Source organism: Hibiscus syriacus, unplaced genomic scaffold (genome assembly GCF_006381635.1).
Source record: "Hibiscus syriacus cultivar Baekdansim isolate YM2019G1 unplaced genomic scaffold, ASM638163v2 tig00111650_pilon, whole genome shotgun sequence".
NCBI lineage: Eukaryota > Viridiplantae > Streptophyta > Magnoliopsida > Malvales > Malvaceae > Hibiscus > Hibiscus syriacus.
This window is the reverse complement of record NW_024063146.1, coordinates 238026-310114: the sequence shown is the minus strand read 5'-3', so window position 1 is coordinate 310114 and position 72089 is coordinate 238026. Positions and strand designations below refer to the sequence as shown.

At 35.4% G+C, this 72089-nt stretch overlaps 1 pseudogene; it reads right to left on the bottom strand.

Annotated features, from left to right (window-relative positions):
* Window positions 1-37140: 37140 nt before the first annotated feature.
* LOC120166907 lies at window positions 37141-49808 on the bottom strand (annotated as a pseudogene).
* Window positions 49809-72089: the final 22281 nt, after the last annotated feature.

Here is a 72089-nt window from a genome sequence, read left to right as displayed (position 1 = left end):
ATTCGGCCAAATCCCTTCAAAAACTATAAATAGGCTTTTCTATTTCATTTGTAGTCAGACCTTTTTGTTGAAATTAAAGTGAGATTATTCTCTTCCTTAAGTCCTGGTGACTTTTATCGACTTATCAAGTATATTTTATACTTGTGGCGTCAACCTCTTTCTTTTCACCTTGATACTTCTGGTTCCTAGTTCTTTATAACTAGTGGATCAAAGTACTTCATACCACCTCTTAAAGAAGCAATATAAAGTCTGGGTCTTTGCTCTATATAGCATTGGTTCTTCTTTGAGTCTTCTTTAAGATACTATCCTCACAACCATCCCTTTGTTTCATAAACCATAACCATAGCCATATCAACCATCTTCTGCTTCCATCTCTCAATTAAACAGCCCACCTAATCACCCATACGTTTACCACCCTTAACCATTCTGTTTTGAGCCATTCACTTTGCAGGTTGTTTTGCTTTCTTCCTAGATCCACAATCAAACGAGAAGGTAGAATTACCTTATATCAAGCGGTAATCAAACGAGAAGGAAATCAAAAGTGCAGTGAAGTGCAAAAGTGAAAGAAAGCAAGAAAAAAAAATTCAGTAAAGAAAACAAAAGCACTCAAAATAAGAAATTGAAAGCACTTGAAAAAGAAAAAGAAAGAAAGAAAAGTTAGAAGCACTCATCAACAATTCTCATCACCAAGCCATTCAAGTAAGCCTTTGATTGTGGTGATAGAAGGTTGTGAAGTGACTTGTGTAAGTAACCCTTTTGTTTCTCTTCTTTCTATTTCTAAGCCACCCTTTCATTATATTTTCCTTTCCTTCATACTAACCTTTTTGCAGCCGACGTCAAACAAGTAAAATTTACTTGATATAGTCTTGAGTAAAAGTTTTCTAGAACTTGAGACAAGAGAATCGAGAGGAAAAAGGCTGGAGAGTGTGTGAGATCAGAAGTGGACAACTAAAAGCCATTAAAGTCCTAGAGTGCAAACACGAGCGGATTTAGTGACATTCAAGTTTTCCTTGGAGTGACTCGTGAGGCTTTGTGAGAGTACATTCTGGTAAGGTCCTACACACATTTCATTTTTTTCCTTATTTACTAACATGTCTCTTCCATCCAACATCCTTGTAGTCAAAAGGACTTTGAACATTCGAAGTCAAGAAGATGAACAAAGGGAGAACATCTTCCATACCAAATGTCACGTGGGAGATAAAGTTTGCATGGTGATCATTGATGGAGGGAGTTGTACAAATGTAGCAAGTACTCACATGGTGGAAAAGTTGGGTCTCAAGACTTCCAAGCATCCTCATCCTTACAAACATCAGTGGCTCAATGATGTGGGGGAAGCCAAGGTAACCAAACAAGTTATTGTTCCTTTTTCAATTGGAAGATACAATGATGAAGTCCTTTGTGACGTGGTGCCCATGAGTGCAAGCCACCTTATACTCGGGCGTCCTTGGCAATATGATAAGAAGGCTACCCATGAAGGATTTTCTAACAAGTACTCTTTCCAACATCAAGGAAAAAAAATCATATTTACGCCTATGCTTCCAAATCAAGTCCATGAATGTCAGGTTACCCTCAAATCACGTATAGAGAAATGGGAGAAAGCTAAAGCCATGAAGAAAGTTGAAAGAGAATTTTTGCATGAGAAAATAGTGGAGAGAGTTAAAAATGGACAAAATGAAAGGATTTAATATGAGAGCAAAGAGGAAAAGGAAAATGAGGGTGAAGAACATATTTTATCTAATCCTACTCCTATTCTTTCTTTTGACGTGCAGGACAATCCAATAGACATGTCACTTCAAGTTGAAGATTCAAGAAACATGTCTTTTGAAGAATCAATAGACGTGACTTTTGGTGATGCACAAGACATGTCCTTTGACATTTCAAAGGATGTGCCTCTTGAAATTCAAAAGAATGAGCCAATTGGAATACCAAGAGTTGAGATCATTCAGAATCCAAGAACATTGCACATATTGAAGGGAATTCAACAACCAATGGAGTTTTTCATCATTAAGCAACCAATGCCCATTAAACATCCACCTTGGTTTGCTTTTTCCATTCATATTGTTAATAATGTTTCATTTACTAACTTTGATTTATTTTGCAGCAACTTGTTTCATCCTTATGGTGAAGAAATCATACCAACCCTCAAGGTAATCATTTGGAGAGGCACAATGGTGAAAGGACACGATGATTTAAATCAACCCCAAAAAGTCATTCAAAGAACACTTATCTTCACCAAGCGACGTGATGACTCCAACCAAGAGACAAACCTTTTCACCAACAACCATGGTGAATTAAAAGGAGGAATTGAAGATATAGAGGTCCTTTCCAAGCATTGTGATGATTCAAAGAATAAAGAAAAGGGATCAAATTGGTTCGTGAAGGGCTATGTCTCTCCTGTTCAAAGGACATGTGATGATTCCCAAACATTGTGTCCTCCCATCAAAGGATGTGAAGTTACCAGATTTGAAGCCAAGAGGTTGAACAAATTGTGTGAATCGTCTATTGGAGGAAAACATAAGGATTCAATCCTTCCTACATCAAGAAGGTCTTCAATGATAAACTACTTTGATTTGAGGACAAATCGCCTAAAAGAAGGGGAGGATGATACGAACCAAACAAGCTCTAACTTTCTCCATGACTTGAACACACCATGGATGTTCTTCAAAGTTGTTTCTAAGGGAGTTCTTCATTACCCTATCTTATACTATATCATTTATACATTCTATTCTATCATAAGCATGCATTCACATGTTAGTTATCATACTATTATTTCCATCCTATGCTTATTCGATCATGATTTTCATATGATTCAAATATATGCTATGATTACATATCATTTCTTAGGATATTATTATTACATGTTTCCATTTATCATTTATGAATACCATGTTATATGATATTCATGCATACAACATATACCCTATCTTTATGATTGATACACAATGTTATAAGCATATTAGGATAGTCTTATAATCATATTAAGCATGATTATCATATATACATCAAGGCATCATCATTATAAATCTTTTCATTAGCTCATATGCATTCATTTTAGCTCTTAAGCTTCATGCATTATCTTACACATACTTTGAGATGATATAATTAGCTCATGACCTTCAAACATAGCTCACATCACCATAATCATACATGGCAGCAAGGTATTTTTAACAACCCGAAAATTTCAAAATAATATTTAATTGGGAATTGATGTTTTAATTGTGAAAATTGGTGGATTTTTGGGGACTAAATTGGAAGTTTTTAAAACTTGTAGCTTGTTTTAGAGTTAAAAAAATTCAGGGACCAAGCCCTGAATTTACCCAAAAAAATTAGGTATTTGGTTTATATATATGATATATGCGTACTTCCGACGACGATTCCGACACCGTCCGAATTCCGATCGTCGTTTTGAAAGTACCATCGTGTTCGTTATCGAGTCAGGAACAATCCCCTCAATTTAATTGAAGCGAAACGCTACCAAACGTCGTGAATTTCAAGTCAAAGCATCGACTTTTTTTTAAGCTCAATCGCCTAGAAAATCCTAAATTCATCGCTGATCGTTGCTCCGTTTACGACACCTCCCGCACCATCGTGTTCCTTGTGCCGTTCCGAGTCCGCCGGTGTCATCCTTGATCTCCGTTGACGGCGGCGCGTGGGGAGGTGGATCAGTCAAAGATTCGGCTAAGTCGAAATCGAGCTCTCCGCCGTTCAAAAATTTGAACCGATCTTTGTAAGTATCTCGAAATCGCTCAAAATAATTTTTAGAAATTTTTCTGTGATTTTTAGAGCCCCGGAGGACGTTGCACACGCCACACGCGCAGCCGTAGGCGAGTGAACGCTGGAAATCGGTTTTGACCGGTTTAACCGATTTTGAATCGGTTTTGACCGGTTTGACCGATCACGACCCGTTTACCCGACCCGTTGACCCGACCCGACCCGTTGACCGTTGACCGGTGCTATTCTGGAATTAATTCAGTTTTGGTGCTATTCTGGGAATTAATTCTAAATGGGTGCTATTTTGGTAATATTTTTAAAAAGGGTGCTATTTGTGTAAAATGTTTGACAGTTTGTTGACCTCCTTTGACCAGAACTTTGACCGGCTTTGACCAGCTATTAAACGACCTTTGTTTTCGACCAAGAATACCTATCCTGATAGTTTTCGACGTCCCGAATCTGTTTTTGGGATCCGTTTTGCTAAATTCAAACCCGAAAGTCTCCAAATCGTCAGTCAAATCCGTTGACTTTAATTTTGACCAAGAATTCGAAATTTCGGAAGATCATACTTTATGTTTTTCGACGTCCTGAATTTGATTCCGAAGTATGTTTTGCCAAATTCTGACCCGAAATTCCGAATCGAGCTTGTAAACCCAAAAGGCTAAATATTTTAATATTTTGATTATTTAAATGAGATTTGGTCAATGATTTATTCAATAAAAATATTTTATGAAGGTACTCGTGTTTCACCTGAGCAAGGATCAATTAGGTCCGGTGTTATCCGTTCGTTAGATCAGCCTGAACCGCGTGCTACGAGAATTACCCGTAGGTTTCCGTATATTATTTAAATAATATTTAGATTAGTTATATTAGGATTCCAATATGGATTTTTCTAATCGTAGGATCTAGCGCTGCAGCATAACGTGATCGACAAACCCAATAGTAGGATTCCCTATCCGATTTCTCAGAGTGTGACAGGTGTGTTTCCTGACAGTGTTGTTTTACTATTTTAAAATATTATTTGAATTATTTCAGAATGGTGATTATTCAAAATATTGTTATGACATGATACATGATATCTGATTTCTGAATAATGGTTACCGAAATCTGATTACCGTATTTCTGTATATGATTTTCAAGCATGATCCATTTTCATGTTTTAATGGATTAATCACCATTTTTACTCGAATACATATTTGTTTATTACTGTCATTGGGGGGAAAAAGAATTGTTGGAGGAAGAAAATATTGCATGCTCCTCGGCTTTGTGCCAGGGCCTTACTGGTCGTGACGGGGTGTATGGTTATGGGAACCTACACAATTTGTTCGTGACGGATGATGGTAGTGTTCATATTTAAAAAAAAAACATGTTGCATAAATCGATTTTTATTGATAATATCTTATTAATATGTTTTTGTACGATGTATGCAACACACTGGGCTTTTTAGCTCATTCTGTAAATTTTAACCTTTTTCAGATAACAGCAGACCGTAAGCTAGCAGATTTGGCATCAGGAGAAATCAACTACTTTATTTTGTACGAACATATATTTCTATATGTTTTTCGGTTATGTTTGGTGACATGTATTTTATTATCGTTTTGGACATATCTGTATTATTAATATTATGTTCTATATTATATTTAACGTTCTATAAGTTATATAAAAAAAAACCTCTGAATGGGATATGTGACCACTTAGGTTTGGGTCTAACTCACAGACCGGGTCTAGGGGGTTATATTTGGTGGTATCAGAGCTTTCGGTTTTAAACACTCGGACTGTATATGGGTCCTAAACTTTGAATTTTTAAGAAATAAAAAAAATGTCACCTTATGTTATGATTTAAAGTTTTCTCGAGATCCCTGATGCTAATCTGACATATGTTTCAAATTATTCCTGTAGAGCCTTATAGGTCTAACGATGAATACTACTAGAGGTCGTAGGACAGGACATGGACGTGGTAGAGGGCGACTCACTCGACCTTCTGTTACGATAGACGATCCGATGTCACCACGTGATCCTCCTGTTCCGCAAGTAGATCCGACTCTTTCTCATGATGATCAGTTTACTCCTATGAGAGACCTCCCGTCACTGAAGATGAGGATTCTGAGATGAATGAAGACGCCATTAATAGAGCTATCTTTCGCATGTTTCAGAGAGCTGCTAGAGCCCCTAGTAACATGACTGCAGTGGAGATTTCAAATTCTCTGGTTGCTGCTGGTGTAGTACCATTCGAGGGTATTACTGGTGGACCTCCGACAGACGCTGAGTATTGGCTGGAGGACACAGAGAGGATTATGGATGAGATGGACCTCAGACCTGAGCAAAAGTTAAAGGGGGCCCTAACTATGTTGAAGAAAGAAAGCTTCAGATGGTGGCAATCCATTTCTGGTAGTATTCCGAGGAACCAATTAACATGGGATCTTTTCAAGACGCGCTTCCGAAGTCGCTACATCGGAGAGAGATATCTGCAGGAGCGACGCCAGGAGTTTCAGAATCTGGAGCAGGGTAATATGTCTGTTATGGATTATGAGGTTGAATTCATCCGATTGAGCCGATATGCTCCTGGACTTGTGGACACTGAGATAGATCGATGCTTGAGGTTCGAGAATGGACTCAGGTATGATATCAGGAGTCGAGTCGCTACCCACCGAGAGAGAAATTTTGACGCCCTGGTTGAGATAGCCAAGACTGCTGAGGAAATAGAGCGATTGGGTATAGAGCACAAGAGAGATAGTGATCGAGCCCAGAATCGATTCAGGAGGCCTTCTAGTTCTGTTAATTCTTCTGCACATCCTAGCAAGAGAGGCAGGGGTGATTCTTTTCAGAGAGGCGGTGCAAGTGTCAGACCTGTTGCATCTGGTGCTTCAACAGTTCAGTCTTCTAGACATAGTGGTTCTTTTGGGTCGCAACCCTTTCCAACATGTGATTATTGTGGGAAAAATCACTTTGGAGAATGCAGGAAGAAATTGGGCACTTGTTATAATGTGGGTCTGGTGACCATTATTTGAAGGATTGTCCGGAGATACCTCATTCTGTTCAGACACCAGCTCGTACTCCCGCTAGTTCTCATAGTACAGTTCAGACTCCAGCACGGGGACGTACTCAGGAGAGAGCACCTGGATTATCTAGTAGAGGCCGAGCATCTCAGAGTAGGGGTCCAGTCAGATCTGAGGCTAGACAACCTGCATTGGTTTATACCGCTAGACTTCGACAAGATAGTGATGGGCCTAATGTGACTGCATGTACTATTACTATTCATTCAGTTCCATACTTTGCATTATTTGATAGTGGCTCTACAAATTCCTATGTATCACATTCCGTTTCTGAGGGTCTAAATATTCCCGTTGAGAATATTGAGCATTCAGTGATAGTTCAAAGTCCCTTAGGCAAATCCATCGTGTTGGATCGTATTTTTAGAGAGTGCCCTATAGAGATCAATGGGGAGATTTTTCTGGCTGACCTGATGGAGTTACCCTTTGAAGAGTTCGATTTGATTCTTGGCGTAGATTGGTTGGACAAACATCGAGTAAATATTGATTTTGAGACTAAGAGAGTTGTTCTGAAGACCCCAGATAATCGAAAGATTGTAATGATCGGGAACAACGTGGGTTTCTGACGAATGTTGTGTCTGCCTTGGTAGCGGAGAAGATGATCAGGAAGGGTTCCGAGGCATTTCTTGCTTATATTTTGGACACTAGGAGATCTCAATCCGATATTGAAGGCATCCGAATTGTCAAGGAATTTCCCGATGTTTTTCCCCAGGAGTTGCCTGGATTACCTCCAGATAGAGAAGTCGAGTTTGTGATTGAAGTCTATTCTGGTTCCACCCCGGTTTCAATGGCTCCTTATCATATGGCCCCAAAGGAGCTTAAGGAACTAAAAGTTCAACTTCAGGAGTTGTTGGACAGGGGATTTATTCGACCTAGTGTATCACCGTGGGGAGCTCCAGTTCTCTTTGTCAAGAAGAAAGATGGGACATTGAGACTCTGTATTGATTATAGAAAACTAAACAAGCTCACTGTTAAAAATAAATATCCTCTGCCCAGGATCGATGATCTATTTGACCAATTTCGAGGGGCTTCTATCTTTTCAAAGATAGACTTGAGATCTGGTTATTATCAACTCAAAGTGAAAGATTCAGATATTCCGAAGACTGCTTTCTGTACTCGATATGGGCACTATGAGTTTTTAGTGATGCCATTCGGTTAACTAATGCCCCTGCTGCTTTTATGGATCTGATGCATAGGGTGTTTCGACCTTATTTGGACCAGTTTGTAGTTGTATTCATTGATGATATATTGGTGTATTCTAGAAGTGAAGTAGAACATGAGGAGCATTTAAGGATTGTTCTTCAGACTTTAAGGGAGAATAAGCTATACGCTAAGTTGAGCAAGTGTGAGTTCTGGCTCAGCGAAGTGACTTTTCTTGGATATATCGTCTCTGCTGATGGCATTCAGGTGGATCCAAGCAAAGTGGAGGCTATTCTGAACTGGAAGCAACCCAGAAACGTCTCTGAGATCCGTAGTTTCTTGGGCTTAGCTGGTTACTATCGTCGTTTCGTTGAGGGGTTCTCCCTTATTGCAGCTCCTCTGACGAAACTATTGAGGAAAGATGTTCCATTTGTCTGGTCTGAGGACCAACAAGCTAGCTTTGAGAAATTGAAGACTGTTCTAACTCAAGCCCTAGTGTTGATTCAGCCTGAATCTGGGAAGGATTTTTCTGTCTACAGTGATGCTTCTCATTCTGGATTAGGATGTGTTTTGATGCAAGATAGGAAGGTTGTCGCTTATGCGTCACGTCAGTTAAGGCCGCATGAGCATAACTATCCTACTCACGATCTGAAATTAGCTGCTGTGGTTTTTACTTTAAAGGCCTGGAGACACTACCTCTACGGAGAAAAGTGTTATATCTATACCGATCATAAGAGTCTGAAGTATCTTCTTACTCAGAAAGAATTAAATTTGAGACAGCGTCGCTGGTTGGATCTTTTAAAGGACTATGATTTTGAGATAGAATATCATCCAGGGAAGGCTAATGTAGTGGCCGACGCCTTGAGCCGTAAGGCGATATCAGATCTCAGAGCCTTATTTGCCAACTTGAGCTTATTTGATGATAATAGTTTGTTAGTAGAGTTACAGGTTAAACCTACTCTGACCGAGGAGATTAAGGCTAAACAACTCCTTGATAACCCGTTGCTTCCCATTATTGAACAAGTTAAGCAAGGATCGAGTTCGGAGTATACTGTGGATCAGGATGGTATTTTGTGTTTTCATGGTCGTTACTGCGTTCCTAAAGATGATGAGTTGAAACGGGTTATTCTTCAGGAGGCTCATAGTAGTCCTTATGCTATGCATCCTGGTGGGGACAAAATGTACAATAATCTCAAAGAGCGCTACTTTTAGACTTGTATGAAGAAAAATATTTCAGATTTTGTGGCGAGGTGTTTGACTTGTCAGCAGGTTAAGGCAGAGCACCAACATCCATCTGGATTATTACAGTCAATTAAGATTCCTAAGTGGAAATGGGAGCGTATTACGATGGACTTCGTTACTGGTCTTCCTCTAACTCATTCCAAAAAGGATTCTATCTGGGTGATTGTTGATCGACTCACCAAGTCAGCGCACTTTATCCCTATTCGAGTTAATTATTCTCTGGATAAACTGGCTAAGTTGTACATTTCTAAGATCGTTAGACTTCATGGTGTTCCGTTGTCTATCATATCTGATCGAGATCCGAGATTCACTTCCAGGTTCTGGAAAGCTTTGCATGAGGCTCTGGGTACTCGTTTGAATTTCAGTACAGCTTTTCATCCTCAAACTGATGGACAGTCTGAGCGAGTGATTCAGGTGTTGGAGGATATGTTACGGGGCTGTGTGATTGATTTCCGTGGTAGTTGGGAAGATTTCTTTCCATTAGCTGAGTTTGCTTACAATAATAGTTATCAGGCGAGTATTCGCATGGCACCGTACGAGGCTCTGTATGGACGTAGATGTCGTACTCCTATATGTTGGACAGAGTTACATGATAGAAAAACTTTGGGTCCAGATTTGGTTCGAGAGACTGAAGATACTGTCAGACTGATCCGTGATCGCTTAAGAGAGGCATTTGATAGGCAGAAGTCATACGCAGATAAGCGACGTAAGGATATCGATTTTGAGGTTGAAGATCAGGTTTTTCTCAAGGTATCTCCATGGAAGAAGGTATTGAGATTTGGACGTAAAGGTAAACTGAGTCCGCGATTTATTGGGCCGTATCGTATTCTGAAGAAATTTGGACCTGTTGCTTATCAGCTTGAGTTGCCTTCCCAGCTCAGTCGTATTCATGATGTTTTTCATGTTTCTATGTTGAGGCGATACCGTCCAGATCCAGATCACATCATTCAGGTTGATGAGGTAGAGCTGAGACCTGATTTGTCATATGAGGAGGAGCCTGTTCAGGTTTTAGAGAGGGATGAGCGAGTTCTTCGGAATAGGCGTATTCCAATGGTCAAAGTGTAGTGGAGTAATCGTAGCCCCTCAGAAGCTACTTGGGAGACATTGGAGTCAATGGAGGTTCAATTTCCTCATCTGTTTTCATAAGGTAAATTTCGAGGACGAAATTTCTTGTAGAGGGGGAGAATTGTAACAACCCGAAAATTTCAAAATAATATTTAATTGGGAATTGAGGTTTTAATTGTGAAAATTGGTGGATTTTTGGGGACTAAATTGGAAGTTTTTAAAACTTGTAGCTTATTTTAGAGTTAAAAAAAATTCAGGGACCAAGCCCTGAATTTACCCAAAAAAATTAGGTATTTGGTTTATATATATGATATATGCGTGAATTGGGTTCTGAAAATCAGAACCCAATTCCTCCCAAATTTCCATTTCCTTACCTCAACTTCCGACGACGATTCCGACACCGTCCGAATTCCGATCGTCGTTTTGAAAGTACCATCGTGTTCGTTATCGAGTCAGGAACAATCCCCTCAATTTAATTGAAGCGAAACGCTGCCAAACGTTGTGAATTTCAAGTCAAAGCATCGACGTTTTTTTTAAGCTCAATCGCCTAGAAAATCCTAAATTCATCGCCGATCGTTGCTCCGTTGACGGCGGCACGTGGGGAGGTGGATCAGTCAAAGATTCGGCCAAGTCGAAATCGAGCTCTCCGCTGTCCAAAAATTTGAACCGATCTTTGTACGTATCTCGAAATCGCTCAAAATAATTTTTAGAAATTTTTCCGTGATTTTTAGAGCCCCGGAGGACGTTGCACGCGCCACCGCAGGCGAGTGAACGCTGGAAACCGGTTTTGACCGGTTTTGAACCGGTTTGACCGGTCACGACCCGTTTACCCGTTGACCCGACCCGACCCGTTGACCGTTGACCGGTGCTATTCTGGGAATTAATTCAGTTTTGGTGCTATTATGGGAATTAATTCTAAATGGGTGCTATTTTGGTAATTTTTTAAAAAGGGTGCTATTTGTGTAAAATGTTTGACAATTTGTTGACATCCTCTGACCAGAACTTTGACCAGCTATTAAACGACCTTTGTTTTCGACCAAGAATACCTATCCTGATAGTTTTCGACGTTCCGAATCTGTTTTTGGGGTCCGTTTTGCTAAATTCAAACCCGAAAGTCTCCAAATCGTCAGTCAAATCCGTTGACTTTAATTTTGACCAAGAATTCGAAATTTCGGAAGATCATACTTTATGTTTTTCGACGTCCTGAATTTGATTCCGAAGTCCATTTTGCCAAATTCTGACCCGAAATTCCCGAATCGAGCTTGTAAACCCAAAAGGCTAAATATTTTAATATTTTGATTATTTAAATGAGATTTGGTCAAGGATTTATTTAATAAAAATATTTTATGAAGGTACTCGTGTTTCACCTGAGCAAGGATCAATTAGGTCTGGTGTTATCCGTTCGTTAGATCAGCCTGAACCGCGTACTACGAGAATTACCCGTAGGTTTCCGTATATTATTTAAATAATATTTAGATTATTTATATTAGGATTCCAATATGGATTTTTCTAATTCGTAGGATCTAGCGCTGCAGCAGAACGTGATCGACAAACCCAATAGTAGGATTCCCTATCCGATTTCTCAGAGTGTGACAGGTGTGTTTCCTGACAGTGTTGTTTTACTGTTTTAAAATATTATTTGAATTATTTCAGAATGGTGATTATTCAAAATATTGTTATGACATGATACTTGATATCTGATTTCTGAATAATGGTTACCGACATCTGATTACCGTATTTCTGTATATGATTTTCAAGCATGATCCATTTTCATGTTTTAATGGATTAATCACCATTTTTACTCAATACATATTTGTTTATTACTGTCATTGGGGGGAAAAGAATTGTTGGAGGAAGAAAATATTGCAGGCTCCTCGGCTTTGTGCTCAGGGCCTTACTGGTCGTGACGGGGTGTATGGTTATGGGAACCTACACAATTTGTTCGTGACGGATGAGGGTAGTGTTCATATTTAAAAAAACATGTTGCATAAATTGATTTTTATTGATAATATCTTATTAATATGTTTTTGTACGCTGTATGGAACACACTGGGCTTTTTAGCTTATTCTGTAAATTTTAACCTTTTTCAGATAACATCAGACCGTAAGCTAGCAGATTTGGTATCAGGAGAAATCAACTACTTTATTTTGTACGAACATATATTTCTATATGTTTTTCGGTTATGTTTGGTGACATGTATTTTATTATCGTTTTGGACATATATATTATTAATATTATGTTCTATATTATATTTAACGGTCTATAAGTTATAAAAAAAAACCTCTGAATGGGATATGTGACCACTTAGGTTTGGGTCTAACTCACAGACCGGGTCTAGGGGGTTACATATTTAGCTCGTAACAGCTCAATACCATGGAATTACCTTGTTTCCTTGCACATGTAGGTACATTGGAGCATAATGAACGTTGAGGTAGCTTGGTGAATGATTTAGACGTCATATGCAGCTCACAAATAGCTTACAAAGTACAAGGAAGCTCATGGAACACTAAGGGAAGCTCGATTCAGCTGGAGGAGCTTAAGGCTAGCTAAACTTAGCTAGTTGGACTATTTGGAGCTGAGTTGCCAAAAGTGGACTAAAGGTAGCTGGAAGTAGTTGGGAGAGTAGCTGAGAAGACCAAAGCTAACTAGCTTGAGTTTATCAAGCTATAACTCACCTAGTTAGCTACCAAGACACTCATCTAGCTTACCTTGAAGCTAGTTCATCTCTAGGCTGCCCAATGGATACCATGTCATCTAGATACACGTTGGAAGCTAATTCACGCCTAGTTGTTACCTATCTTCATTCCATGGACTTCAAGACATCATCCTATGGTTGCAACCTCATCAAAGCATAGCAAGAAGACCCATGTGCATTCATGTAGGTTGCCATGTGCATCATTCAAGCATGTGCACTTCATGTGACATCAAATTGGTGCCAAAACACCAAGGGATGCTTCCTATTCGGCCAAAGACTCTTTCCTCTTCATTTTGGCGCCCAAATAACTTCCAAATGCATTCAAAATATCCTTAGGTCCGAACCAACACATAACCATTCAGCCAAGAGCATGTATTTTCATTAATTCATGTATTTTCATACAAAAATCATGTCATTTTAGGAAGGCACAAGGGCTGGCCGAACCAACATGTATCTATTCGGCCAAATCCCTTCAAAAACTATAAATAGGCTTTCTATTTCATTTGTAGTCAGACCTTTTTGTTGAAATTAAAGTGAGATTATTCTCTTCCTTAAGTCCTGGTGACTTTTATCGACTTATCAAGTATATTTTATACTTGTGGCGTCAACCCCTTTCTTTTCACCTTGATACTTCTGGTTCCTAGTTCTTTATAACTAGTGGGTCAAAGTACTTCATACCACCCCTTAAAGAAGCAATATAAAGTCTGGGTCTTTGCTCTATATAGCATTGGTTCTTCTTTGAGTCTTCTTTAAGATACTATCCTCACAACCATCCCTTTGTTTCATAAACCATAACCATAGCCATATCAACCATCTTCCGCTTCCATCTCTCAATTAAACAGCCCACCTAATCACCCATACGTTTACCACCCTTAACCATTCTTTTGAGCCATTCACTTTGTAGGTTATTTTGCTTCCTTCCTAGATCCACAATCAAATGAGAAGGTAGAATTACCTTACATCAGTGATGTTATTAGAGTCATACTGCCTCACATTGTTGATTTCATTTTCTTTTTTCTCATCTGTGGTCTCTTGTTAGAATCCCCTTCATCGAGTCTTCCAATTTCTATTGCCATTTCAATCATTTCCCCAACCATAACCAAATCAACAAAAATTTTAGAAGAATTCCCTATGAGGTGCGTGATAAAAGGAGCCCTCAAAGTATTGATGAAAAACATGTTTGTCTCTTCTTCTTCTAGTGGTGGGTGAACTTGTATGGCCACGTCCCTCTATCTTTAAGCGTATTATCTAAAGCTCTCATTAGATTTCTTTTCCATGCTCTATAACATAATTCTATTGGGCCTTACATCATTCACATGTTTATATTGCTCAAGAAAGGCTTTAGTCAAATCCTTCCATGACCTGATATTAATCCTACTCAGTTGATTATACCATCGGATTGCTGACCCTGTCAAACTTTCCTAGAAGCAGTGTATCAACAACTGGCCATCCCCTATGTGTCCAGTCATCTTCCTACAAAAAACATAATATGAGCAGAAGGAAACCTGATACCATCAAACTTATCAAAGTCAGGAATTTTGAATTTTGGGGGTAACACCAAGTCAGGAACTAAACTCAATTCTTTAGCGTCGAGTCCATACACATTGGTATCTTTTTTCATAGATTTGATTTCCCTTTCTAGTTGTTTCCGCTTCTCTTCCATTTGATTGTTTTGTTTCACCTTAGCTTCTTCATCAAGATCTGGAACCTGGTGATGTTGATGTTCTTCATGATACGAACTAGATCTGAGATATAAGTTCATAGAGACACTGACTGGATTGATGTGCACTCCCAGTATGAATAGGTGTTTCTTGAACAACTGTGGTTGAGCCGGGGTGGACCCAGATGGGTAGAGTGGTCCTTCAGTTACAATTTCAGCACATGGCTCTTTCCATGCACATGATTCCTTCCTTTATGCAGACTAACGAACTTAGAAAACATCTCTTTCCGAGCATTCAACATATATTCTTGCATCTTTCTCATATTTTCTTGTATCTCTAGCTGAGTTCTCTCAGTTTGGGCATCCATGGCTTTCTCCCTGGTGTTATATGGATGCTTGAAAGTTTCCAGTATTCTGTCACACAATCTTGTTGTTAATGTTAATATATTGTTAATGAATATGAAACATATGACTATGAATGAATAAAAATGTGGTGTAGAAATTAAGATGCATTGCAAAAAGTAAAAACGCATATGTAAAATGCAGGGTATTGATCCTGGAATGACTCCTTAGAATAACTTTTTATATTAGAAACGAAATTCAATTACAAGGTTGGAACATATCACAAATAAATCTGCCCTACTTCTCCTAATTGTTGCATATGTGCAAGCAGTTCCATGATCCTCTGGGCTTCTTCAGTCTCGGGCTCCAGTCCTTCACTTACAGTAACAACTTCATGAGACAAGTTGACCAAATATTGAGCTATTCCTTGAGCATTCTCTAGGTAACTAGCGATGAGGTCATCTCTTTGTTTAACTCTCGATTGAGCCTACTCTCAACGATATCGCCACTATATAACCCCCTCGTAAGAAACTATCAGAAGCTCATTTACCCGCCTCTGAAAATCTTGAACCATAGCCTCAAGCTCATTCACTCACTTTTTTATACTTTCAACTTCTCCACGACTCGAGCTACCATCTTAACTTCGGTATCATTGTAATACAGCCTCTAAACTTGAGATCTTCCCTTTCAGCTTCTCATTTTGGGCTTGATTCTCTTGTAATCGTTTCTCTAAAGAACTCTTTTCTTTCGATAGAATCTTAACTTGATGTCTACTTTGCTTGAGATCTTCTTTACTTTCTCTGGATTCTCTCTTTAGGCTTGCCATTTCTTGTCTCCATTTAGCATGTGATTTACTTGAGCTAGAAGCTATCTGAGCTTTCACCATTCGTTGGTAGAATAGTTGAAGATCATCAATGTCCAGTCGAAGTTACTTTTCAACTTTTTCAATTTGATCAGCTCGACCATTTTGAATGTAAATCTCCACCTCTTTTTGATATACTTCATCCTCTAACTTTTACAGGGTTTCTCCCCCATTGCTTTCTTTCCACCTCAAAGTCGCATTTAGCTAGCTCTAGAGGGGATGAAACCACTCTTAGATATTCTTCCATAAGCTAAACATTCTCGGGATTAACTATCGGGATGTTATCATTAACTCGATTATCGTACTCCTGAGATAACTTCAAATAAAAGGTGAAGAGATTTACACGACGAGTCTATTTCCATGTATCAACAACCCCTTTTACTTTACTCTTGTATTGTTCTCCCTTGAATGCAAACTCTTACCCTGAAAAATCCTATATTGCTGAAATGAATTGCCTTGACCCATACTGCCTAGAACTAGCAGAGGTGCATACCCTACAGAATCTTAAATACCTAGAAAAGGAACCCAGTCTTGCTCTCCACATATGTATAATATATCTGAACAGATATTCTACAAAGCTCATCACAATATGTCACCATCCCTGATATCCTTAAAGATAACCATCCATTTCTCTTCAAAAAAAAAAAAAAAAACCCAGGCCATTCTCTGGAAAGGAAATCTTTCAAAGGTGAAAACCCATCTAGAAACACTCGTCCATGCACTCTTTCAACATGTTTGAAGTGACTAAGAATCCATACTAGCAGCAGGGGCGCACATCCTATAAAGTTTCATTCTCCTTCCCGTCTACAAGAATTCAAAGAATGAAATGTCTCGGCTAGAATGGTTGGAACATGATCTAATCTCTCAAACAAGTCAACAACTGATACATCTACATACCCCATCACCTTCAGAAAATAACAAGCCCATAAATCCCTAAAGTAAACAAGTCAAATTTCTTCCTCTTGTTAGGATGACGATCAATTACTTCTTTTAGAGCATTCTAAGTGATACATTTGTTGTCCCCTTTCCTCTTAATGTTTCCAATGAGTCATTCTTCACTCATTCCAGTTATCAAGTGCAATTGCTTCTTTAAAGAATGAGTGTTTGGTGATTTGGTGTATATTATGTCTATTTAGGACATTGGACAACGGATCAAAGCTCGATACTCCTCTATGGTAGGTGTCAGATCCACTCTTCTAAAAGTAAAGAAGCTATAAGCGGGATTCCATAATTGCACAAGGGCTCTAAACAAGTTTCGGTTAATTGGAACGTCCAAGAGATAAGAGATATCACCATATAGCTGATAAAACAATTGCTTATCAACTGTTTCTCATCTTACCCAAATTTCTTTTAAATCGCTTAGATTGTTTTGACGTACATTGATATGGGTGTAACCAACCAAATCTGACACGTATCTTGGCATCGAACTATCTCCATTGGTTAGCTGAGATTGTTCAGGCCATCTCAGTACATTTGTATTGTCTTCAACCTCTTTTTAAAACTTTCGTTCCATATTACTAGCCTTCTATATGGACATCAATCACGAATCAACACCATGAAATGTATAGTGCAATGTAAAAATAAAATAAAGAAAAGACAAAAGAAAATAAGTTAGTAAACATAAAGAAATTAATTAGGGATAATAATTTGTTAATGAATCCTACCCTCACTTGTTGGCTACCCAATCATGCTTTAGCAAATCCTACCCAAACATAATATCTATCCTCAAGCTTTTTTTGGAACATTAAAAACCTAACCTCATGCTATTTAGTTCGCATGCTTATTTGAGAAAAGTAAACATAACCTTATAATTTCTATTTCGCATACATTTATTTAGAAAATAAAATTATACTACAAAAATTAAAAGACTCAAAAGAGTTTTTCCTTGTTTAGTCTCCTCACGGGATTTCTAAAGTTTGGGTTAAAGTCTACCTAGGTTCAGGTTCTAAGTTCAATGTATACTAGGTTCGGCTCTAAAGTAACAGGTTCTCGAATTGTCCTTGCTGGTGCCCCCTTGGGCTGCCAAACCCTCAATCCTGGCCAATCACATGCTTTTGGATCGAGTTCAATTCGAGGAAACACACCTCCTTATGTCCATGCAAAGGTGAATACCATCACGAAGACTATAAGGCGTGAGCTCCAGGAGTGATTCATTATCCTATGCAGACGTGAAAACCACACGATGGAGTAGTTTCTCACTCCTACAATGCCTTAAATCGGTACCTATTCTTTCTAAGGTCAGATCCCTCAATGACTCTTTGGGGACGATATCGCTGATTTTTCTACTGGAAATGTAAGGTATTTTTTTCTTTTGCTTTGTTTTTTTGGCTAGCTGGTGATTTGGTCATAAAAGGTAAATGTACCTTTTTTTTTATTTTCTTGCTATATTTCTCTGTTGCTGATAAAAAAATGGGTTTTTTCTCTCTTTTTTTGTTTTGTACATTCTCTGGTTTGTCTTCCTTGTTTTCTTGCTCTCGTTCATTCTATTTTATGTTGATCCAAAATGATGCCTTTTCTCTTGCTGTTTTGATTTCAGTTTTGGCATGCACTGCTGGCATCTTTGTATGGCCAATGGAATCTTCTCTCCCTTCTTCCTGGTTATTTTTGTTGCATGTACAACCGAGGCTCTTCAGCAGGTCAGACAACTGGCCCGTGGGGAAGATTTGGAGGGGTGCGTGCGCATCTTACGCGTGGGATCTAAACGGTCTACATCCTCAGGTGAATCTGGGTCATTGGATCACTGATCGGATCCAACGGTTGGGCTCTTCAGACGACGGCAGCTGATATCCTAAGGTTCACTGCATCTGGGCCATCGATTCTTTTCAGATCTAATGGTGGATCTCTTGGCGACGACGGCGACTAGGGTTTGAGAACCCTAATTATGGTTCACGATCATTTGGGGTTTCTCTTGGGTCCTGATCTGCTGGGCTTGCTCCAGCTCGGGTTTGACCAATGCTTGGATCTCTCAACCAGACTCCCTCAACCGAGTTGACACTGTTGGGTCAGGCTTGTGAGCCTGGTTGGGCCTGGACACCTACTGGACCATGGGCCTATTAACTTCAGCCTGGAATTTGGACTTGGACCACTTAAATCTTGATTTTGGACCCCAACCTGCAATTTGAACATATAATATAAATAAAATGAAAAATAATAACAATAATAAAAACAATAATAATGATAATGATAAAACGAATAAAACTACTATTATAATATATTTATAAACTTCGAAACAATATACTATATTATTTTTTATATTTTTTAAACTATAATACATATTATATATATACTTTTATTTTAAAACTATATTAAAAAAACTATATTATATATATTTTAAACTACACTATATTTGTATTATTTTTCTAAAAACTATAATCTATATATATTTTTCTAAAAACTATACACTATATATATATATTTCTAAAAACTATACACTATATATATATTTTTCTAAAAACTATATACTATATATATATATTATTATATATTTATATTATACTATATATTACTATATATAATTATTGTAAAAATAAAATAATATAACCAAAATAAAACTATACTAAAATAAAGCAAAATCCTTGGACGAAAACACGTGTCTACAGAGATCGTACTTATCATTTTTTAAAAAGTAAAATAGAAAAACTTGAAAAGTAAAATAAGAAATAAAAGGAAACTTTATAAAATAACAAAGCAATGAACAAAGGTAATTCAAGATTATGTTTTCAAGCTTACCCTAAAAGGGTATTTATAGCTTTATTGGAAAATATTCAAATTAAATCCTAAAAACAAGAGATAATTCTTAATTCGAATTTAAAAATTGTATCTGAATCGTTCGTCCTTCTTGAAGTGTTGAATGGACCTTCTAGAAGTTGGTGACTGGATGCCGCGTCAGACGTATCATGCCTAGAGTTATGCCCACTATTCCAACCTTAACTCCAAAATGAAATTTTTTTTGCAAAACTTCGCTCTTTTAATGCAATTTCTGGAATCCGACGTCCTGCACAGAAAATGAAGTAAAAAGCCCAAATTAGCAACATAAACTAATAAATAAGGAGTAATTAAAGATAAAATAATAACTAAATAAACCATCTATCATTATTAATCAATTAATTAATCTTAATTAAAAAAGTTGTCTAATTATATTAAAATAGTGATGTTAGACAAATTAATTAATTATTTTTTTATAAATTAAAGTAAACTTATCATACTATACGTTAACTTGAACTTTGTGTGTAACTTGAATATTGGCCCATTAATTTGTACTCTTCTTACCATTATAAATTTAACGTATGGACTTGATGTATTCAAATTATTATTATTGCTCGGCAAAAGATTAATTTATTAAGAAAAATAAGGATCCCAGCTCAAAGGTAGGATAAACGACTATAGGCAACAATGGCGATCAAAATCACACCCAAGCTGAGGACGAAACTGAAACTTCAATAAAATAAAAATATGAGCGTACTCCAACCAGAACCACCATCACTAAGAAATTGAGGTTTCCGAGCTTGTTTAAAATACAAGACAAAGGCCATCATCCATAGACCAATAATGATAAATTAAGCCTAGCAATCCTGGACATAAGCACAGATGATGTTAGTAAACACAAGCCTCCCTCCCCCATCCGAAACGATGCAACTGGCAGAAAACATTCCAGAGGCGTCAACCAATTCGACAGCAATCAAGACACTAGTAAGGGTCAAGACCAATAGTTGTAAATCCTGCAAACATTCGTGGGCCATATGTAAGCGCAACATAGCCACCAGTAACTCATGGGACCCCTCAATCCCCCTATGCCGAGAATGTTTGCAGGATTTTACAACTATTGGTCCATGCACATAGCACATAGCCACACAACACAATCACAACAAAAAGATTACATATGGAGGGCCCATGCACATAGCCACCAGAAACCACGCTGCTTCCGATCGAAAACCACAAGCAACTTCACTATAGCAGACAACCACATACCCAATGGAAATTAAATACCAAATGGAACCACCAATCAGCGATACAATTCCTAAAAGACAGCAACTAAAGCCTGCAAACACAGCCAAGAATAAGCGAAACAGTAACTCATGGGACCCCTCGATCCCCTAAGCCGAGAAGACACAACACACCAAGCTCAAAATGAACAGACCCTTATCAATACAATGATTTTCATAAAATAAAATAAAAAAAGCTAAATTACATCCTGGGCACCAAAGAATCTCTCCGAGAATAAGCAACAACCGCCAGATACACACAAGCATCATTCATAGCTCGGACAACCAATGCTTCCAGACAAACCGACATCACTCCCTATCCAAATAACCCAATGCATACAGCAAAGAGAGGGTAAGAAAGCGAGCTGCAAACCACTCTCCAATCTCCAAAACAACGACACAAATCATTACATCAAAGAAAACACACCCAATCAACAGCCAACAGCAAAGCAAAACATCCCAGCAAGAAAACACAACATTCGCACAAAGGAGCAAATAAATCAATGGCACTAAGAAACCATCCCAAAAACTCTTAGTCAAAACACGAACCTTACCAGCCCAATACTCCACCAGATGAAAAACAGGAAAGCCAAGGGTGAAAAATTACCAGTGCAGGAGTTTGGGGATAACCGCAGAAGGGCAGCTCGACAGGTCTGCCATATGGTTGATGAAAAACGGCCATTTGCTTTCCAAAATCCAATCCGAAGCAAAGCCAACACAAAAATCTGATCCCCACTAAAAGCCTTGTTGTTAAAGACCACTGCATTCCTAGACAATCAAAATGACCAAATAAAACCGAAAAATGCAAACCTCCATAGGGGCTTCAATTCTCTGTAAATTAATTGACTACCCCATACAACCAAAAAAGACTTAAAATTTCCAGGCATAACGAGGTTTAAATTACACAAGGAGCACCCCTTTAGCCAAACCTCGCAAATTACCTTACAGTGACAAAACAGATGTGAGGGAGATTCATTATCAAGACGACAAAAGACACTTTGCAGAATCTGCGATCGGGACTCCCCTTTTAGCTAATTCCTCAAAAGTTGGGATTCTATTTTGGACAAGCTTCCATAAAAACGCTTCAACTTTGTGGGGAGCGAGATTTGACCATAAAATTTTCCAAATGGGATCTGAAACAGCTTCGGCAGAGGAAACCAACCAGCAGAAACTTCTGGGAGTAAACAAGCCATCCGGAGAGGCCACCCACCGAACACAATCTGCTGCGGATGCATTTCTTACCGCATTAGAAATTGTACTCATGAATGCGTTCCAAATATGTACTTCCCACTCAAACACCACCCTTCTAACTTCAATATTCCAAGTCCATAAACGGTTAGACCTGGAACCAAAATCGCACACCATTCCTTGCTTCTTAACCGCGACGTTGTAGATCCGAGGAAACGCCTCGCGAAGATAAGGAACAGCATTATCCCAAAAGGCTATATTCTGACCCTCCCCTACCACACATTTAACGTTGGATGAGAATGGATCATCTTCATTAGAAGCCAAATTTACAATATTACGCTACACCCAAGAGGACTTCCTCAGGTGAATTGAACGGGGAAACAACGATTTGGAATCGAAAGTAATATGATAATTAATAAATTGATTAATTTTTATTATGAATTAAAGTTCTCGTGTCCTATTATACATTAACTTAAATGTTTTGATATTATATTTAGTAATACGATTTAGATATTACTCAATTAATTAATCTTAATAAAAAAGTTGTCTAGTTATATTATAATAGTGACGTTAGTCTCGCTTGTTCTTATAAAATTAAGTTTTAGATGTATGTAAAATAGTACGATTTGATTTCTACTTAAGTTAGTAATATGATTATTAACAAATTAATTAATTGTTTTTTTTATAAATTAAAGTTAACGCATACTATACATTAACTTAAACATTTTGGATATTGGCCCATTAATTTGTAATCTTCTTTTTATTATAATTTTTTTATATAGGACAGAAGCATTCTTTTAGCTAGGAACTAGTAAATCTTCTTGCAGTAATGCTATAATTTCCATCGGAGGCCAATAAACTCACTTCGCCAACAGCCGTACCACGACTACCCAATCGCGTTCTCGAAGTTTCGTATAGCAACAACCAAGGCATTGTTCGCTAAGGCATCCGAAGTCTTATTGCAAACCCTTATAGCTTCAAGACAATCCGTCTCCATCTCAACATGACGATATCTTAATCTCCAAGCATGAGATAAGATTTCATGGATAGCCCAAAGTTCCACAACAAGGACCGAACACTTCCCCAAGCTCCGAGTGTCCAAAGATCTAATCGCCTTCAGAATTACGTAGTAACCCACTAGCCGCTGCCATGCTATCAGTCGTTCGCATAGTGTCGTCCGAGTTAGCTTTAATTCACCCAATAGGTGGTCGCACTCGCACCCACACCATGGGATCCACCATCAAAATGCTGGTAGATCTAGCCATCGAAGCTTTAGTTGTCACGATCTCTTCAGCCAAACAACTACACCGTGACACAAAATGCTCTCGTTGCACATATTCAGGATAAAAAAGAAGACAACATCTATGTTTCCAAAGCTGACAACATATCACAGCAAAAACTATTGTCCCAACGCAATTAACATTGGTAAACATACCTGAATTATTAAGTCTAAGGTTCTGCACCAACCACCTCTCAAGCGGTAGTAAAAGGAAAACATCAAACTTGTCAGCTCGGATTATCGATACCAAACTGCAGCAGCCATTCGACATCGACGCAAAACTTGGTCCACGTCATTTGGTTCTCGGCCACAGATTTGGCACTCATCATTGTTCGAAATATGGCCCCTGAATCATTTTACATTAGTAGTAAACGATTATGTCCAACTAACCATAAGAACGTTCTAATTCTTTGAGGGACTTCAATCTTCCAAATCAATTTCCAATTAAAACTTGGTTCCTCCTGCTGCATGAACGAGCTATAAGTTGTTATGGTCTTAAGAGAAATAGAGAATTATCGAGGGAAAATAGAGAAGAGAATAGAAGATTTAGAAAAGAAACGTTCATTCAATTCTTTCATAAAAATCATCTCCTTAGTACATGGTCTTATTTGTTTACAATGTACCCATAGCTAAACCCTACAGCTAGTAGTCCTTGTTGTACTGAGTATAACAACCTGCACAAATAAGCAAGTTGTTTCCTATCCTTAGTGGGCTATAGAACGTGTAGCCCATTCCCAATTCCAAATCCCTAACTCTTTCTCTTATTTCCCCCATTATCTTGATCCGAGTCTTATCTCTTCTCCTCTGTGCATGACAATATCCCCTCCATGGGTATATGCTTGTCTCTAAGGATCAAAACCTGGAAATTGTGCTTTAGGCACCATATAGTTTTTCCTATTGACTTTTTGGTCCTAAGTTTGTCCACTGCACCAATAATTGAGTGATAGCCTGATTGTGCTTCTTCGCCATGCACTTGTCGAGCACCATAGTCAGGTGGACATTCAATTTTCCTTCAAGTCCAAACTCGAAAGAATCTAGTGGGTTAATGTTTTGATCTCCAATTTTTTTCTTCAACAAGCTGATATGATTTACTGGTTGCACCCTTAAGGACTCAAGTAATTTTAATTTATACACCATTGATCCCATACGTTGTATAACTGTGTAGGGACCATAGAACCTTTTTGCAAGCTTTAAACTCTTTCAAAGAGCAAGTAAGGTTTGATGGTACCACTGAAACTTCAGGCAAGCTTCTCCCCCGACCTTTCAATCTCTGTCTGTCATTTTTTTTATCCGCATAAAGCTTCATCCTACCTTGTTCCTTCTGAAGTTGTTGTTTTAGTACCTGATTCATGCTTTCTCCAGTGTCTGGAATTTCCTGTACTGATGCAACAGTAGATTACCCACCCTTTTCTTTACTTATGGTTGCAACTATCAACACCATTAATTTAGGCTCCATGACCCTTATCACGCTATAAGTAACCACTCTTGAACTGTAAACTTCATATGTGCCATTAGTTGAAATCATACCAAACAACTTGATCTCCATATACTCTTTTACTTTTGTTTGATTCTTTCTGCCTCTAATATTTGCTTCCCATTTTAATATGTCATTCCCCTTCCCTTCAATTGATCCTTGTCCCCAAGGATCAAACAATAAAGACAATAATAGAAGTGTCTATAGAGAGTATGCGGTGCTCAGGACCTTGTAAGATGTTTGTTGCCAACATGGCGCAAGTAATATTGTAAAATTACAACTAAACCTTATGTTGGTCATGGCATTCTCCTTCTTATTTGTACCAACAATCATTTTATTGGTGTCTCTTCTTTGAAATGCCACAAAGAGTTCATCAATTGGTAGCTCATTTTTAGTGTATCATGAGTGAGATTGTAACATCCCAAAAACCAAGATAGTGACCAAAATGAAAGTTTTGAAAACTTAGTGTTTAATTTCAAAAATTTGAAAGTTTAAGGACTTAATTGGAATATCTTTGTGTAAGGGCTAAATAGAAAAGTATGGAAGTATAAAGGTCATTATGGTATTTTCATAAGGAATATTTTTATCTTTCCTTTTAGGGTTATATAACACGTGGAATGAGAGGGAAAAAGGAAAAGAAAAGTCTGGAGAGTTGGGTGTTCAACTATCTTCTTATTATCTTCCCGTGTCACCATGAATAAGGTAAGTGGTCTCAAGTTAGTTATTTATTTCATTTTAAAGTTTCTTTTTATTGATAAGAAAGCTTAAGGGAAGCTTTAAGTGGCCTAAAACTCAAAGATGAACAAGTTGTGAGAGATTAAGTAAAAGGAGTTTTTAAGTGAATTTTTGAAAAAAATGAGTAGTAATAAGAAATTCAAAGTGTTATAAGTGAATTTGGAACATGTTGATTTATTGGCTTGATTATTGAAATCAAGTGTGTATATGGATATTGGATATTAGGATGAATTAAAGTGATATAAGTTGATTAGAATAAGTGTAGTTAAGCTTAAAAGGTTAAAAGGAGGTTCTAATAGAAGATTTAAGTAAGTTTGATAAATTTTCGGGTAAGATAATTAAATTATGGGCAAGGGGTATCGGTATTGTTCATTGATAATTGATACTTCAAAGAGAAAATGAGTGATAATTGGGGTATGGGTATCGATACTGATTGAATGAGTATCGATACCATAAGGAAAAAATTTATAAATTGTTCAAAGACTATCGATACCAAATGAGTAGTATCGATACCGGGGTATCGATACCATTAAGCAAGTATCTGTACCATTTTGAAATAAGGATTCCAGAATCGAAAAAGGGTATCGATACCCAGGTTAGGTATCGATACCACAGATAGGGAAATATCGGTACCATATTTTGGTATCGATACTACTCAAAGTGAAATGTAAATTGGACACTTCATTTAGTTTAGATCATTGATGATTGGTTATAAATGATTAGAAGTAAGATATTCATATCGATAATATGTATCTTGTAGATATCGATCGAAGACAAGTCCAAGATGGTTCGAAGTTATAAGAGTGCACAAGAGTTGTACGTATATGAATGGATTAGTGAGGCCATATGAGTGCATACTAGTTGATATATGATGTTTAATAGAAATAAAACTTGCAATAAGTCTATTTCCTATATTATAATGCATGAATTCATTAATGTAGGCATGTGTTTGATATGATTGTTATGTGTGGCTGAGTACTTGAATATGAGTGTATGTGTTATATGTTACTGTATATGTTACATGATCCATGGGAATACATGTTGTCTGATAAACCATGTGAATTGATATAAATAATATATGTGATTACATGAGGAGATAATATAAGCTATGTGATATAAACATAAGGGATTTATGAATATATATGGTCATAAGAGAACAAAGTATATGTTACATGATACAAGTTATGTGATATGTTATCTATATGACAATGAACTATGAGGCTACATGAGAATATGACATAATATATGTGAATATGAGATAAACATAATGTTAATGCTCATGTTATGTGATATGAGAGCTATAGGTATAGTTGGCATGCCAAGAGTCGAGGGTTACACAGGTCCTTCAGGACATATACATAGGTCTTTCGGGACAAATTTCATATGGCACTAAGTGGGAATTATACGAGTTGTGGTGACAGCATATGCGCACAACCTCAATGTACTCACATACCTCAGGTTCTCAGTAATGTACATGGGCAAATAAAGAAATATAAAAACCAATACATCAAATGTGATGTATATGCTTTTGTGATATGAAATGTGTTACAGGAATTAAATGATGATATATGTATATGTATGTATTTTTTATGTGAAAGGGTATATGAGTTTGTATGATATGATAGTATAAAATATGCATGGATTATTAAGAGTTATGAATTACATTATTTGTTTTATATGCCTCACTAAGTCATTGACTTAGCGTGTGAGTGTTTCACACGTAGGTTCCGAGAAGATAAAAAGGAATTGAAGATAGGCAAACCAGGACAGCTTCTCATTCCTAAATATCATATCAGAAAAGACGTGAATCATATGTTTTTTCTTTTATTAAAAGTAGTTGGCATGTAATTAAAGAATTGGATCAAGTGTGCTCTACTAGGTTTTGTAAAACCATATGTGTTATATAATAGAAATTATTCGATTTTATGGAAATATCGAATGAAATTTTTAGTTATTTTGTAAAAGTAAACGCTTTAAAAATCAATGTGACACATCAGATTCGGGTCGTATACGGGTCGAGGTAATGGTATCAGATATAAGGTTTAGTCGATTCTAGGCTTAAATCGAAGTTAAATGAGTTTTAAAATGTGTACATGCCAACACAAAGTGAAAAAAATTCTGATATGATAGTGTAAGGAGTATGTTGTCTTGCTAATAGAATAAGATTAGTATGATATAGTAGAAATCTGATAATGAGAATTGTCAAAGTGAATCGAGAGGTGATAAACCTAATGGTGGTAGCAATTCACTTGCCTTGGCTAGGCAGGATGAAGAGCGGACACCTCAGGAAGTGCCTTATGAGAGCAAATGTTATTTTCAAAAAGTGGAAAATATGTTAGAATAGCGTTAGAGGGTCTCTAATGCTTTGAATCAGAGAAGTTATATGGAGTAGTTTCGTTATTAAATGGATAAGATAGAATATGGTGGAAAATGTCACTATCAGTATCACCTTTTATAAGAGCGTTAAAAGATCAAATGATGTGGTTAGAATTTGTATAAGAGTTCAAGAATAAGTACATCGGTGATAAGTTATAAGACAAATGAAGCCAGAGTTTATGGGTTTGAAACAGGGGAATAATATTGTGTATGAATAAGAGTGTGGGTTTGATAAGTTGAGCAAATTACATTGGGTTGATTTCGACTGAAAATGATGTATTTGATTGGTTTGATTAGGGCTTATGCCCTAGATTGAAAAGTTATTACTGATTAATTGTAATGGTAAGGGTAATAGAGTTGTAAGATTTGAAAAATATATAAGGTTAAGTTAATCAAGTATGATGTGGATATTGAGGTGTGGATTATAAGTTTGATATTGAAGTAGTAAAATTTTAAATTCTTAGTGAAACAAGAAAGAGTCGTTATAAGTTATGTATCATAATTTTATTGTAGATTAATTGGGATTTGTATAAGGAAATGGAGTAAGTTAGCACATTTTATCTTAAAGGGGTGATTATTCTTTGGACGAGTACGTAAGATTATATGAAAAGATTATGTGTATCATAATACAAACAAGGATTAAGGGAATAAGTAAAGGTTTGGTTTATGTTGCAAAGCAATTAGAAAATGATGAAAGAAATCAATTGATTCATGATATTGAGTAGTAAGGATTGGAGTTACTGTCTATATAATGAGTGACATTATATGGATTTATAAAGGTCGAATGTATATGAAGAATTGAGTGAGTTAAAAAGGTAAGTCTACAAGCGGTAAACAGGAAAGATTAAGTAAAGGAAGCAACATAAGAAGATTACAAGATATGTGTAATGAAAATTCGAGGACGAATTTTCTTAAAGGGGGAGATTTGTAACATCCCAAAAACCAGGTTAGTGACCAAAATGAAAGTTTTGAAAACTTAGTGATCAATTTTGAAAATTTTAAAAGTTTAAGGAATTAATTTGAATATCTTTGTGTAAGGGCAGAATAGCAAAGTTTGGAAGTATAAAGGGCATTATGATCTTTTCATAATGTTGTATGGATCAGAATGTTGGGCAACCAAGAAGGATCACGTAAGGAGGATTGAGGCCGCAGAAATGAGAATGCTTCGATGGACATGTGGTAGGACTCTGAGGGATATGACGACAAACTCTGCTATTAGGATGTCCTTGGGGGTGGTGTCTGTTTCCGAAAAATTGAGGGAGGGAAGACTACGGTGGTTTGGGCATGTCCTTAGGCGACTACTGTCGGATGCGGTCAGGAGGGTAGAGTCGATTACAGTCGACGGTGCCAGAAGGAAAGGACGACCAAGGCGAAAGTGGGAAGACTGCTTGAGATCTGATTTGAGGGATTTAGCCCTTACCGAAGACATGACCTCTGATAGGAAAATATGGAGGCTAAAGACTAGGGTAGTCGAGTAGTGTGGGTCACATCTATAGGGTGTATCATCTCTGTCTTCTTTTAATGTCTTTGTAGTATTTTCCATGACTTATACTTTTTATACGTTTCTGTTATTGGTATTTATGAAGGATTAGAACTGGGCTTGCTAACGTTGACTTCTATGTATCATTCTCTTCATGTTTCCTCTTTTAAATTTAGCCGGATCTTATGTTTCTGTCTATATGCAGAGATTCTTTCGCAGGGATTATTATGCAGGGATTAATTCCCGTTACAGACGCACATATGATTTTAATGACTGCATATGAATACTGTTTAGCTATGTATTTATGTATTTATTTATACATGCATTGCATTTTATCTAAATTTTTAATTTTCTGACTGCCGGAGGTCTTCCACGGAAGCTACTCTCAACCTGGCGTTAGGGGTAGCCTACTACCCTACCTCCCCCTTACCCCATACATATGGGAATTGGGTTTTGTTGTTGTTGTTGTTGTTGTTGTTGTATGATCTTTTCATAGGGAATATTTTTATCTTTCCATTTTGGGTTATATAACACATGGAATGAGAGGAAAAAGGAAAAGAAAAGTCTGAAGGGTTGGGTGTTCAACTATCTTCTTCTTCTCTTCCCATTTCACCATGAATAAGGTAAGAGGTCTCAAGTTAGTTATTTCTTTCATTTTAAAGTATCTTTTGATTCTTATAGTGATAAGAAAGCTTAAGGGAAACTTTAAGTGGCCTAAAACTTATAGATGAACAAGTTATGAGATATTAAGTAAAAGGAATTTTTAAGTGAATTTTTGAAAAAGAATGAGTAAATGGATTTTAAAGTTGAATTTGACTTGTCATGAGTTGAAATAAGAAATACAAAGTGTTAGAAATGAATTTGAACATGTTGATTTATTGGCTTGATTATTGAAATCAAGTGTGTATATGGATATTGGATATTATGATGAATTAAAGTGATCTAAGTTGATTAGAATAAGTGTAGTTAAGCTTAAAGAGTTAAAAGGAGGTTCTAGTAGAAGATTTAAGTAAGTTTGGTAAATTTTCGGGTAAGACAAATAAATTCTGGGCAAGGGGTATCGGTACTGTTCATTCAGTACCGATACTTCAAAGAGAAAATGAGTGATAATTGGGATATGGGTATCGATACTGATCGAATGAATATCGATACCATAAGGCAAAAATTTATAAATTCAAAGAGTATCGATACCAAAGGAGTAGTATCGATATTGGGGTATCGATACCATTAAGCAAGTATCAGTACCATTTTGAAATAAGGATTCCAGAATCGAAAAATGGTATCGATACCCAGGTTTGGTATTAAAACCACAACTAGAGAAGTATCAGTACCATACTTTGGTTACCGATACTACTCAAAGTGAAATGTGAATTAGATACTTCATTTAGTTTAGATTATTGATGATTAGTTATAAGTGATTAGAAGTAAGAGATTCATATCGATTATATGTATCTTGTAGATATCGATCGAAGACGAGTCCAAGACGGTTCGAAGTTATAAAAGTGCACAAGAATTGTACGTATATGAATGGATTAGTGAGGCCAGGTGAGTGCATACTAGTTGATATATAATGTTTAATGGAAATAAGACTTGCGATGAGTCTATTTCCTATATTATAATGCATGAATTCATGAATATAGGCATGTGTTTGATATGATAGTTATGTGTAGCTGAGTACATGAATATGAGTGTATGTGTTATATGTTACAGTATATGTTACATGATCCATGGGAATAAACATTGTTTGATAAACCATGTGAATTGATATGAATAATATATGTGATTACATGAGGAGATAATATAATCTATGTGACATAAATATATGGGATTTATGAATATGTGGTCATAAGAAAACAAAGTATATATTATATGATACAAGTTATGTGATATATTATCTATATGACAATGAACTATGAGGCTACATGAGAATGTGACATGATATATGTGAATATGTGATAAACATAATGTTAATGCCCATGTTATGTGATATGAGAGCTAGAGGTATAGTTGGCATGCCAAGAGTCAAGGGTTACATAGGTCTTTCGGGATATATACATAGGTCTTTCAGGACATACATGAGGTCATTCGGGACACATTTCATATGCCACTAAGTACGAATTATACGAGTTGTGGTGACAACATATGTGCACAACCTGAATGTACTCATATACCTCAGGTACTCAGTAATGTACATGGGTAAATAAAAAAAAATATAAAAACCAATACATCATATGTGATGTATATGCTTTTGTGATATGAAATGTGTTACAGGAATTAAATGATGATATATGTATATGTATGTATTTGTTATGTGAAAGGGTATATGAGTTTGTATGATATGATAGTATAAAATATGCATGCATTGTTAAGAGTTATGAATAACATTACATGTTTTATATGCCTCACTAAGTCATTGACTTAGCGTGTGAGTGTTTCACACGTAGGTTCCGAGAAGATGAAAAAGGATTGAAGATAGGCAAGCCATGTCAGCTTCTCCTTCCTAAAGATCAGATCAGAAAAGACGTGAGTCATATGTATTTTTGCTTTATTGAAAGTAGTTGGCATATAATTAAAGATTTGGATCAAGTATGCTTTGATAGATTTCGTAAAACCATATGTGTTATAGAATAGAAATTATTCGATTTTATTAGAAATATCAAATAAAAGTTTTAGTTATTTTGTAAAAGCAAACAATTTAAAAAGTCAATGTGACACATCGGATTCGAATCCGGGTCTTATACGGGTCCGGGTGTAACATTTAATGGTATCGGAGCTAAGGTTTAGCCGATTCTAGGCTTAAACCGAAGTTAAATGAGATTTAAAATGTGTACATGCCAACACAAAGTGAAAAAAATCTTATCTGATAGTGTAAGGAGTATAATATCTTGCTAATACACTAAGATTAGTATATTATAGTAGAAATATGATTATGAGAATTGTCGAAGTGAATCGATAGGCGATAAACATGATGGTGGTAGCAATACACCTGCCCTGGCCAGGCAGGATGAAGAGCAGACCCTTATCATGCTATAAACAACCACTCCTGAATTACAACCTTCATATGTGCCATTAGTTGAAATCATACCAAACAACTTGATCTCTATATATTCTTTTACTTTTGTTCGATTCTTTCTGCATCTAATATTTGCTTTCCATTTTAATATGTCATTCCCCTTCCCTTTAATTGATCTTTGTTCCCAAGGATCAAACAATGAAGAAAATAATAGAAGTGTCTATAAATAGTAGGTGGTGCTCATGACCATGTAAGATGTTCGTTGTCAACATGGCACAAGTAATATTGTAAAATTACAGCTAAACCTTGTGTTGGTCATGGCATTCTCCTTCTTATTTGCACCAACAATCATTTTATTAGTGTCTCTTTCTTGAAATGCCATAAAGAGTTCATCAATTGGTAGCTCATTCTGTAGTGTATTATGAGTGAGATTGTAACATCCCAAAAATCGGGTTAGTGACCAAAATGAAAGTTTTGAAAACTTAATGCTTAATTTCAAAAAATTTGAAAGTTTAAGGACTTAATTGGAATATCTTTGTGTAAGGGTTGAATAGAAAAGTTTGAAAGTATAAAGGGTATTATGGTCTTTTCATAAGGAAGATTTTTATCTTTTCTTTTTCGGTTATATAACACGTGGAATGAGAGGGGAAAAGGAAAAGAAAGGTCTGGAGAGTTGGGTGTTCAGCTATCTTCTTCTTCTTTTTCTTCTCTTCCTGTGTCACCATGAATAAGGTAAGTGGTCTCAAGTTAGTTATTTCTTTCATTTTAAAGTTACTTTTTAGTGATAAGAAAGCTTAAGGGGAGCTTTAAGTGGCCTAAAACTCAAAGATGAACAAGTTGTGAGAGATTATGTAAAAGGTGTTTTTAAGTTCATTTTTGGAAAAAAATGAGTAGATGGATTTTGAAGTTGAATTTGACTTGTCATGAGTTGAAATAAGAAATTCAAAGTGTTATAAGTGAATTTGGAACATGTTGATTTATTGGCTTGATTATTGAAATCAAGTGTGTATATGGATATTGGATATTATGATGAATTAAAGTGATATAAGTTGATTAGAATAAGTGTAGTTAAGCTTAAAAGAAGGTTCTAGTAGAAGATTTAAGTAAGTTTGGTAAATATTCGGGTAAGACAAATAAATAATGGGCAAGGGGTATCGATATTGTTCATTCAGTATCAATACTTCAAAGAGAAAATGAGTAATAATTGGGATATGGGTATCGATACTGATTGAATGAGTATTGATACCATAAGGCAAAAATTTATAAATTGTTCAAAGAGTATCGATACCAAAGGAGTAGTATCGATACTGGGGTATCGATACCATTAAGCAAGTATCGATACCATTTTGAAATAAGGATTCTAGAATCAAAAAAGGGTATCGATACCCAGGTTTGGTATCGATACCACAGCTGGGGAAGTACGATACCATACTTTGGGTACCGATACTACTCAAATTTAAATGTGAATTGGATAATTCATTTAGTTTAGATTACTGATGATTGGTTATAAGTGATTAAAAGTAAAAGACTTATATTGATTATATGTATCTTGTAGATATCGATCGAAGACAAGTCCAAGACGATTCGAAGTTATAAGAGTGCACAAGAGTTGTACGTATATGAATGGATTAGTGAGGCCAGGTGAGTGCATACTAGTTGATATATGATGTTTAAGACTTGCGATGAGTCTATTTCCTATATTATAATGCATGAATTCATTAATGTAGGTATGTGTTTGATATGATTGTTATGTGTGGCTGAGTACTTGAATATGAGTGTATGTGTTATCTGTTACTGTACATGTTACATGATCCATGGGAATACATGTTGTTTAATAAACCATGTGAATTGATATAAATAATATATGTGATTACACGAGGATATAATATAAGCTATGTGATATAAACATAAAGGATTTATGAATATGTGGTCATAAGAGAACAAGTATATGTTACATGATACAAGTTATGTGATATGTTATCTATATGACAATGAACTATGAGGCTACATGAGAATGTGACATGATATATATGAATATGTGATAAACATAATGTTAATGCCCATGTTATGTGATATGAGAGCTATAGGTATAGTTGGCATGCCAAGATTCGAGGGTTATATCGGTCCTTCGAGACATACATGAGGTCCTTCGGGACAAATTTAATATACCACTAAGTGGGAATTATACGAGTTGTGGTGACAACATATGTGCACAACCTCAATGTACTCACATACCTTAGGTTCTCAGTAATGTACTTGGGTAAAAAAAGAAATATAAAAACCAATACATCATATTTGATGTATACACTTTTGTGATATGAAATGTGTTACAGGAATTAAATGATGATATATGTATATGTATGTATTTGTTATGTGAAAGGGTATATGAGTTTGTATGATATGATAGTATAAAATATGCATGCATTGTTAAGAGTTATGAATTACATTATATGTTTTATATGTCACACTAAGTCATTGACTTAGTGTGTGAGTGTTTCACACCTAGGTTCTGAGAAGATGAAAAGGGATTGAAGATAGGCAGGCCATGTCAGCTTCTCCTTCCTAAAGATCAGATCAGAAAAGACGTGAGTCATATGTATTTTTTTTTTATTAAAAGTAGTTGGCATGTAATTAAAGATTTGGATCAAGTATGCTCTGATAGGTTTTGTAAAACCATATGTATTATATAATAAAAAATATTCGATTTTATTGGAAATATCAAATGAAATTTTTAGTTATTTTGTAAAAACAAACGATTTGAAATGTCAATGTTTTACCTCAGTTTCGGATTCAGGTCTTATACGGGTCGGGGGTGTTACAGAGATTAGGTGCTTTTGTGATCTTCAATACTCACTCATTGTCCCCAATATAAATATATCCATATGAATTAATTATCACAATATATTCAACCCAGTAAAAATACAAATAACAAGAAAACCTTTTCTCTTTAATGTTCAGATTACGTTTGGGTCGAATTTAGTTTGTTGTTCCCTATGGCAAAAGCAAAGGTCATAACTAGACCCAAATGAGTAAACTACTTGATTGTCAATTACATCTAAATCATAGCTTGAGCCAATAATAATATGAATTATAGAGTTAACTTTCTTGAGTAGTTCCACCACTTTGACTCTTTTTTTGCGAATTGGGGTGTAAACAAATTCAATATTTCTTTCCATATCATCAAGAGTTAAATCCAATAATTCATCACTACTTGGTTTCTTCTTGATCCCATTTATTTTCAATCTACACCATGCATGAAAACAATCTACACCAAAACAGAGAGCACACAACATTTTATTCTATACCTTATTTTGATAGTTTATTCTGTTGGAAAAATAATTGAATGAATTGATGTTATTTGTTATTAATTAATAAAAATTTCTATCACTTGGTGAATAGACTTTTGGTTTAAAGTTGTATTTATTCAATCATACCTATTTAATAATTCTCTTCATGAAAATATTAAATCCCTTTGTGAAAATATTAAATTTTTTTAATGAAAAGGTCAAGCTCTTTCATCAAAAGGATAAGTCTTTTAATCAAAATGTTAAGTCCTTTCATCGAAAGGTCTTAACCTTCAATTCATTTCCTCTCCCTATATATAGGCTAGTTGAGGTACAAATCTTAGACACAATTCATAATATGGAGTTAGGAAAACACTTAGAAAGTTTCTTTCAAATTCGTTCTTTCTCGTGATAGAGAAATGCAAGATTGTGTTTGACTAATCACTACGGTTGTGGTTACTGTTGTGATCGTTTGTTATTGTATTTTGGGAGGCCAACGTTCAACGTCACTCAAAGAACCAAGGTGATGACGGATTTGTCACAGGCCTCAACAAAAAACATTCTTTGGTTTATCTTACTTTATTCATCCAATTACGTGTCTACACACGAGCAAAACAATTTATTCATCTGCTTCAATTTCGTATTTATTTTGCTTCGTTCAAACAATAATAATATATGTTTATTTTTTATTATTTTTTATCTCGCATTAACATTTTGTCTAACCTTTTCAACTTTAGAAACTTTTAAACTTATCCAAACGACATCTGAACTCAATCCCACCAATTAGAGCACCTCAAAAACATTAAAATCTATGTGGAAACTTATTAGAATCATCAAGTTTACACCTAATGCGTGATTTAGACCAGGTTCATGCATTTAATGCAATATTCACGTGTAGCTTTGGTCAATTGTGCACTTATACTTCTAAACATGACAAACCTTTTTGGCATTCATATAAGAAAATGTAAACTAGGCGTTTGTTGAGTGATTTTAGTAGTTAAAGAAATTGTTGTTCTCTTTTGAAGTTTTGAGTTCGAGCAGTTGAATCTGTAAAATGTGTATGCATTATCAACGGTTAAAAACAAATTATAAACAGATACTATCTCTTGTAATCATTCAAGTTATTAAAAAAATGTGAACTCGAAATCTCTAAAGATTCATCAAGAACTTTAAGAAAACTTCATTAATGATTTCAATATTGTTTTTCAAAACTCAGATCTAATAACTACTTTTTAAAATTCTACATTTTTGACCCTTTTATAATTTAGTCATTAATTTCAATCAAAAGGGTTTTATAATTAATTATGTTTAAGATTGTTAAATAATTTCATTATATTATATTTTAATTATTATTTTTGTATTGTGTGTCAAAAATTGTGGGGGTGTTAAGCCCATCTATCAGTTAAACATTGAAGAGGAAGAGCAAATGATTAGGAGAGACAAATATTGACAATGTGCTACTAATTCATAGTCCTTGATAAAGAAAACTACACTCAGTTACATTGAGTTTTTTTAAAGCTAAATGCCTAACCAAATAACCGAATAAACTTATATCCCTAAGGCTAACACTCAAATTATCCAGAGAGCAAGGTAATGAATATTGTCATACTGCTGCTAACAAGTATCAAAACCCAACCTCGGCTGGTCCGGTAAACCTTGTCGGACTGATCGGTGGTCGATCCCAAAACCGCCATGACTCGGCCTGAAACTAACTTGACAACCGCAATGCAAACAAAGAAAAGACTTACAACTAACATAACAATTTCTTTAGTCTCCAAACATGCTTGATTATTCACAACCTTTTCGACATCCGATCTGTTGTGCAAAAAGGTGAGCAAAGAAGAAGAATGTCACACTATGTTGCATTGCATGTAAAATTTCATGATAAAAACTCTTAACAAAAGCTACCTAACATATATATATAGAGAGAGGGGGTATAATGGTAAAAGTATTCTCTAACGTTTGTACAAATTGTCACTTTGATCCATATTCTTTTTTTAAGAGTATTTTAGCTCCAATATTTTAATTTTTTTTATCAAAATACTCCATGTTGGAAGGAAACCGTTAATTGACTAACGGTAAACACATATTACTGACATGATATTTTTACATGTATTTAATTATTGATGTGACATATATCACATTATCATTTTATGTGACATAATACATGTCACGTCATCATTAGAGGTAATGTGAAACATATCACATCATCACATTAGGTGACATAGCACATGTCAAGTAAACAATATGTGAAAATGATATGACATCAATATATATTAACCCGTTAGTCAACTAATGGTTTCCTTCCACCATAGATATTTTGACAAAAAAATGAAATATTGAGAGCTCCATTATAGAATATAGATCAAAGTGATCATTTGTATAAATATTAGTGGTAATTTTTTCATTAATATATATATATATATATATATATAGAGAGAGAGAGGGGGGGATGGGGAGGGGGAGGGGGGAGAGAGAGAGAGAGAGATCCACATATAGAATATAGATCAAAGTGATCATTTGTATAAGAGAAAATAACCTCAGTGACCAAAAATCCCATATAATATACGATTTTAACCAACTTTTTTCGGATTTGCCAAAATGACCAACAAAATCGCAATGCGATCGCTAATTCGCAACGCGATCTCCATTATCGCAAATCAGTTTCCAGATTCGCAACGCGATTATGACTATCGCAATGCGATTTTCCAATTTCGCGTTGCGATTTTCCCAATTCGCAATGCGAATAAGTAAATCGCAATGCGAATAAGTAAATTGCAATGCGAATTTGAAAAATCGCAATGCGATACTGACTATCGCAATGCAATTTTCCTAATTCGCATTGCGATTTACGTATTCGCGTTGCGAATTTGGAAAATCGCAATGCGAATTTGGAAAATCGCAATGTGAATTTGGATAATCGCAACGCGGTACTGATTATCGCAACGCGATAATACAAAATCGCAACGCGATACTGACTATCGCAACTCGATACTTAATTTCGCAACTCAATACTGACTTTCGCAACGAGATAATACATAATCGCAATGCGATTTTCAAAGCGCCATTAGTATCGCAAAGCGTATTTTATTTTCAAATTCCAAACACGAATATTAATATATTAGAACACTGAACCGTCCACAGTATATCCCGTAATCGCAACTCATAACCTAAAACCTAAAATCACAACTCAGTCACATCTCCATCTCTCACTCTCTCACCCATCTCCGACGAAATCCATCCCCATCTCCGACGAAATTCGTCTATCTCCATCTCTCAGAGCCACCCTCACAATCAGAAATGGAAAATCAACCAAATCAACCACCGAGGGTTAGTTTTTTTAATTATTTTCTTTTTGAAATTTTTGCATTATTATTAGGTTTTTCATATTGAAATTGATGATAAGTTTACTGGTAATTTCAATAATAGATTAACCATTTCACTTAGATTGCTTATTAAATCAACCGAGAATCGCAATGCGAAATGAAAATCGCAACGACAAAATCGCAACGCGATTTTATTCTCTCGTTGCGATAGTCAAATTCGCGTTGCGATTGTCATTTTTGTGTTGCGATTTTCATTTTCAGAAACCATTCTTCTTCTGCAAATTGAAACTTGAATGAATTGCATTACTTCAACCAAAAAACAAAGACATATAAGAAATTCACAGTGTTGCAAATTTAAGTTTGAAGAATAAACTACTACTCTTTATGTTTATTATTATTTTTGGTATATCTTCACAGTGTAGTTTTTGGTATATCTAACTTAGTATGTTTATTGTTTTTGTAGAACTTTTATTCGGCTCAATTGACCTTAAGAAATAAAGTCAGCTGGCCAAAACAATTGCGTCGAAGCTTTCACCTGTACAAAGAAAAATGTTTGAGGATACTTGCTTCGGGCCATGGCTGAAAGTACAACATCCCGGTGGAGATGCGATGTTGACACACCTGTTTCTTCAAACCATGACTAGGGATCTACCAGATACTATACAACGTCGTGATGAAGAGATATGGTTTGATTTTCCACTGGCGTATACGTGTTTTGGGCGGGAGGAGTTTTGCTTAATCACCGGTCTACGCTTCAAACACGATGATGTAGGTCGGTACACTAGACACATTACCCGCCCATCATGGTTATCTCGGGTTTTTCCTGAGCTGGAGAGGCCGAATCTACACGTGGAAGACCTGACGATATTATTGAATAAGAAAGATGGTTTTACTCGGATGGATGACGTCGGTGTTGTCCGAGTATGCCTTCTAATACTTTTGCATGCCGACTTTTTAGGCAGAGAGGCCAGACAACCTATTTCGAATGATCTAATCAAATTGGTAGAAGACCTAAATGCGTGGAACCTGTTTCCATGGGGCTCGTATTTATGGAAAGCTACATGGAATAAGTTATCGTCTGCCTTGGATGATCGAAAAAGTTTGCATGGCGATGGTTCCAAATACACTTTGACAGGCTTTATTTGGGCCTTTAAGGTAAGAATTTTTATATAATGTTTCCAGAATTATAAGTAATTATTTAACAATTACTAATGTTTGTTATTATATTGTTTGTAGATTTGGATATTTGAGGCCTTTCCCGCCATGAAGACATATGCAATAAAAACTTCAAATGATATTCTCAGGGCTATTTCCTGGAAGAGGAAACAGACCTTGCAATGGGAAGATTTACTATGGTATACGACAATAAATAATGTAAGTTAACATAAATACTACCATATGTTTATAAACAAGTTATTACTAGTACACGTTTAACTTTGTTTGAGCTTTTATATTGTTAGGAGGCCAACACTCCATTACAGAGGCTGACACCCACGGAAGCTGAGCTTGTCACTGATTGGTGGCAAGCTAGTAAGCGTTTTTTTGATGGCACGGATGATGAACAGCCTCCACTTCAGGAGCCGTCACCTCACCCAGAGCTATCACCTCACCCAGAGCCATCACCTGATCGACCCGACTATACACCTCCACAACGACAGCCATCACCTATTCTATCACATCATCGAGCCTCTTCTCCACCATCACCGCAAGATAGGCGACCGGCAAAGATGCCACGACATTTATCTCCCTGTTCTTCACCTCCACCTCCACGGGATGAGTTAGGAGAGTTACGTGATGAGGTCAATGCCTTGCGTGAGGAGGTCGGTACTTTACGCAAAGACGATGGTGCATGGCGTGTTGAGGTGTCTACTTTACGCGGTGAGGTAGCCGCTCTACGTGAGATGGTAGCATCGTTGTAGAATGAGGTTCATACTCTACACAACGAGGTAAGTTTAAGATTTTTCATATTTAACTTGATGATAAATTTACTCGTAATTTCACTTAGATTAACCATTTCACTTAGATTGCTTAATAAATTCATTCGGTTGCTGCTAATACTGCTAAACTATTTTTGTTAGTATTTGTTTTTGGTTTTGTTTTTGTCTTTTGGTTGAAGTAATGCAATCCATTCAAGTTTCAATTTGCAGAAGAAGAATAGTTTACTTTCACAACACGAAAATGACTATCGCAATGCGAAATGAAAATCGCAACGACAAAATCGCAATGCGAAATGAAAATCGCAACGAAAAAATCGCAACGCGAAATGAAAATCGCAATGCGATTTGTGTTTCGCGTTGCGATTTTCATTTTGCATTGCGATTTTGTCGTTGCAATTTTCATTTCGCATTGCGATAGCCATTTCCGCGTTGCGATAGTCATTTCCGCATTGCGATAGTCATTTTCGCGTTGCGAAAGTAAGTTTCGTGTTGCGAAAGTAAACTATTCTTCTTCTTGAATGTTTATATATGTTGTCCTTTTAAATGTTTATATAAGTGCTTACTTCTGGAATATTATCTGATGCATTTTGTGAACTATGATAGAATAATGACTTGGGTGAATACAATGCAAGTTTGAAACATATTTGTCTTTGTTTAATATCATGTCTGTTTATTTACTGATTTATGTATTAATTTTTTTTAGCGGCCCGATAAGGTGGATGTTTTACGTCGGGTTTTCCTTGCACGACGGAGTTCACGCATCAGACGGCGTGCACATGCTATTACATCTCCGTTCACCCCAATGGTGCGAAGACTCCACAAGAAGAAGCCCGACTCACCTGTCATTCCTCAAGAGTCCCCTCCAATCGTTCAAGAGGCCCCTATCATCCCTCAAGAGTCCCCCCCACCGTTCAAGAGGCCACTGTCATCGTTGAAGAGGTCCCTCCCACCATTCCAGAGCCCGATTCACATGGGGTAATATATCGAATTATTGAGAAACCCCCACTGTTGCCGGACATGATGGATGAGAGTTGGCTCTCGTATGAGTTACCGGCTAGTACCCTTCCGGTATCTGAAGTGGAGAGGAGACAACTACCGGAAACAATTCTGGATAATACCCTTTGGGCTAAGACCGCAGTTGATTTTTATCTACATGAGCGGAGCCAAGGGTGTTACACTGACATAAGCAAACTCAACGATGAGATGTATTTGTTGCTTAATCGGTCTTGGTGGGGTGTGTTATTAGGGGTTGAAGACAGTGGCTATTTCGATGGGGAGGTAAGTCTTATATTTGACTTATATATGATTTTGATTAATTTTTTTAAAAATTAATGTAATTCACTAATATATGTCGTTTTTTTGTAAAACAACATATCGATGCGTGGGTGTCACGTCTTCTAATAATAAGGAAGCTTAGGAAAAATAAAAAAAATTCGCGATATACAATAATGCCGGCGGCTTTTCACGCAGTTCACTTGAAGAATCAACGAGATGAATCATTTTCGTTGGGCAATGGACAAGCTAAACTTTATCCTGCATGGTGGGAGGTCGATAAGGTTAGTGTTTATTTTTTAAATTTTTTAAAGGTGTTCATAAATAAGTGTGCAAATAAATGAATTATTACTTATGATTGTAGGTGTTTATCCCTGTTTTGGAACGTCGTCATTGGCTTCTCGTCCAACTTCAGCTCTCATCCCTGAAGATAATAGTATATGACAGCATGATAAATTACATATCACTGTCTGATTTGAGAGATATTATCAAGGGATGGAGCTCTCATTTGGCTAAATTCTTGGATGGGATTAATTATTGGACTCATTCTGGACACAAGAAGCCAAAGAAGTTCAATGTCACAGTTGTCAGAGACGAGACCGTGCCACAACAATCGCCGGGAGCCAGAGGGGATTGTGGTCCTCTCGTATGTATGTGCTTGGCGCGTTTGACGACGGGAAGCACAGAGTTTCTACCTCCCGCCGATAGAGATAGAGCTGCAGTAGGCTTGTGGTTTCGGCATTATATGGCTAGAGCGATATATTCTAGACGCTGCCTACCTACATCCGCGTTATGAAAGTATCCATTGTTAATTGGTAAGTCAAATGCAAGTTTTGTTAACATATATACTCCTTTTGGTTTGAAAATGTTTGGTTAAGTACCTATAATTCAATAATTTGCTGTTTGTAGGTTTTAGATGTGTAGGAAGTCTTGTTTGAGCAAATGTTTGGTTTTTGCAGGTTAATCCTTAAGTGAGCTGCGTGAAATGGATGTACGGGTGAAAAAGTTGATTCATTGATTCAATAATTGATGAGGAAATAAGAATTATTATTATTTTTTGATTGTTTAATTGATTTGTAAAAAATGATTTGTTAATGTTGATTTGTTTAATTGGTGTGTACATAATTCTTATTTGTGCTTGTTTAATTGATTGAAATGTAATAGTTGATTTGTTGATTTTCAATCTGCATTATGTTGAAGGCAAAACAGACTATCGCAACACGAAACTGACTATCGCAACGAGAAAATCGCAATGCGAAATGAAAATCGCAATGCGAAATGAAAATCGCAACGAGAAAATCGCAATGCGATTTTCATTTCGCATTGCGATTTTCTAGTTGCGATAGCCATTTTCGCGTTACGATTTTTCATTTCGAATTGCAATAGCCATTTTCGCGTTGCGATAGCCATTTTCGCATTGCGATTTCCCCGTTGCGATAGTCAAATGAATGTCTAATAAGTGATAACAACTGAACAGATCATAGCAATGTTCAAACTCAAGTTACTAATACATGCCTAACTGAAAATGTTAAAAGTGCACACATAAAATACACATAATACAACGTTTGCATTTAAAAATCACCTAAGTTAACAGTCCCAAAAGGTGAAGCCAGTTGTGATTGGGATTTTGAAGATGATTGTGATTTTCAGAATCTCGTTGCGAAAGTCAGAATCTCGTTGCGATTTTGTATTATCTCGTTGCGATAGTCAGTATCGCATTGCGATTTTCCAAATTCGCATTGCGATTTACTTATTCGCATTGTGAATTAGGAAAATCGCAACGCGATACTTACTTTCGCAACGCAATAATACAGAATCGCAATGCGATTTTCAAAGTTCGCAATAGGTTTTAGTTTCGCAACACAAATTTTTTGTGTATATATCTACGCAGCAGCAACAACTCATAACCTAAATCTCTAAATCGTAAATCATTCCATCTCCATCTATCACTCTCTCCGGCGACATCCGTTCCTATATCCGTTCATACATCCTTCCCCATCCGGCAACAGGTCTTAGTTTCGCAGCTCGTTTGTTTAGTAAATTAATTTACAACCATGAAATCATCTAATGTTGATCATGTTTGGATAGATTTGTGTTTTGGAGGGTCGTGGGAGAATGTTCATGGTGTTTTATAATATATGCCTTTACCCATGAATCTTCAACTAAAACTGTCATTAAAAAAGTTAACTTATGAAACTCTAATGTTACGTGTTTCAAAGAAATTGAATTAGAGCCCCTAAGTGGATTTAGGCTATCTTTTAGAGAAATGGTAAAGTTTATTTGTTAACTGACAATGAAGATGTTGAATGATTCATTGCTTACATTAGTGTTTCAAGTGATGATGTTACATTGTATGTTGTTGAATCTAGAAGTAGTATTGTTGGGTCAGTAGCGGGTAGTAATCAACTAAGTTTTTCTCAAAACCCACAACCTTTCTCTAATCCAAATCCCAATCAACTTTCAGCACTAAATTCCAGTTTTCGTATTGACCAATTAGACGATGATGAGCAAACAGAAAAAATTATGAGTACTGGTCAGTATTCGAAATTTGATCTTGGTAATTACCCAGACTTTGATATTGGTCAATACTCGGATTTTGATGATGTTTCAGAAGAAGAAACAGACCCTGCGTGTAATGATTTTGATATTGGTCAATACCCAAATTTTGATGATGAAACAACCGTTGCTGAGGAAGATGTTGTTGATGATAATGAGGAGGAAGTTACGACTGTGAATGAACATGTTGAACATCCATTCTGTAATTCATATAATCCTGAATAAGAAAAAGAAGAAGAAAAAGTCCCCGAAGAAAAGAAAATGCCACGGGAGTATAACTGGAATATGCCAGAATTACTTCAGATACCGGAAGAAGAGTTGGTAAAGAAAGCAGTTGATTGTTACACAAAAGTTATTCGTATCAAGAAAGATGATTATTTTGATACAAAGGAAGACTTGAAGATAGCTTTGTATACGAAATGTGTGGAAGATGGCTATCAACTAAAAGTTAACAAATCAAGCAAAGATCGTTTCGAAACAAGGTGTATGATTGACAAAAACTGTACATGGCGTATGATTGCAAAGAGGATAAAAGATTGCAAAATGTTTCAAGTTAGGACTTTTATTGATAAACATACATGTTCAAGAACCCAAGTTTTTCCTCACCATAGACAGGCAAACAAAAAGGTGTTGGGTGGTTTTCTGGCTGAGTTAATGTTTTTGAATGGCAGGGTATATCGGGGACATGAAATTATAACTGACATGAATGCTCGGTTCAAGATTAGTATATCATATTCTCAAGCTTGGAGAGCCATATGTTATGCCTTGGAATTGTTGAGGGGATCGCCAGAAGCATCGTTTGCCCAACTGCTGGCTTATTGTCACAATTTAAAGCTAAAAAATCCTGGGTCGGTAACTCATATCAAAACAGATAGAGATGGACGCTTTGAGTTGCTGTTTATCGCCATTGGTGCTGCGGTTAGTAAATCAATATAATTCTGTTGACTCATTTTTGTTAGTTACATGCATTTCACATTTAAATGATTATATTTCTTGTGTATATTATTTTGTAGATTCGTTCGTTTATTACTTGCATGCGCCCAGTTATTATAGTTGACGGAGCACATTTGAAAGGTCGATACCTTGGAGTAAACTTATTAGCAGTAGCCATGGATGCTAACAATGGGATATTGCCAATAGCTTACGGGGTTGGCAAATCTGAAACCTCTAATTCATGGACATGGTTTATGGGGCATCTTAGGGATTGCATAGGTCCTATTAGCAATCTGACAATCATATCCGATAGGGCAAACTCAATTGACAACGCTGTTAGAAGGTGTTTCCCATATGCTTTTCATGGACTTTGTGGTGTTCATTTGTATAGAAATCTAAAATCAAGGTCTGCTGGTATAAAAAAGCACAAATGGACATACTGGAAGGCTGTAAAAGCTTATCGGGAAGTGGATTTCAATAAGCATATAAATTGTTTAAGACGTGTTTTGCCTCAGTGTGCTCAAATACTAGAAGATGTCGGGTTTGAAATATGGTCAAGAGTACATCAACTTGGAGCAAGATATGGTTTCATGACGTCTAATAGTGCAGAATCAATCAACGCTCTAAGTCGTCATTCCTGGAAATTACCCATTACTATGTTAATGAAGTTTTTTCGAGCCTCTATTCAACAGTGGTACTACAAGAAAAGAAACCATGCATGTATTATTTCTTTGAATTCGTAACTTATCATATATTTTACTAAGTATTATTTATTTAAATTTACAGGAACATTGGAACATCGTGTTACACCATGGACTGAAAAAAAGATAACGAAACGTGTTGTGAAGTCAACGTCATGGAGAGTTGAACCATGTTCAAACACTTTGTTTGAAGTACTGGATAATAACTTAAATGGGCTTGTCGATCTAAATGCAAGGACGTGTAGTTGTATGAAATGGCAAACATCTGGTTATCCGTGTGGCCATGTTATAAAAGTTGCTCTTCATCTAAACCAAGATGATTCAAGCACATACGCTATGGATTGCACATCCTTCTGAGTGGGACATACCAGATGACTTACAAACAGTTTTGCCACCAGCCATGGACAGAAGGCTACCTGGCCGACCAAAAAGTCACGATCGTATACCGTCTAAGGGTGAAGAGAAGAAGATATCGACATGTAGTCGGTGCAAGGAAAGTGGTCATACAAGGTTGACATGTGGATCACCAGTGCCATCACAATCATCTTTTCCTCTACCAAAATATGGATCATCATCAAAATCCAAAGCTCATATGGTGTCAAGAAAAAGGCAATCAAAATCGCAATCATCTTTAAAATCCCAATCACATCTGGCTTCACCTTTTGGGACTGTTAACTTAGGTGATTTTTAAATGCAAATGTTGTATTATGTAGATTTTATGTGTGAACTTTTAACATTTTCAGTTAGACATGTATTAGTAACTTGAGTTTGAAAATTGCTATGATCTGTTCAGTTGTTATCGCTTAATAGGCAATCATCTTAATGTCTATTGCAACGCGGAAATTACTATCGCAATGCGAAATGAAAATCGCAACAAGAGAATCGCAATGCGAAATGAAAATCGCAACGAGGGAATCGCAATGCGAAATGAAAATCGCAATACTAACCTTAACATCATGTTTTCTCTGACCAGTGCATCTATACTTGAAAAGACAACAGCTTTCCATGATTCAAGGTTTGCAAATTCTCTTTCCTGTAAGATAGTGAAGTGGTTATGTGTAAGAAAGGCACTAATGGCACCAAAGATTGTAAAGAAAAAACAGAAATTTACAGTACCATTGCCTCTTTCCGACACATAAGCTCTTTTATTTCTGTTTTGCTTTTCTCCAAAAGTAGTGAAATTCTTGATAACTCTGAGTTGATCTCTGGTAAAACATCAGCTTCTCTTCGGTTCAATTCTTTGATGTACTCTTTCAAACAGATAAGTTCAAGTCAAGAGCTCTTACTTTCTGCATCAAAATCTTCAACACAGTGTCACTAGGTATTCTTCCAACAGACAGTTGTTTAATTTCAGTTAAAGGATCAGGAATCCTTCGAGTCGTCGCCGGATTCTTCGATGCGGTTTCGTTGAGCTTTTGAACATCCTCAGTATTTTCTATCCTCGAAGTAGCAGTTTGAGTCTCATCGTTTCTTTTACCATCAAGGGAACTCACATCTTCTTTCACACAAGGCCCTGTTGAATTGGAATCTGCCAATTTCATGGCATGTTGTTCGGATGGAACAAACAGATCTTCGAGCATCCTCTCGATCGCAGCAACAAACTTTCCTAACGGTGACCATTTGTCCGTCGGATAATTCAAACTACCATACAACTCAAATTCCTTGAAGTTCGAAGAATGGTGTTCGAAATTACGATTTTGACATCATCAACCAATGTCTCTTCAGCCAGTTCAATCACAACAAACTTCCCTTCCACGGTACAAGGATTTCTCAGATACTGATCATGATCTTTCCCCAGAATGTTGTTTGCTCCTTTTGCTTCTTTGTTATGTGCAACCACTTTTGCACCTTTTAGGGTAGAAGCATAATTGTACTCCGAACCGTCAGATTCGAGACGATGAGTGATCTTAAACGTACCTGGAGGATCACCCTCTTTCGCTCGCATCGTTATGTTCCGGAATTCATCTAACTTGATATAAGTTGAAGGGCTTTTCAGATTAGGTTGTTCCAATTGTTGTCTTACAACATGCTCCTCTTGTTCAACAATGTCACAACTAAAAGCAGTGTACCCCAAAACTTTGAGTATCACCTCATCAAGTCTACTTTTTCTGCAAAAGGAGTACTCATACTTGACAGACTTCTTATAAACAATGGAGTTATTATAACTCACTGACTTATTCAGCTCAAACAGCAGTCCATTCGTGCAATTATCTTCTCTCTCTGCATCATCACAAAGCATTCCATGGCCAACACTTGGAGAACATGCGGTTTGATTCTCAGGATGTGAATTCCCTGAAGAAGATACAACCATGTCAATGCAAATATTAACCAACTTTGTGCCATTACTCAAGCAAATATTGTTCTTTTCATTGCCCCAAAATTTCCACTTAAAGAATCAAGAACAGATCATGTAAATAACCAAAGAAAATGGTGTGCACTGCCGAAGCATGATTTGTGGGCAAAATCAGTCAAATATTGTAGTGGGGAAAAAATTCCCCACATATTGTATCCTGAGATTATTCTTTCAAATATGGTGATTTGAGCGATAGCACATGAAATTCGCTTGGAGCAGTGGGTGTCTTCTGCATAGTCCGAGGAAAAACGTATGGAGCAGTGGGTGTCTTCTGCATGATCCGAGAAAAGCATGGACGTACACCTACCATGGAAGTATGGAAAGAGACCGGATCTTTCATGCGTCTTCATAAAGACGTTATGTTATTTATACGACTTCCCATGTGCACTATAAAGATCATCCTATTTGGGAAAATAAATTTGGGTGGGGGAAATTTTTTCCTGGATCATTTTGGCATGATTTGTGTCTCTAAGAATCTATTTGGAAGGATATTATTTGTATATATATATATATATATCCTTCAAAAGTATGGCAATAAAAGTTAAAGTTGACAATTTTTTTTTGGAGGCCCAAGGATGTAACTTTGTCTAATTAGCTCCATTATTGCACTGTTTTCAATCAATAAATACACTTTGCAAGCAACAAATTAAACCTTTTAAAAAAAAAAGCTTCTCATTTCAGGAGCAAAGCAATGTCTCTAAAGGTTACGAGTAAGAAAATTGTTAAAATTCCAAGCAATCATTTGGGTAAACACCAAAAACGAAATCTTGAACAACCATCTGTAATTACAACTTTAAATATACAAAAAAAAATTATTTTAGCAGTGCATTGAGGAGAAAAGGGGAAGAATTCGTGTTTGTTTTACCTCCATTTTCATGGCTATGACCGAGTCGAAAGTAGAACAAGAAAATAAGGCACCAAAGAGAGATGATGAGTGACAAGGAGAGTTCGTAGATACTCTTTGCATTAATAAAGCTGCTGCTGCTGTTGTGTTCTTGATGGCGTCTCTGTTTATTTTGACAGCCTCTTTCCTGCCATTGTTGCATTCGTTTCGACATGTCAAGTACACAATGGAATGTCCATTTCTTGGTTTCTTCATGTCTCATCCGTGAAACGGAACTGGACGATGGGAGGAGAGAATAACAAGAGAAAAATGGGATTTTTCTCCTTTTTCTTTGAAAGAAAAAATGAAGGGAAAGCTATGATTTTTTTTCTTCTTTATTATTGTTTTTATTCCCCAGAAATTGGAGTAACGGTTGGCTTTGGGGAGAGAACAAGAAAAGTGGAAATTTTTTATATTTTAAAGGGATGGGAGAGGGAGAGGGAGAGGGAGAGGGAGAAGGAGAGCAGGAGATTTTCTTATTTAATTAGTTTGATCGAACCCACCGGTGGCGGAAACCAATTTTCAACCATCTTAACTTAAACAACCTTCCACATTTTTACTTTTTAACGAAGGGTAAATTATATCAAATACCACCAAATTTTAAATGTTGATTCGTTTATATCATCAAACTTTTTATTTTGTCAATTTTAGCAATAACGTTTAGTCTTACGTTCAATTATTTCACCCCTCCATTAATGACTTAACGGGACAATGACATGATAGTCGCACGTCGGGACGTTGCTGACGTGATTGCCTCACAAAAACGACATCATTTTGACGCGGTTATATTTATACTACAAAAAATCAAAACAACGTCGTTTTGCTTGAAGATTTAGAGTTGTATGGTAGTTTGAAATATAATAAAAACTCAAGTTGGCTCAATAGTTAAGTTTTAACTTCTACTTTCATGGGCTTATGATAAAAATCAAAACGACGTCGTTTTGACTTTTTTTAGCATCAAAATAGTCGCGCCAAAACAACGTTATTTTTTAGGCAACCACGTCACGGCTCGCGAATGCCATGTCACCATCTCATTAAGTCATTAACGGCGGAGTGACATTATTGAAGTAAAACTAAATGTTAGTACTAAAATTGGTAAATTTGAAAGTTTTATAGTATAAACGAGACAACACTTAAAGTTTGATAGTATCTAGTGTAGTTTATCATATAACTAATAATAACAGTTAATTTTAAGGGTAAAGTATACAAATGGTCTCCGACTATAGGTATTACTTTATTGAGTCCCTCAACTATTAAAAGTTATGAAATGGTCCTTTAACTATAGGGTACTGCTTTTTTGAATCCCATGACTATTAAAAGTTATAAAATGGCCACATGACTATTCATATGTTCTAAACTCGTCCTTTTCTGTTAAAAAATTGGCGGCAATGTCCGGACGAGTTTGGAACATATGAATAGTCAAGTAATCATTTTTTAATTTTTAATAGTTGAGGGACTCAACAAAGCAATGTCCTATATTTAGGAGACTATTTTGTAACTTTTAATATTCAAAAGACTCAACAAAGCAACACACTATAATCAGGGACCATCTGTGTATTTTATCCTAAATATTAAAATACACAAATTAATCATTAAAACTTTAAATACGATTATATTAAAAATCCAATTAAATAATATAAGAAAATGATAGATCAAACAATGCTGTCAACAGTAAAAAAATAAATATCATCAAACTAGTATGAAAATACATATAACAAATTTTCTTGACAACAGAGTTTCATTCTTTGATCAGAAAAGCAACCCCATCTACATGTGTTGTATAAGGTTAATTTTAAAAAGAAAAAAATATTTTATTATTGATATGATATTTTGTCACGTCATCATTAAATAAAATGTGAATAATTCATCATCGTCTCTTTAAAACAAGGGATGCTTCTAATTTTGTCGGTGCTTAAAACAATTTTGTCTTCTCCATATTATTATCTCTAGAATCAATAATTTTATACGAGGAACTATTGAACTCAATCACTTTTGTATATGTAATATTATCACTTCAATCTGCAATGTCATGTAACCTTGTCATGTTATTTCAAGGTGTTGATCGTGAGTTGACTAATGATTTTCATCAATGGAGGGAGCTTTTTGTCTTAGAATGAAACGTTGAAGGTTAAATTACTTTAAATAAAGAATAGAAGTAAAAAATGATTATTTTATCAAACATTGAAAGTAATTTTTTTGTCATTGTGTCTTATTTATAAATCATGACATATATCACATTTGTTGAAAAAAAATACAATTACAAAATGAAAAGTCAGCACTGAATGATTGAAAATAAATTAACAAAAATAAAATAAAGTTTTGACTATGTCATGGAAGAGACATTGCTTTAATTGTCTTGATTAGTGTAATAATCCAAATAGACGTTATTCCCTAAGGCTAATACAATCCTTCAACATTTAGAACTTATAAATGTTTTGAATTAAGCTATCAACACTCTAACGACCAAAACCATCCATAAATTCTCAAGCATGTTCTACGCTATCTTCCCTGAAAGATGTGGAACTCATGTGAAAATAACTGAATTTTTTTCCTCTCTTTCTCTGAATTTTGTTAATTATAAAAAGGCTTAATACAAAAATAAGTACTTAAATTATGTCTCAAAAACATTTTAATGCCTAAAGAATTTTTCATTAAAAATAGGTGCTTAAAGTTTTCTGCTTTATCATTTTAGATGCTCGGACATTAACTGCAGTTAAAAATATTCGTTAAGTGACACGTTCTGGTAATTTTGAGAAATTTTATTTAAAATAAAAAATAAAAATATATTTAAAAAACTTAATCTTTTCCAAATCTTAAAAAACCCAAAACTTTTAGAACTTTAATTTTAATAATGTTGCCATCGACAGCCGCCACAAACATCGTTAGTCAGCCGAACACCCAACAACGTGTGACCGACTAACCACCAACGACCAAAACCCCCATACATTCGTAACCGATCGAATAGCCAAAAATGGTGTAAATGAACCAAACCGTAGAGGTCTCTACTCTAGGTTTGTTAATCATTTCGAGTCTTATAACATTAGGGAAGAGCGTATCCCGTCTCTCCAAGCTATGATAGACATGAAATTCAAATACCTCCAAACCCTTAAATCATGGAAATTTGATAATCTTTTTAAGCTTGAACCAGTTGTTTATCACCAACTAGTTCGTATTTTCTACTCCAATGCAGTATGTGTACAAAACGAGTCCGAACCGCAACCGAGAGTATTCGGTCCTATCTCCTAGGGCAATACATTAATATTGACTCAGACTATATAGCTAGTGCATTTGGATTAGATAACCGAGGGTTAGATAATGAGCGAGCTATAGTGCCTACTCCTTATAAAGCCAAGTATAGTGCGAGTGTTTTAGATTACCATGAATGTTTCCTTCATCTTATCATCTCTTGGTGGTTCAGACCATCCGAAGGAAAATACTCCACTCTTAGAGCTCTTGACTTATGGTGGATACATTGTATCCAACAAAATAAGAAAATAAATCTCCCTCAAATTATCTTTGGGGAACTCGTAGAAACTGTAAACAATATTCCTTCTAAACGTGTTGAAACATTATCTTACGGATGTCTACTTAGTAATATGTTTATGAAAGCCAAGCTTAAGGTAGAGCTTGATGTAGCCATCCCTCTAACCACCCAAATCAACTTCACATCTTTACGAAAATCGGGATGGTCTGGAGACAAAGACCAATGGGTTTGCTCAACACTGAAAAATCCGGGTGCTAGCTCTTCACGAGCTGCTCCGGCTTCGGCTGATGCTCAAGAGCTAGAAGACCTCTTACGGGATGTCGATGATCCTGTAAACCAGGCCGAGAACAAGCCAGCCAGGCAAGACAGTTCAATGCCTCCATACTTTCAGTCTTTTTATGGAGACTTGGATTTGAGGTTCGCATCCTTAGAGTCTCATTTGACTGCTCACCGCGAAGCAATGGACAATAGATTCAATGTTGATGATGAGAAACTCGATGCTCTAACCAGCAATGTTGCTTTTCTTAGAAGACATCGATCTGATCCCGATCCTCCTACGGATGATTGAACTTCTCTTGCTAGTTTTCTTAGGTTGAAATATGAACTTAGGATTGTTAAACATTTTGATGGATTTGGATATTTAAACTTGAATATTTTGGATATGTGTTTATTTTGGATGTTATGTTTGATTATGAATGATATTTGATATTTGAACTTATATTTAATTTTTATGTTAAGTTATGCATCATCTACATCTTAGTTAAATTATGACCAATTCCCAATTTGCATATTGTTTTTGAATATTAATTATGGACTAATGGCTAATATTTATCTTGACTTTGATCTTAGCAGCTATATCAATATAAATCAATTGGCTATTTTCTTTAAAAACTTTTATAAACGTTTTATATAGTCCTTTTGATTTAACAAAAATGGAGAAAAGTGTTATAGTAAGGGGGAGTAATATTTCAAAGTAATTTTTCAAAAGATAAAAATCTTAAAATTTCTAAAATGTTTTGTTATATCAAAAAGGGGGAGATTGTTGAGAAAACATTTTGATATTTCGATATAACAAAAGTGTTAATGAATTTTAATATTGAATTTTAAGATTTTATATTCGATTCAAAATTATATATTCGATTCAATTATTCGAATATCAAAAATATTACTCCAAGTTTTCAAAGATCAATTTTTACTCCTTACTTAATAAAAAATTGTGATTTATACTTGAAATATTTTTGAAACACTTTTTACAAAATATTTCGAACCATAATCGAGTCAAAATTGAGTTTTAAATAGGGAAGTACCCCACAGGTATGGATACCTCCATCACGAGTATCGATACCCCTAAAACATCGAATGCAAAAGAGGTATGGATACCCCACAGGGTATCGATACCCCTTTATATAGTAGTATCGATACCCAGCTCATAGGTACCGATACCCCGCTCATAGGTACCGATACCCCTCTTTTGATTTTGACTCCGAGAAATAACCGAATGTAAAATGGGTACCAATACCATGACAGGTATCGATACCTCTTTACATAGTAGTATCGATATCCCCTTGAGAGGTACCGATATCATTGGTTTTATAACGGTCGAAATATTTGAATTTTATACAGGTAGTACTGATACCCCTTGAAGAAGTGTCGATACCCATACGCTCTCAGCAGCTTTTTCAAGTGGATATTCACACTACAATGGCTCTATAATCACCAATTTGATTCCCAACGGTCTGAATTCATCCAAGGTGTATTTAAACAAGTTCTGAAGTCTTTGATCATTAAGTATTGAGAAAGAATCAAGTTAGAAACAAGAGAGAAAACATCAAACATCAAGTTTGAGAGATTCAAGCCAAATTTCTTTCAATATTCATTTTTGCTTTCAAGAACACACTTTGTGCTCAATTGTATTTATCTTTGAGTGTTCTTTCCTTGTTCTAGAATTGTGCAAACATTTTACCTTGTGAGGTTTTTCTGTAAGTTTGCAAAATTTGTAAGTTTCTCTTTGAGAGATAGTGTTCTCAAGAATTTGAGGTATAATTCTTGAGGGAGTTGTAAGGTTACTCTTTGTCCTTAAAAAAATGACAAATTAGTGAATTTGTGGAAAACCCTAGACTTTGGTTGAGAAAGTCGAACCACTCTAAATCACTATGCAAATATTTTCAATTTTCTTTCAAAGCTTCCAATAAAGTTTTAAATGCCAATTCACCTCCCTCTTGGTCGATTCATTCTATCCATTAACTCAACAATTGGTATCAGTGCTACACTTATTTGAAGGTTTTACCACCTCTTGAGTAGATTCAGGAAGTGTTTAATCGATATACAAGTCATCAATGGCCTCTATATCAAACTTTGACTTCTTTCTTGATTCTCAGCCCGTCAACAAGTCTCCTTTCTTCAATGGAGCTAACTATGCATATTAGAAGAATATGATTAAGTTATTCATTCAAGCTAGTGACATGGGAGCATGGAAAATAATGATGAGAGGATACTCTAAACCATCCACAAATCCAAAAATGTGGAGTGAAGAAGAGACGAGATTATTCCAGCTCAACTCAAAAGCTATCCATATTCTTTTCTGAGCACTTGGACCAGATGAATACCAGAGAATATCATCTTGTTCAAATTCTAAAGAGATATGGGACAAACTTCAAGTCACTCATGAAGGAACCAACGAGGTAAAAGGTACCAAAATTAGTCTTCTTACTCGTAGCTATGAAAATTTCAGGATGAAACCAGATGAATAAATCAAAGCTATGACGAATAGATTCTCGGTGATTGTCAATGGCCTCAAAGCGTTTGGAGAAATAATCCCCAACGAGAAACTTGTGAGGAAGATAATTTATTCTCTTCCAAAAGCTTGGCAATCAAAGAAGACTTCGATTATTGAAGCTAAAGACCTAAAGTCTTTAACTCTCGATGAGCTCATTGGTTCTCTCCTCACTCATGAAATGATGATTCAAGATGAGGTAGACCTTGAGAAGAATGACGACACAAAGAAGGAGACGGAGAGAAAGAAGAATGTTGGTGTTGCTCTTAAATCCACCAAAGATGAGAGTGACTCTGACGATAACGAAGATGAAGAAATGGCTTTGCTTTACAGAAGACTCAGAAAATTAATGAATCCAAATAGAGAAAGAAAATTCCAACGAAATGAAGGCTTCAAAAATGAGTCAAAGGAGAAAGACCCAATCATTTGCTATGAATGCAAAAAGCCTGGGCATGTTAAATACGATAGCCCACAATTAAAGAAGAATGGTCTTTCAAAGAAGAAGCATAAAACACACATAGCTACTTGGAGCGATGATGAATCATCCGATGAAGAGGAACAAGAAGTAGTAAACTTATGCTTGATGGCCTTCGAGGAGGATTCTAAGGTAACCTCTAACTCATTAATTTAGAAGATTATTCATTTGATGAGTTATTAGAGAAATATAATGGGTTGCCTTCGAATTATGAGAAATTATTTTCAAAATACAAGAAAGATATTTCAAAATTAAAAAACGAAAAAGATCTCATATCTAAAACAAACATTGAACTTGAAAGTAAGTTTAAAGATTTGCAAGTCAAAATCGATGATTTTGAAAAGAAAAAATCAGATTTGCAAAACTTACTTTCTAAAGTTTATGATGATCATCAAAAGGAAATTGATGATCGTAAAGCTTCTTTCAATAAAGTTGGATCAAAACGTTTTCAAAAATGAGAAAGTTCAAAATCCAACTATATTAGAAAGAATTTTAAATCTTACAATCATAGAAGTCCCCAAAGAACCTCAAATGGTAAAATCATTAGGAATTTATGTGTCCCTAAAGGACTCAATACTACTAAAGATAAGGATATCATAAACAAATAGATACCCAAGGGACAAGACTTTTAAGGACTAATGAATATGGACCCAAAACAATTTGAGTACCAAAATTAGTCTTCTTACTCATAGCTATGAAAATTTCAGGATGAAACCAGATGAATAAATCAAAGCTACGACGAATAGATTCTCGGTGATTGTCAATGGCCTCAAAGCGTTTGGAGAAATAATCCCCAACGAGAAACTTGTGAGGAAGATAATTTATTCTCTTCCAAAAGCCGTTCAATCAAAGAAGACTAAGATTATTGAAGCTAAAGACCTAAAGTCTTTAACTCTAGATGAGCTCATTGGTTCTCTCCTCACTCATGAAATGATGATTCAAGATGAGGTAGACCTTGAGAAGAAGGACGACACAAAGAAGGAGACGGAGAGAAAGAAGAATGTTGGTGTTGCTCTCAAATCCACCAAAGATGAGAGTGACTCTGACGATAACGAAGATGAAGAAATGGATTTGCTTTACAGAAGACTCAGAAAATTAATGAATCCAAATAGAGAAAGAAAATTTCAACGAAATGAAGGCTTCAAAAATGAGTCAAATGAGAAAGACCCAATCATTTGCTATGAATGCAAAAAGCCTGGGCATGTTAAATACGATTGCCCACAATTAAAGAAGAATGGTCTTTAAAAGAAGAAGCATAAAACACACATAGCTACTTGGAGCGATGATGAATCATCCGATGAAGAGGAACAAGAAGTAGTAAACTTGTGCTTGATGGCCTTCGGGGAGGATTCTCAGGTAACCTCTAACTCATCTAATTTAGAAGATTATTCATTTGATGAGTTATTAGAGGAATATAATGGGTTGCCTTCGAATTATGAGAAATTATTTTCAAAATACAAGAAAGATATTTCAAAATTAAAAAACGAAAAAGATCTCATATCTAAAACCAACATTGAACTTGAAAGTAAGTTTAAAGATTTGCATGTCAAAATCGATGATTTTGAAAAGAAAAATTCAGATTTGCAAAACTTACTTTCTAAAGTTTATGATGATCATCAAAAGGAAATTGATGATCGTAACGCTTCTTTCAATAAAGTTGGATCAAACCGTTTTGAAAAAGGAGAAAGTTCAAAATCCAACTATATTAGAAAGAATTTTAAATCTTACAATCCTAGAGGTTCCCAAAGAACCTCAAATGGTAAAATCATTAGGAATTTATGTGTCCCTAAAGGACTCAATACTACTAAAGATAAGGATATCATAAACAAATAGATACCCAAGGGACAAGACTTTTAAGGACTAATGAATATGGACCCAAAACAATTTGAGTACCAAAATTAGTCTTCTTACTCATAGCTATGAAAATTTCAGGTTGAAACCAGATGAATAAATCAAAGCTATGACGAATAGATTCTCGGTGATTGTCAATGGCCTCAAAGCGTTTGGAGAAATAATCCACAACGAGAAACTTGTGAGAAAGATAATTTATTCTCTTCCAAAAGCTTGGAAATCAAAGAAGACTTCGATTATTAAAGCTAAAGACCTAAAGTCTTTAACTCTCGATGAGCTCATTGGTTCTCTCCTCACTCATGAAATGATGATTCAAGATGAGGTAGACCTTGAGAAGAAGGACGACACAAAGAAGGAGACGGAGAGAAAGAAGAATATTGGTGTTGCTCTCAAATCCACCAAAGATGAGAGTGACTCTGACGATAACGAAGATGAAGAAATGGCTTTGCTTTACAGAAGACTCAGAAAATTAATGAATCCAAAAAGAGAAAGAAAATTCCAACGAAATGAAGGCTTCAAAAATGAGTCAAAGGAGAAAGACCCAATCATTTGCTATGAATGCAAAAAGCCTGGGCATGTTAAATACGATTGCCCACAATTAAAGAAGAATGGTCTTTCAAAGAAGAAACATAAAACACACATAGCTACTTGGAGCGATGATGAATCATCCGATGAAGAGGAACAAGAAGTAGTAAACTTGTGCTTGATGGCCTTCGGGCAGGATTCTCAGGTAACCTCTAACTCATCTAATTTAGAAGATTATTCATTTGATGAGTTATTAGAGGAACATAATGGGTTGCCTTCGAATTATGAGAAATTATTTTCAAAATACAAGAAAGATATTTCAAAATTAAAAAACGAAAAAGATCTCATATCTAAAACCAACATTGAACTTGAAAGTAAGTTTAAAGATTTGCAAGTCAAAATCGATGATTTTGAAAAGAAAAATTCAGATTTGCAAAACTTACTTTATAAAGTTTATGATGATCATCAAAAGGAAATTGATGATCGTAACGCTTCTTTCAATAAAGTTGGATCAAAACGTTTTGAAAAAGGAGAAAGTTCAAAATCCAACTATATTAGAAAGAATTTTAAATCTTACAATCATAGAGGTCCCCAAAGAACCTCAAATGGTAAAATCATTTGGAATTTATGTGTCCCTAAAGGACTCAATACTACTAAAGATAAGGATATCATAAACAAATAGATACCCAAGGGACAAGACTTTTAAGGACTAATGAATATGGACCCAAAACAATTTGAGTACCAAAATTAGTCTTCTTACTCATAGCTATGAAAATTTCAGGATGAAACCAGATGAATAAATCAAAGCTATGACGAATAGATTCTCGGTGATTGTCAATGGCCTCAAAGCGTTTGGAGAAATAATCCCCAACGAGATACTTGTGAGGAAGATAATTTATTCTCTTCCAAAAGCTTGGCAATCAAAGAAGACTTCGATTATTAAAGCTAAAGACCTAAAGTCTTTAACTCTCGATGAGCTCTTTGGTTCTCTCCTCACTCATGAAATGATGATTCAAGATGAGGTAGACCTTGAGAAGAAGGACGACACAAAGAAGGAGACGGAGAGAAAGAAGAATGTTGGTGTTGCTCTCAAATCCACCAAAGATGAGAGTGACTCTGACGATAACGAAGATGAAGAAATGGCTTTGCTTTACAGAAGACTCAGAAAATTAATGAATCCAAATAGAGAAAGAAAATTCCAACGAAATGAAGGCTCCAAAAATGAGTCAAAGGAGAAAGACCCAATCATTTGCTATGAATGCAAAAAGCCTGGGCATGTTAAATACGATTGCCCACAATTAAAGAAGAATGGTCTTTCAAAGAAGAAGCATAAAACACACATAGCTACTTGGAGCGATGATGAATCATCCTATGAAGAGGAACAAGAAGTTGTAAACTTGTGCTTTATGGCATTCGGGGAGGATTCTCAGGTAACCTATAACTCATCTAATTTAGAAGATTATTCATTTGATGAGTTATTAGAGGAATATAATGGGTTGCCTTCGAATTATGAGAAATTATTTTCAAAATACAAGAAAGATATTTCAAAATTAAAAAACGAAAAAGATCTCATATCTAAAACCAACATTGAACTTGAAAGTAAGTTTAAAGATTTGCAAGTCAAAATCGATGATTTTGAAAAGAAAAATTCAGATTTACAAAACTTACTTTCTAAAGTTTATGATGATCATCAAAAGGAAATTGATGATCGTAAAGCTTCTTTCAATAAAGTTGGATCAAAATATTTTGAAAAAGGAGAAACTTCAAAATCCAACTATATTAGAAATAATTTTAAATCTTACAATCATAGAGGTCCCCAAAGAACCTCAAATGGTAAAATCATTAGGAATTTATATGTCCCTAAAGGACTCAATACTACTAAAGATAAGGATATCATAAACAAATAGATACCCAAGGGACAAGACTTTTAAGGACTAATGAATATGGACCCAAAACAATTTGAGTACCAAAATTAGTCTTCTTACTCATAGCTATGAAAATTTCAGGATGAAACCAGATGAATAAATCAAAGCTATGACGAATAGATTCTCGGTGATTGTCAATGGCCTCAAAGTATTTGGAGAAATAATCCCCAACGAGAAACTTGTGAGGAAGATAATTTATTCTCTTCCAAAAGCTAGGCAATCAAAGAAGACTTCGATTATTGAAGCTAAAGACCTAAAGTCTTTAACTCTCGATGAGCTCATTGGTTCTCTCATCACTCATGAAATGATGATTCAAGATGAGGTAGACCTTGAGAAGAAGGACGACACAAAGAAGGAGACGGAGAGAAAGAAGAATATTGGTGTTGCTCTCAAATCCACCAAAGATGAGAGTGACTCTGACGATAACGAAGATGAAGAAATGGCTTTGCTTTACAGAAGACTCAGAAAATTAATGAATCCAAAAAGAGAAAGAAAATTCCAACGAAATGAAGGCTTCAAAAATGAGTCAAAGGAGAAAGACCCAATCATTTGCTATGAATGCAAAAAGCATGGGCATGTTAAATACGATTGCCCACAATTAAAGAAGAATGGTCTTTCAAAGAAGAAGAATAAAACACACATAGCTACATGGAGCGATGATGAATCATCCGATGAAGAGGAACAAGAAGTAGTAAACTTATGCTTGATGGCCTTCGGGGAGGATTCTCAGGTAACCTCTAACTCATCTAATTTAGAAGATTATTCATTTGATGAGTGATTAGAGGAATATAATGGGTTGCCTTCGAATTATGATAAATTATTTTCAAAATACAAGAAAGATTGTAACACCCTTAACTCATATCCAACCCGAATACAAGTCCAAGGTGTTACATTGACTTTTCAAACTTTGACTCTTATAGAAAATCCCGGGAATTTTTAAAACTTTCATTAAAACAAAATACATTAATTTACATAAGACCATAAAATACAAAATCGATCAGAGTATTCGTAATTAACACTTATTACATGCCAACATTCTATACATAACCAATTACATACTTTGTCAATTACTTCTGATCTGATCTTCTAGTAATGATACTATCTTTACTACTTCTATTCTTGCTCTTCTCGTTTCTTGGTACCTACATGTAAATCACTTACACGCTAAGTCATAGACTTAGTGAGGCATATAAAACATATAATATTTCATATAACATAAATCATACATAAACATATACCATCACTAACATTAAGAAACACACATAACATCATATGGTTCATGTAATACATTTCAAACCACTTACCTTTGATAACCATTTATAAACCCATCGTATACATATCACATTCAATATGTTTGTTTGATCTCTTTATTAGCCCATGTACACTATTGAGAACTTAAGGTATGTGAGTACATTGAGGTTGTGCACTAATGTTGTCACCACAGCTCGTATCAATTCCCTCATGGGGCACCGAACCTTAGTTCAGTATTCGTCCCGAAGGACCAGTCCATAGATTCCGAAGAACCTAGGTAAACAGTCCATATGTCCCGAAGAACATAGGTAAACAGTCCATATGTCCCGAAGAACATAGGTAAACAGTCCATATGTCCCGAAGAACATAGGTAAACAGTCCATATGTCCCGAAGAACATAGGTAAACAGTCCATATGTCCCGAAGAACATAGGTAAACCCTCGACCCTTGGCATGCCAACTATACCACTAGCTTTCTTATCACATAACATGGGCATTAACATTCATAACAGTTCAATTTACTTATTCATATCCTTTTTCTTATGAACATATATATTTTCTTTTCAGTCACGTACCAAATGTACGTGTAATCATTGATCTTATAATCACATGTTCATTCTCTTCGGTCACATACCATATGTATGTGTAAACATATATCTAATATCATATAACACGCATCACAAGTGCATATATTCACATAAATCATTTCTTATAGCTTTATTCATATCACATATTCATATAAGCTCATATCTTATTTCACATATACTTTCCATATAACTTATATATCTCATAATCACACAAATCATAACATTGATCACCAATCAAATAACATTTTAGGAGTTACTTCTTACCATATTAACTCCATCACTGGCTCATTGCAAGCCAAATGTTTATTCAATAATATAAGTACAAATTAAATTGCACTCACCTTAGCTTTGCTTTGATTCGATTCTAATCCTTCAGTTGATTCGGAATGGGATCACGTTCTATATCTACATAATCATCATAAATCTATATCAGTATCATAACTAATATACTCTAATGGTTCACTCTTTAGACCAAGAGAAAAGTCAATTTCATCTTTTAATGAAGGTATGCATCGATGCACTACTGATGCATCGGTGCATAAAATGTATTCGATGTTGTATTATTGCTGAGATGCATCGATGCACTCCTTATGCATCGATGCACCAATTGCATTCGATGTTTCACTATTAATGGGATGCATCGATGCACGAATTGCATTTGATGTCTTTATTTTAAAAGAGTGCATCGATGCAGTACCAATGCATCGGTGCGCATTCAAACAATTTCTGGGTTTTAAGCTTGATGTATCGATGCACAATGAATATGCATCGATGCACTCTGCCTAGAATCCTCTTTTTGAACCCGAAAATCATTCATTTTGGATTAAATCCTTCATGTTTCATCCCCTTTTCATTCTTAACTCTAGTACACATACTTAAACCAATTTATACTCATTTATTTCATCTTAAACCTCAAAATCCTATCTTTCATATATAATTCAATAATTACATCAATTTTGCAACATATTTCAAATCCAATTCTATTACTTCATATCTCTTACTTAGATTGATAACAAGTCAAATCCAAATTTCAATTCTTGTTATGAACTCTATTCCAATATTTCATTCAAGAACCTCTAATCTTTAATCTTCTCTATCTCCTTTATCTTTTGATTTTAAGATAACTTAAGCTTTCCTTAAGCTTAGTTATCATCTAATGATCAAAACCCAATCTTAAACTTAACAAATAATTAACTAAGTAGAAGACTCACCTTTGAGCTTGGAGATACGGGAGGAGAGGAAGAAGGAGGAGAAGAAGTTCTGGAGAAATATCTCCCTACATGCTTATCTCTTAATAAAGAGATAAGATAATTATCTTTTAGATAAAAAGACCATTTTGCCCTTTAATTCCTTTAATAATTACTAACAACTTTTAGGATTTATTTCCAGATAAATCATTGAACTAATCCATTCTTCTACTTTAATCACCAAATTCTAAAACTTTACAATTAAGTCACTAACCCATAGTTTGGGATGTTAAAACTCTCCCCTCCTTATAAGAAAATTCGTCCTCGAATTTTCATTGCACAAGGAGCTAAAATACTTTCTATACTTCTACTATTCATTTTCACCTATTACTTCTTCAATAAATCTTTCGTGATATCATAAACTTCACTTCATTGCTTAATTCTTCCATTAACTTTTTCCCTGAATTCTAATGGGACACCTTCAACATATCCTACTTACTCGAACACTCTGCCCTAATAAGGTTGTCATTACTACATCATTATAAATAATTTCTAATTACATTTTCAATTCTTTCACAAAAATACTTCTAATCGATGAATATGCAAACTCATATAAAACAATAGTATAATGTATCTATTATATCGTAGAAAAGTACCTGCTATTATCTCTGGATCATTAAAATCTTCATTAGTATTAATATTATATACTCGAGCAGTGGAGCGTATTTCCTGTTGAGTAGAGGATTCAAGTTGGCTTCTGCCTCTACCTCTTCCTCTCTGAGACATCGAAGCATATCGCTCCAATTGTACTGACTCTTTTGTTCGTAATGGATAATCTCTTACGAAATGTCCCGTTTCACCACATCGAAAACAGGCTCCAGAAACCATTCTACATATTCCACCATGGTATTTTCCACAAGTCTAACAATGTCTCTGTTGTGTTCTATCCTCATCAGATCCTACTGACTGAGTCTGTCTCACTTTCATTTGATTTGATTCTCTAACGGAGGATACTACCGATCCAGATCTTGCCTGAGACTGAAAATCAAAATCTCTACCTCTCTTGAGTGGTACAGAACTCGTTGAAGCCCCCATTCTTTTTTATGGTTGGGTTCTTTGAGTCTTAAACCTTTCATTCTGAGCTCTCTCTAGAGCTTTAACACGATTTATGATTTCTTGAAACGAGGACAAGTTCAACACTATTAACATTTCTTTCAATCTCGGGCGCAAGCCCTCTACAAACCATTCATACGCATCCTTCTCTGTTGGAATTAACTCGGCCGCAAAACGACTTAACTTGTTAAATTCACACTCATATTCATATACAGTGAAATCTAATTGCTTTAGATTTAAGAATTCTTGCTTCATTTGTCTGATAAACTGGTCTCCTATATACTTGTGCTTAAATTCTTCTAAGAACAAGGACCAGATCACTTGGTCATTTGTCATTCTCAGAGTGACATTTGTCCACCAGATTCTCGCTTGCCCACGAAGCAAGGAGACCACTCCATCTAACTTTTCCACATCAGAACAGTGGAGTCCATCTAACATTATTTTCACATCATTGAGCCAAAGGTCCGCAACAACAGGACCTTCCTCAACTTCACCTTTGAATTCAGGAGCTCCTAATCTTTAATTCCTTTGCTACATTCATCCTCTGAGTAGAGGAAGTAGGAGGTTGAAAACGCATCAGAATAGCGTCCAACGTCCTGAAGAAAACATCTTGATCTTGTACAGGCACTCCAGTAGGTGACTGTTTTTCACCTTGCCTAGCCAGGGCAGGTGAATTACTACTTTCCGCGGGTCGATCATCTCCCGCTTCATTTCTAAAACTACCTTGTCCAGACATCTATAAAAATACAACCATATAGTTCTATTAGCAAAACAATATACTTACTATTCCATCAGATCATAAGTTTCCACTATTTTGTTGGCATGTATACCTTATAAGACACTCTAGACTTCGGTTTATGCCGAGAATCGACTAAACCGTAGCTCTGATACCATTAAATGTAACACCCTTAACTCATATCCAACTCGAATACAAGTACAAGGTGTCACATTGACTTTTCAAACTTTGACTCTTATAGAAAATCCCGGGAATTTTTAAAACTTTCATTAAAACGAAATACATTAATTTACATAAGACCATAAAATACAAAATCGATCAGAGTATTTGTAATTAACACTTATTACATGCCAACATTCTATACATAACCAATTACATACTTTGTCAATTACTTCTGATCTTATCTTCTAGTAATGATACTATCTTTACCACTTCTATTCTTGCTTTTCTCGTTTCTTGGTACCTACGTGTAAATCACTTACACGCTAAGTCATAGACTTAGCGAGGCATATAAAACATATAATATTTCATATAACATAAATCATACATAAACATATACCATCATTATCATTAAGAAACACACATAACATCATATGGTTCATATAATACATTTCAAACCACTTACCTTTGATAACCATTTATAAACCCATTGTATACATATCACATTCAATATGTTTGTTTGATCTCTTTATTAGCCCATGTACACTATTGAGAACTTAAGGTATGTGAGTACATTGAGGTTGTGCACTAATGCTGTCACCACAGCTCGTATCAATTCCCTTATGGGGCACCGAACCTTAGTTCAGTATTCGTCCCGAAGGACCAATCCATAGATTCCGAAGAACCTAGGTAAACAGTCTATATGTCCCGAAGAACATAGGTAAACAGTCAATATGTCCCGAAGAACATAGGTAAACAGTCCATATGTCCCGAAGAACATAGGTAAACAGTCCATATGTCCCGAAGAACATAGGTAAACCCTCGACCCTTGGCATGCCAACTATACCACTAGCTCTCTTATCACATAACATGGGCATTAACATTCATAACAGTTCAATTTACTTATTCATATCCTTTTTCTTATGAACATATATCTTTTCTTTTCAGTCACGTATCAAATGTACATGTAATCATTGATCTTATAATCACATGTTCATTCTCTTCGGTCACATACCAGTTGTATGTGTAAACATATATCTAATATCATATAACACGCATCACAAGTGCATGTATTCACATAAATCATTTCTTATAGCTTTATTCATATCACATATTCATATAAGCTCATATCTTATTTCACATATACTTTCCATATAACTTATATATCTCATAATCACACAAATCATAACATTGATCACCAATCAAATAACATTTTAGGAGTTACTTCTTACCATAGTAACTCCATCACTGGCTCATCGCAAGCCAAATGTTTATTCAATAATATAAGTACAAATTAAATTGCACTCACCTTAGCTTTGCTTTGATTCGATTCTAATCCTTCAGTTGATTCAGAACGGGATCACGTTCTATATTTACATAATCATACATAGATCTATATCAGTATCATAACTAATATACTCTAATGGTTCACTCTTTAGACCAAGAGAAAAGTCAATTTCATCTTTTAATGAAGGTATGCATCAATGCACTACTGATGCATCGATGCATAAAATGTATTCGATGTTGTATTATTGTTGAGATGCATCGATTCACTCCTTATGCATCGATGCACCAATTGCATTCAATGTTTCACTATTAATGGGATGCATCGATGCACTACTTATGCATCGATGCACAAATTGCATTCGATGTCTTTATTTTAAAAGAGTGCATCGATGCACTACCAATGCATCGGTGCACATTCAAACAATTTCTGGGTTTTAACCTTGATGCATCGATGCACAATGAATATGCATCGATGCACTCTGCCCAGAATCCTCTTTTTGAACCCGAAAATCATTCATTTTGGATTAAATCCTTCATGTTTCATCCCCTTTTCATTCTTAACTCTAGTACACATACTTAAACCAATTTATACTCATTTGTTTCATTTTGGATTAAATCCTATCTTTCATATGTAATTCAATAATTACATCAATTTTGCAACATGTTTCAAATCCAATTATATTACTTCATATCTCTTACTTAGATTGATAACAAGTCAAATCCAACTTTCAATTCTTGTTATGAACTCTATTCCAATATTTCATTCAAGAACCTCTAATCTTTAATCTTCTCTATCTCCTTTATCTTTTGATCTTAAGATAACTTAAGCTTTCCTTAAGCTTAGTTATCATCTAATGATCAAAACCCAATCTTAAACTTAACAAATAATTAACTAAGTAGAAGACTCACCTTTGAGCTTGGAGATACGGGAGGAGAGGAAGAAGAAGGAGAAGAAGTTCTGGAGAAATATCTCCCTACATGCTTATCTCTTAATAAAGAGATAAGATAATTATCTTTTAGATAAAAAGACCATTTTTCCCTTTAATTCCTTTAATAATTACTAACAACTTTTAGGATTTATTTCCAGATAAATCATTGAACTAATCCATTCTTCTACTTTAATCACCAAATTCTGAAACTTTACAATTAAGTCACTAACCCATAGTTTGGGATGTTACAAAGATATTTCAAAATTAAAAAACGAAAAAGATCTCATATCTAAAACCAACATTGAACTTGAAAGTAAGTTTAAAGATTTGCAAGTCAAAATCGATGATTTTGAAAAGAAAATTTCAGATTTGCAAAACTTACTTTCTAAAGTTTATGATGATCATCAAAAGGAAATTGATGATCGTAAAGCTTTTTTCAATAAAGTTGGATCAAAACGTTTTGAAAAAGGAGAAGGTTCAAAATCTAACTATATTAGAAAGAATTTTAAATCTTACAATCATAGAGGTCCCCAAAGAACCTCAAATGGTAAAATCATTAGGAATTTATGTGTCCCTAATGGACTCAATACTACTAAAGATAAGGATATCATAAACAAATAGATACCCAAGGGACAAGACTTTTAAGGACTAATGAATATGGACCCAAAACAATTTGAGTACCAAAATTAGTCTTCTTACTCATAGCTATGAAAATTTTAGGATGAAACCAGATGAATAAATCAAAGCTATGACGAATAGATTCTCGATGATTGTCAATGGCCTCAAAGCATTTGGTGAAATAATCCCCAACGAGAAACTTGTGAGGAAGATAATTTATTCTCTTCCAAAAGCTTGGCAATCAAAGAAGACTGCGATTATTGAAGCTAAAGACCTAAAGTCTTTAGCTCTCTCATTGGTTCTCTCCTCACTCATGAAATGATGATTCAAGATGAGGTAGACCTTGAGAAGAAGGATGACACAAAGAAGGAGACGGAGAGAAAGAAGAATGTTGGTGTTGCTCTCAAATCCACCAAAGATGAGAGTGACTCTGACGATAACGAAGATAAAGAAATGGCTTTGCGTTATAGAAGACTCAGAAAATTAATGAATCCAAATAGAGAAAGAAAATTCCAACGAAATGAAGGCTTCAAAAATGAGTCAAAGGAGAAAGACCCAGTCATTTGCTATGAATGCAAAAAGCCTGGGCATGTTAAATACGATTGCCCACAATTAAAGAAGAATAGTTTTCAAAGAAGAAGCATAAAACACACATAGCTACTTGGAGCGATGATGAATCATCCGATGAAGAGGAACAATAAGTAGTAAACTTGTGCTTGATGGCCTTCGGGGAGGATTCTCAGGTAACCTCTAACTCATCTAATTTAGAAGATTATTCATTTGATGAGTTATTAGAGGAATATAATAGGTTGCCTTCGAATTATGAGAAATTATTTTCAAAATACAAGAAAGATATTTCAAAATTAAAAAATGAAAAAGATCTCATATCTAAAACCAACATTGAACTTGAAAGTAAGTTTAAAGATTTGCAAGTCAAAATCGATGATTTTGAAAAGAAAAATTTCGATTTGCAAAACTTACTTTCTAAGTTTTTTATGATCATCAAAAGGAAATTGATGATCTTAAAGCTTCTTTCAATAAAGTTGGATCAAAACGTTTTGAAAAAGGAGAAAGTTCAAAATCCAACTATATTAGAAAGAATTTTAAATCTTACAATCATAGAGGTCCCCAAAGAACCTCAAATGGTAAAATCATTAGGAATTTATATGTCTCTAAAGGACTTAATACTACTAAAGATAAGGATATCATAAACAAATAGATACCCAAGGGACAAGACTTTTAAGGACTAATGAATATGGACCCAAAACAATTTGAGTACCAAAAATCAGAAATTAATCTATGTTTGTAGGAAAATGAACATTGCTTCAAGGCAAGAAATTCAAGCTCAAATTCATGGTACCTTGGCAGTGGATGCTCGAGACACATGACCAGAGACAAGAGTTGGTTTACTAAGCTTAAAGACAAAAATGGAGGAGTGGTAACCTTTGGTGACAACTCAAAAGGTTATATTGAAGGTATAGGCACTGTAGGTAATACATCTTCCATACAAATAGAAAATGTGTTTTATGTGAATGGGTTAAAGCATAATCTACTAAGTATAAGTTAATTATGTGATAAAGGATATAATGTCTTGTTTGAAACAAATGGTTGTAAAATTATTGACGTTGCATCTAATCGGATTATGCTTATTGGTCATAGAATAGGAAACAATTATATGGTGCATTTAGATTCTATTAATATGACTAATTTATGCCTAGTTTCCAAGGATAAACATGATAGTTGATTATGACATAGGAGACTAGGACATTCAAGCATGAGTGTTTTGCAAAGACTAAATCAAGGCAATTTAGTAAAAGGCTTGCCAAAGCTTAAATTTAATCTTGATAATATCTGTTATGCATGCTCAAAGGGAAAACAAAATAAAGTTTCCTTTAAATCCATTAATGATGTAGCCACTAGTAGAGTTTTACAATTGATCCATATAGATCTTTTTGGGCCAATTAGAACAATTAGCTTGGGTGGAAAACAATATGCATTTGTCTTGGTAGATGACTATTTTAGATATACTTGGGTTCTATTTTTAGAAAATTTTATTACTTTTTCAAAAGTAATCCAAAATCAAAAAGGTTACTCCATTTCAAGTGTTAGGAGTGATCATGGTAATGAATTTGAAAATCTTGGATTTATCGATTTTTGTAATTCAAATGGGATTAGCCATAATTTTTTTAGCACCTAGAACCCCTCAACAAAATGGAGTTGTTGAGAGAAAAAATAAAACTTTAGAAGAAATGGCTAGAACCGTGCTTTGTGAAAATAATTTGCCGAAATATTTTTGGGCGGAAGCCATAAATACCGCTTATTATGTTATTAATTGATAATGATTAGGCCTATTTTAAAGAAAATTCCATATGAAATTTTCAAAAATAAAAAGCCTAATATTAGGTATTTTCATCCTTTTGGATGTAAATGTTTTGTTTTAAACAACGATAAAGATAATCTTGGAAAATTTGATGCAAAAAGTGATGAAGGGATTTTTCTGGGTTATTCCTTAAATTCTAAAGCTTATCAAGTATTTAATAAAAGAACTTTAGTGGTAGAAGAGTATATCCATGTTGTTTTCGATGATAATCCCCTTTCGAGGGAGGATTCTTGTGTTGATGATGAAATAGGTATTATAAATGCAAATAATGTTGAAGAACCATCATCAAATAAAGAAGTGAAGGATGAGGAAACTCAAGATGCCTTCAAGAATCTAACCATTGAATAAAGGGAAATTACAAACCCAAGAGAGTACAACTATGTCAAGGATGGTGATATATTAGGTGATTCATCCAAAGGGGCAACTACTCGATCTTCTCTTAGGAACATTTGTAATTATGTTGCATTTATCTCATGCATAGAGCCTAAAAATGTTAAAGAAGCATTAAACAATGAAATTGGATTATGGCTATGCAAGAAGAGTTAAATCAATTTGAGAGAAGTAAAGTATATACATTAGTTGAAAGGCCTAGTGATAAATTTACTATAGGTACTAAATGGGTGTTTAGGAACAAACTAGATGAGAGTGGTAATATAGTGAGGAAAAAGGGTAGACTTGTTGCTCAAGGGTATATTCAAGAAGAAGGTATAAATTATGATGAAACATATGCTCCCGTAGCTAGGATGGAAGCTATTAGAATGTTATTAGCATTTGCATGTTTCAATGAATTTAAACTATATCAAATGGATATAAAAAGTGCATTTTTAAATGGTTTTATAAAAGAAGAAGTGTATGTGGAACAACCTCCTGGTTTTGAAGATTCAAAATTTCCAAATCATGTTTTTAAATTGACAAAAACACTATATGGTTTAAAACAAGCTCCTAGAGCTTGGTATGAAAGATTGTCAAACTTTTTAATTGAAAAAGGTTTTTCAAAAGGGAAGGTTGACACTACATTGTTTATAAAAAGAAAAGGTAAAGATTTATTGGTAGATCAAATTTATGTTGATGATATAATATTTGGTTATACTAATGATGCTCTTTGCCAAGAATTTTCAAAGCTAATGCAAGGTGAATTTGAGATGAGCATGATGTGGGAGCTTTCATTTTTCTTGGGGATCCAAATCAAGAAAATGAAAGATGAAATCTTCATCAATCAAGCAAAGTACATTAAAGATATGCTCAAAAAGTTTGGATTGGAGAATGTGAAA